General features: G+C 36.4%; 2 protein-coding genes across 2 annotated transcripts; both read left to right on the plus strand.

Moving 5' to 3' along the window:
• The first annotated feature begins 7556 nt into the window (after nucleotides 1-7556).
• alkbh8 (alkB homolog 8, tRNA methyltransferase) lies at nucleotides 7557-29752 on the plus strand. Its single transcript, XM_059330459.1, has 12 exons — nucleotides 7557-7741; nucleotides 8498-8631; nucleotides 9508-9608; nucleotides 10705-10836; nucleotides 11786-11881; nucleotides 12160-12264; nucleotides 14638-14708; nucleotides 22954-23060; nucleotides 23352-23512; nucleotides 24920-25194; nucleotides 27854-28003; nucleotides 28904-29752. Exons 1-12 carry the CDS (start codon nucleotides 7604-7606, stop codon nucleotides 29648-29650), a joined length of 2217 nt encoding a protein of 738 aa, XP_059186442.1. The 5' UTR covers nucleotides 7557-7603; the 3' UTR covers nucleotides 29651-29752.
• A 4749-nt stretch (nucleotides 29753-34501) lies between these two features.
• cwf19l2 (CWF19 like cell cycle control factor 2) lies at nucleotides 34502-67050 on the plus strand. The gene is made up of 19 exons (XM_059332050.1): nucleotides 34502-34624; nucleotides 36229-36339; nucleotides 36682-36807; nucleotides 37076-37192; nucleotides 37847-37966; nucleotides 38695-38788; nucleotides 42500-42618; nucleotides 45047-45725; nucleotides 46817-47030; nucleotides 50855-50972; nucleotides 54362-54466; nucleotides 57391-57519; nucleotides 58008-58145; nucleotides 63022-63234; nucleotides 63870-63986; nucleotides 64836-64991; nucleotides 65086-65166; nucleotides 65285-65386; nucleotides 66689-67050. The coding sequence occupies exons 1-19, from the start codon at nucleotides 34532-34534 to the stop codon at nucleotides 66827-66829; spliced, it is 2973 nt and encodes a 990-aa protein (XP_059188033.1). The 5' UTR covers nucleotides 34502-34531; the 3' UTR covers nucleotides 66830-67050.
• Nucleotides 67051-71640: the final 4590 nt, after the last annotated feature.

Here is a 71640-nt window from a genome sequence, read left to right on the forward strand (position 1 = left end):
GTACGTGCATATATGTGCATGCAGTAAGACTTCTGTTTATTATCCACTGAAGTTTGGTGACAGTTTTATGCATTCCAACTGTGAATGCTGTTGCCACAATGAAAGAGTGGACAAATCAAATAAAAAAATAAATACAAATCTTTATTTATCCCCGAGGGTAAATTCAGTTAGTCTGTTAGCTCTTGAAGAATGAGACAGCCTGATGGCTGTAGGAGAGAAGGATCTTTGGAATCTCTTTGTCCTGCAACAGAGAGAGAGGAGCCGTCCACTGCTGTTTTTTTGGTCCATAAAGGTTTTGTGTAGCTGATCCGGGTATTTCAGGATGGCCTGGAACATCTTGACAGTGCATCTCTCCACCACCTCCTCCAGTGTGTCCAACCTGGCTCCAACCACAGAACCAGCTCTTTAGACCAGTCTGTCCAACCGCCTTGCATCTCTGTGTCTGATGCTGCCTCCCCAGCAGAATGCAGCATAAAACAACACACTACCACCACAGACTGATAAAACATCTGCAGCATCTTACTACAGATGTCCAGAGATCTGAATTGTGTTAAAACAATTGTGCTTTTGCCTCCAGCCTTCTCGATGAGCTAACTGGCTGGCTTCAAGAAGTTACATACATTTTCTTTATTTTTTATTTTTTTACCCCAAACCATGTTAATTTTTCCTAACCTTAACCAAGTTTGTGCTTAAACTAACCAAGTTGTCCTTCAGAAAGTCCATCAAATAATTTCACAATGAGGTTTTACAAGGTAAGTTAAACTCATTTAATCGGTAGTGGCTTAACACTTTGCCTCCACACTCAATATGAAGCTTGAGGCAGTAGGCAATTAGCATAGCTTAGCATAAAGACTGGAAGAAAGGGGAAACAACTAGCCTCACTATGTCCAAAGGTAACACAGCCTACCAGTGCCTCTAAAACTCACCAATGAACTCTATAAATTGTTTAATTTGTGTAAAAAGTGTTAAAACAAATTGTTTTTTCCCTCCAGCTTCATATTTAGTTTGTCATTGTCATTATATTGAAGCTTGAGAACTAGCATTACCATTATAATGCGGTAGTTAAGAAGCCATATATTTGCATAGTAACGCTAAAAGATATCCAGATACAACATCTTTCAAACATTGAAATACATATTTGCAAAAAATAATTGACAAACATGCAGAGAAATGTGCTGTTGAGGAAACAATTTCCCTAATGCCCTTATTCAATAAAATGCCCTGTGGTTTGGCCTGCACATTGTTGTACAAAGAGCTGGCACTGAAAAGTTATTTAGCCCACAGCTTTGCTCATTTAAAGAGTCTAAATCTTTTCCACTACAGCAGCTTTGATTGGAGGAGAGACAGGAATTCCTCTCAGCTGACTGTCATCCTGACAGAGAAATGATACACACACCAAACACAAGGCTCAACCCTGTTAATATTTTGGCCAGTTGTAATATTATGTTTGAACACAAGATCTGCTGCCAATGGCCTCAACTAGTAAGTTCTGTGTGTCTTGAATCCGTTTTAGCTGCCAGTTACTCACTGATTGATATTCACATTATTCATTCCAGAAACAAACAGGTTTCTGACAAGCTGTCTGTATATCTTTTTATACAATGTAAACATTTAAAATGATGTTGCATATCAGATATATCAGTCTCGCACTTTTACCTGTCTGATCACCTTTGTTTTTTATGACTCATCTTTCTCCAGAAACAGACAGATATCTGCCTGCATAAAGTCCTCAGAGATCAGAATCGCTATTTAAAAAAGGATCTGGTTTCTTTATCCGTCCATCTCGGTCATGCAGTCTGTAACTAATTAGAATACAAAGATGCCAGCAACAGGAGTTTGGCCTCTGGCTACTGGCCCTGAATATCAAAGGGTGATGGCATGCCTCAGGGTACACAAGTGATTCCACTCTACTTCTCGCCATTACTGCTTTTTTAGAGCTTGGCTGATGTGTGAGGTGAAGCTGCCCTTGAGCGCTGGCAAGGGAAATGTCCTACTAATCTCCTGTTCATACCCTGGAAGTGATGTTTCCACTTTGTAGAACGCTGACACTCATTGTTGACATGTTCGTAAATGGGAACGTGGACATTTTTTGCTAAAATTAGACTTATAAGATGAGAAGTTTGTTTTTTTCTAAAGCTAAATTCAGAAACAAATCTCACTACAAGGTCCAGCTTTTGACCGTGTCAAGTGAACTTCATTAGCAGATGGATCATTCGTCAACTACTAAGTGGACTATGTGGTGAGATTGATTTCTCAACTGTTGTTTACAAGATCAGATTTAAACAGTGGTGGAAGAAGTAATTAGATTCCTTACTTAAGTAAAATTACTAATACAACACTGTGAAATTACTCCACTACAAGTAAAAGTCCTACATTCAAAACTTACTTCAGTAAAAGTACAAACATATCAGCATCAAAATGTACTTATATAATCAAAAGTAGAAGTATTGGTTATGCAAAATGGACACACTCAGATTGTTTGATATATTCCAAAAATATTATTGGATTATTATCATAGATATTGATGATGTTAGCAGCATTTTACTATTGTTAAGGTATGGCTTCTTGTAACTACTTAATATACTTTTATGTGGTTCTATTTATGAACAATGAACATTATAAATTAGTATACTTTTCATGTTAAGTCTTGACCTGTAATGTAACTAGAAACTAAAGCTGTCAGCTAAATGCAGTGGGGTAAAAGTACAATATTTGCCTCTAAAATGTTGTGAAGTAGAAGTATAAAGTTACATATATTGAAGTACACAAGTAAAGTACAAATACGTCAAAATTGTACTGAAGTACATTACTTGAGTAAATGTACTTAGTTACATCCAAGACGGGATTTTAATGCTAAACCTCAGCTGTTAAGCCAGCTTGCATGAGAAGGTCTCTAACTGCTCAGAATAAAATAAGGAAGATATTGAGCCTCATAGAACTACTTGTATGAAAAAAAATGTTCTTAAGTGGCTTTTTCAAGTGATTTAGGAGAGCTTGCCTATTCACCATTTTCGTCATATTTTGAATTTTCTCTTAGATACAAACACAATTCACGAGTGGCCCAGACCTGTTGTCAGTAATTTTCCAAAATTTTATATTTCATTGCTTTCTAAGCTATTTTGAGTTTGAAAATTCTGTATAAATTATTAATTACAAAGTGAAATAGAGTTTAAGATAAGAATACAGAAAGGTTCTTGCATGAGGCCCATTGTTTTCTCAACTACTAACAAGATATTCAGGAAATCAGATTGACTGGATCACAACAAAAGTGTTGTGCTGTAGACAAAGACAGAAACCAGAATTAAATGGAAAGAGAATGTATCCCAGCATTTTGCTACAAAGTGGCTAAAGTTTTTGCAAAGGGACAACCTCCAGGCTTGAAAAGTGATGCCAATGCGAAAGTGCCTTAAACCTGCATTCTTTCTAATGACCAGCAAGGGGCGACTCCACTGGCTGGAAAAAGAAGTCAGATTGTATAGAATTGAATATGGTCACTTCTTGCTCCAAAAAAAAAAGATGGCAACCAGTGGTGGAAGAAGTATTCAGATTCTTTACTTAAGTAAAAGTACTAATATCACACTGTGAAATTACTCCACTACAAGTAAAAGTCCTGCATTCAAAACTTACTGAAGTAAAAGTACAAAAGTATCAGCATCAAAATGTACTTAAAGTATCAAAAGTACTTTAAAGTACTGTAAAAGTACTTGTTATGCAGAATGGACCCACTCAGATTGTTTTATATATTCCAAATATATTATTGGATTATTATTATTGATGCATTTATGTAAGCAGCATTTCATTTTTTATCAAGATAGGGCTCATTTTAACTACTTAATATACTATTATGAGGTTTAATAAAAAAAAAAAATTAAAAAAAACAAGTTGAATCACTTTAAATTTATTTTTTATGTTAAATCTCGGCCTAAAAAGTAACTGAAGCTGGCAGCTAAATGTAGTGGAGGAAAAAGTACAATATTTGCCTTTAAATAGGTCGCAAAGTAAAGTAAAGTTACATAAAATGGAAATACTGAAATAAAATGGAAATACTCAATTAAAATACAAGTACCTCAAAATTGTACTTAAGTACAGTACTTGAGTAAATGTACTCAGTTATTTTCCACCTCTGATGGCAACAGTTAAAATGCCAAACTGGCGGCTTCAAAACTGTCTGCAAACCAATGGGTGACGTCATGGTCGCTACTCCCCCTTTTATTCCTTGCTGGTACTGGTTCTGATTAATTCCCCTGCAAATGTACGTGATTGATGTCTCTGCATATTATCCAACACTCGTATTATTTATTAGACTGTTTTGAAAATCAATATGGTGCTGGTGCTGGTGTTGTTATGCTGTTGGAGAGGGCAGCCGTGGTCTGAACAGCTGTTGTTTTGTCGACTAAACTGAGCGTGCTGTTAAGACGACGAAGGGTTCCCACTGGCCAGCAGCTCAGCCTGGCGCTGTAATTACTGAGATGGCTGGGGACAGGTGAGGGGTTCATTATACAACACACCAGTGTATAATCACACACTCTGATGCACAATTGTTTCATGCTCACAAACACATACAAAGACCACATCTAGCCCATGCATGCACTGACACCCAAAGGGGCTGTAGAGTCATTAATCTGGCTGTAGAGGAATTCATACACAGGATCTGAGCTAATTGGCTCCTTTGAGGGAAGGAGCAAACAGAGAGCAGCAACCAGGGCAGAAAACATAACCAGAATACATCAATTACGATTTAGTAATGTGCCTGAATGCAGTGGTGGAAGAAGTATTCAGATCTCTTACTTAAGTAAAAGTACTAATACCATACTGTGGAATTACTCCACTACAAGTAAAAGTCCTGCATTCAAAACTTACTGAAGTAAAAGTACAAAAGTATTAGCATCAATATGAAACCATGAGATCTAAGGAATCTAAAGACTCCAAGCATGTCAGGAAATCGGGTATATTGACAATAAGGGTTTCTTAGCAGTTTGTAGAACAGAAGTGCTTGTCATCCAATCGCTGAAAATACAGAATTCTCCAAAATGACCAAAGTTTTTTAACCCAAATCACAGCATGGATTCTACTATGTTGTTCCAAAGGTCTTGATATATTGATGTTATATTCTGGAGGGTTTTTAGACCATTTTTATCCATTCTCGACATGAATAAAATTACATAATTCAGCACCAAATATGTGTAGCAAATGATATCAACCCAAAAATTGCTGCAACAACTTATGGGACACAGTTGAATATGGACTGGATTTAAGAAAGCGTCCACTAATGTTTTGACCCTTTATACACCATAATAGGTTTCAATAAATAAATAATTCATTCATTAAGTCATTTTAGATATTTTTCTCCACAACAACTTGACGCAGGGCTGAGCTACATCTCAAATTAATCTTCAGGTTCACAGCTTTCAGATGATGTTCACCACTTCTATGTGACATTTATTGTTGACCTGCTATCTCCCCCTAAACATCCACTGCCCACGAACACCAATTCTAAAAAAAAAAAAAGGCCCCGAATAATAAGTGGTTAATTAAATAAAATGTCTATTCACTATAAATTGATCATGTTTTTATGTTAAATCTCAACCTGTAAAGTAATTAAAGCTGTCAGCTAAATATAGTGGAGTAAAAAGTACAATATTTACCTCTAAATATAGTGGAGTAGAAGTATGAAGTTACATTTAATGGAAATACTCAAGTAAAGTACAAGTACCTCAAAATTGTACTTAAGTACAGTACTTGAGTTAATGTACTTAGTTACATATCACTACTGCCTTAATGCTCGTATTTGGTCAGCATCTGCAGTGATCTGTACATGTATTGTGTTTTATGGAAAAGGATGTAAAGGAAATAAGCCAGCTAGAACACTGTGATAATATTCTTTCATTGCCGGATAATACAAGGTTATCCTCAGGTGCCAGAATTTGAGTGCCGTCTGATGATGGGTGACCGAAATGGATGAAAATGGAACGGCCAACAGTCTTGCCCAGGATAGTCATCCTATATATTTTATCCCTTGGCATCAAGTTAGCAGGGCCTATAGAATGATCCCTGGAGCATTTTTGTCTGTCTTTTGTTGGGAGATTAGGGAGGCATGCAGCATGGATTTGCCATCAGGGTTGAGGACCTATATAATGAAGCCGCAGGGCAAAACACTGAATGTCAGTGAGGCTTGGATACCAAGTGGGAGAGAGAGCAGAGAGAAGAGAAAAGAAAGACCACTTATAAAAAAAGAGCAAGAGTAATCCTACATCATTAGCTCGATAGTCTGGATATAAACCACAACAGAACAACATGTGCCTGCTGGGACCAGGAAATAAATAGAATTACCCATGACATACACAAATACATTTAGACAACTAATTTTTCCATTACAAGTTTTCTGAAATTGTCTCTTCAAATATGTAATTGGAGCACAATCCAGTTAATTATGTGCTCATTTGCATACATTCCTTATATGTTGACATATTAGGGTCAAAGGTTTTTACTGATCTGTTTTTATCACTCTATTAACCAGAAAATACTGTCAACAGCTGTTAAATAAACAAACAAGCAAATAACAAAACAATTTTGACATATTTTTAGGAATAAAATGTGATATAAATTTGGTTACAAATGATACATGTCCAAATGCCTCTGTATAAACCTTCAGATTATTGATAGAAATGTAACTATAAAGTTTGGTGTATGTAAGTGACAATTAAAAAAAAAAAAAAAGTTATTTATTTGCAATTAACAGTGGCGGAAGAAGAATTCAGATCCTCTACTTAAGTAAAAGTACTAATACAAGGCTGCAGAATTACTCCACTACAAGTAAAAGTCCTGCAATCAAAACTTACTGAAGTAAAAGTACAAAAGTATCAGCATCAAAATGTACTTAAAGTATCAAAAGTAAAAGTATTCGCTATGCAGAATGGATCCACTCAGTTTGTTCAAATATATTATTGTATTTTTATTTTTTATGCATTTATGTAAGTTTTTAATTTACTGCCTAATTTTAACTACTTAATATACTTTTATGTGGTTTGATTAAAAAACAAAAACATTTTTATGTTAAATACTGACATGAAAAGTAACTAAAGCTGTCAGCTAAATGTAGTGGAGTAAAAAGTACAATATTTGCCTCAAAATGTAATGAAGTAGAAGTATAAAGTTACATAAAATGGAAATACTCAAGTAAAGTATAAGCACTTTTTTGTACTAATTGTACTTAAGTACAGTACTTGAGTAAACCACTGGTAATTAATATACAAATAAGTTTCTTATAGTGTTGTGCTAATGAGCCATTATCTGATGCTAAGTTTTGGTGAATTGAGAGGAAATTTAGAAAAAACTGGAGTAAAATGTGGACCAAAATGTGTATTTTGAATGTTTTCTTCTCGTTATAGAAGCAAAATAGCCCAAATACTACAAATGGTAGTAGGTCGCCTAATGTTATTAGTTCCTCTTGTGTTTTTTATGCTTTAGGTCAAAATATACGCTCTGAAAGGTTTTTTTTTTTAAAGAGAAGCAACGCTGGTGCAGCTTTCCCAGAAGGACAATCGTCGGGAACTTTCAGTTTTTGATGCTTGTGTTTCACCCGGACTAAATAAAATAACGTACAATGGATGCCAGTGTGGAAAGCAACGTGAAATCTGTCAGGAGAAGTAAAGAGGACAAGAAAGTTCTTCGTAAACAGTTAAAAGCCAGTCACACTTTGCTGAAACATGAAGGCATCAGTACAGTATCGCAGCCTACCAAGGTAACAGAAAATGAACATTTATAAACAGGAAGTGGCGGCGAAGAGAGCTAGCTAACATGTAGCTTCTTGTAGCTACTCCTTTTAAAATGTATTGATGTTAAGCTATTAAACCCAAGAAATTCAACTCAGTGGGTTAAGGTTTAATGAAGAAAGCACACTAGTAGGTAGCTTACTCCTTTGCAGTCATGACTTTAAAGAAAAGAACAATAATAGTAGTTTAGGCTTTTAGGGAACTCTTAAGTTGCTGCCTTACATTTTCCAACCTTAAATAATAGTGTTGTGACAGAATGTGTCTCAGAACACAACAGCCAAGTTGCTTTAATTAATGAATTACCTTAATATATTGACAACAGGAAATTGGTGTCACCAGAAGATAGCAAATGAAGACATCTTTGCCTTTGCCTCAGCAGAATCAATCATGATTTGTGTTGCTCAGGAGTGCAGAATTTAATGTTTTTAACAGTATCTAGTTTTTCCAAATGGTTTATATTTGGCATTTTAAATGGGACATGTAGGATTAAGTGATTTTGACAGAAATATCACAATTTTAAGCATCATTTAGGTAACTTCTAACAGAAACTTCCATAACCTTTGATCAATTAAAGGACTTTTGAAAATGTTCAAATTTCAACGATGTGACAAGTTTCTTTCTACAATAAACAGCGATCTTTTAAAGAAAGCATACATTAATAATGCCTGTTTTTTTACAGTTTGAGTCTTTATAAATCAACCGACCTATCTCTGTCTGTTCTCCAGAGTTTGGTGGTGGCTAACGGAGGCCTGGGGAACAGCGTTAGTCGAGAGGAGCTGTCTGCAGTGATGAAGGAGATGGGAGAGCTGGAGGCGCTGATCATGCCCCCTCACAAGCCTTACGCTTTTGTTACATACAGGTACAGCTGTTGAATGGACACTGCTATATCACACCTGAATGTGGAATTAATTAAACCACTCTGGAAGATTTTATTTTATATATTCTTTATTTAACCAGGTAAAAGTCTCATTGAAACTAAAAAAAACAACCCTTTTTTCAAGAGAGACCTGGCCAAGAAAGCAGCATAAAAAGAGACAAGTTACAACATTTAAACACAGTTATCATAAACAATTAAATACAAATCCAGCATCACAACAACACTGAAGGATCCTCAGTAGAGACTTATAAGGAGCTGTCACACCGACCTAGGGTTTTGTTTGTCCTTTAGAATCGATTTGAATTCACCGATTGTGATCAGTTCGGACAGTTTCAAGTCCTTTTGCAAAATGTTCCATGATAAAGGGGCATAACTAAAAGCTTTCTTACCTAACTCAGTTCTCACATTTGGCACCAGCATCTGTTCAGTATTTTGAGAGAGTACACCATGTTGAGTTTGGTTTTGACACATGTATGCACACAAGTATGAGGGGAGCAGCCCAAGAATAGATTTATAGATAAAAACTTACCAGTGAGACTGCCTGCGAACATACAAAGATGGCATTTCAGCCGTGGCGTACAGAGTACAATGATGTGTGTGATTTCCACAGCCAGTAATGAAAAGCAGAGCACAATGATAAACACAGTCCAACTTCTTAAGGCTCTGATTAGTAGCATTCGTAAAAGGCAGATCACTGTAGTCCAGTAAAGGCAAGAAAGTTGCAGAAATCAAATGACTGATAGAAGAAGCAAGATTTGATTCTGAAAAAGAATCCTAATTTTAGTTTCAGCTTTGTCATAAGGCTTTCAATATTTTGGTTTAAAACTCACACGCTTGTTATTGTCCTTCTGTTTCCAGGTGTGAGGAGAGTGCTCGGAAAGCCCACATCCACCTCAACGGGGAAAAGCTTCAATGCGGAGAGAACAGCGTCACACTCTACCTCAGTTATGTCGACTCAGGTACTCGCCTTAAACAGTGACACACACAGACACAAGCACAAAATACTGTGAGATTGCTCCTGATGGTTTTAAGAATTGTTAACTACACACTGTAACTGTCGTATAACTGATGACACCAAATTGATTTGTTCGTGTGCGTCATGCTTTGGAAATCTTGTCTGAGAAAAATAACAGATTTTTGTAGCCAGTAATAATAATAATAATAACTTTATTTGTATAGCACCTTTTAAAAACATCAATTTACAAAGTGCTTGGACAGAGAGCAGTTAATAACACCAAGAATGATGCCATAAGGCTAAAAGCAACTTTACATTAAAAGGAAAAACAATAAGAGACAGAGGAGGAACAATCGCAAGACATTCTCAGATACGCAGAAAAAAAAGGTAAAAGGAGTAAAAAAAGTAAAAAGTGAAGTCGTAAAAAGGAGTGGTGAGATAGAAAGCATTACATAAAAGCAAGTCTATTAAAGTGGGTATTAAGAAGTGATTTAAAAGAAGTTACTGACTCTGTGCGCCTTATCTCCTCGAGCAGCTCGTTTTTTATTTCAGTTTTTTATTTATTTCAGAAAAATATTGTCCTATTTTATTCCATAGGCCATTTTTATTTAAGACATTTTTTTAATGTAAATGCGCACTTTATGGAGCTTTGATTTTTTTTAAAAAGGTACTCCTGCTGTTATACAGTATTTATGTTCACTTAAATAAACACTTTCAATAAAACTACTTGTGACATGTCATGTTTGACTTTGATTGAACATTTGCTCTCACTTTACAATAAAAATATCAGGATATATATCGTATATCAATATTCAGCCTAAATCTATCAGGATATGACTTTTGGTCCATATCGCCCAGCCCTAAATTACAGTAATCTAAACAGGAGAATATAAGACTGTGAATTACTTTTTCCAGATGAGAGGGTAACAACATGGGTTTGATTGTGGAGATGGAGATTAGATGGTAAAAACAAGACTGGACAACTTTTCTAATGTGTGGGTCAAAAGGAAGGCTTGAGTCAAATGTGACTCCCAGTTTTCTAGCGGTGGACTTAATGTAGTGTGATTCTTACTGTATGTTCTGTTTATGTGTGTGTGCAGTAACCTGTAAAGAGGAGGCCTCTGTTCCTCTGCCAGAGGGATTAGTCTTGGTGGAGGATTTTGTGTCTCTGGAGGAAGAAGCTCTGCTGCTCGCTGCTATAGACTGGTCGTCTACTAATGATGATGTCACCGGTGAGGGGCTGCATCATTTGCAATGTCTGTTTGTGTTTGGTTCTAGGAAGTTTTCTAAAGGTACATTTGTTTGGACTAATATAATGATAACAACAAAAATAGCTGATAAGAATTTAAATTTTTAAAGAGCTGATATCTAAACATTTTCCATGGTTTTCTTGATAATGATTTTGGTTATTGTCAAGAAAACCAAAAGTGACTACCGGTAGATATCAACTCTTAAATTAAATTAAGATATTTTTGTTGTTGTCATTATATTTGCCAAAACAAATGTACCTTTAGCTATTCCAGGCATTAAAATGAACAAGAAATTGAAGAAAACAATGGTTTAATAATTTTTTCCATGACTGTAGATATGGAAAACAAAATAAAGAATATAAAAAATAAGACATATACATCCATTATATAAACATTATATTTGTACATTTCTGCTATTTGGCATTTATAATTAAAATATATTTTTTGTGTTTATTTGTTCTGTTTTCTGAGAGTACTTTGTATTTTGCAGATATTGCACATCGGATAAAATATTTTTTTTGCATGCTAAATAGATCAAAAAGGTTGCTGCATGTAGTAGTATGAACATCAATGAATAAATATATTTTAATATATGCAGAGATATACACAGTATAGTAATAAGTGGTATATGACATATACAATGGTGCATTTTCAAATCAGGCATTTACAAAATTATAGTTTGCAAAATTGTGCACCAGAACACTAAGATGACAGTCTTACAAATGAATATAATAATAATAATAATAACATATATATTATGATGCATTATTATTATGCCAATGATTATGATGATGATTATTTTTGTTTGTATTATTATTATTAATAATAATAATAATAATAATAATAATGTATCATTCAAATGTACAAAACTATTCTATACAATTCATATAAAAAGTTCAAGATTTGTTAACCTCATTCTTCTGCCTTGTAGCTCAGAAAGCTCTGAAGCACAGAAGAGTCAAACATTACGGCTTTGAATTTCGCTATGACAACAACAATGTGGATAAGGACAAGCCATTAGCTGCAGGTAATTTTTTTTTTTTTTTATTTAATTTTTTTTCTTGTAGGGTTGTATTGTCATAATTTAACATATTTGGATATTCATTTCTCTTACAATAACATTTTTTCTCACTGATAACAATGCTGTGTCTTCAAATCCTACTCTTCTTATTGTTGTTATTATCTAATAATGTTTTTGTGCTCTGCTGGGAGATTTAATTGCAATAACATATTTGTAACATAGTAACATATTTCATTATGCCATGAGGTGTTCTCTTCAGTCTGCTGCTGTCTGTGTGTATCCAGGTATTCCTCAGGAGTGTCTACCTGTTCTGGAGCGGTGTGTGAAGAACAAACACATCGACATCATGCCAGACCAGCTGACTGTCAACCAGTACCAGTCTGGACAGGGTGAGTTATTCTACAGTCATGGAAACAATTATTAGACCACTTTTTTTCTTCAGTTTCTTGTTCATTTTAAAGCCTGGTACAATTCTGCCCTACCAAGCCTAACTGCAGTAACTACATTTTTGGTCGAAATTGAGTAAAAATGAACTCCTTGATGTCTGTTTTATCTTGTGACAACAATTTTGCTTTCAGAGAAATAATCACATAAAAATCGCAGTGGCTACAAAATCCAACTCACAGCCAAATCAGTTGGCTTGTATTTCTTATTTTGTATTTCTTCATTGTGTTGATTATTGAAGACAAGAATAATAGAAATTATAAGTTCATTTGATAGGGAAATTATTATCTAAAGGCTAAAATATAACATTACTTTATAATATTAAGTCTAAAATACACAAATCTTTGAATATAATTGTTAAACACTTTTAAATACACTTAAAAACAAAATCAATTTGAAAATGTCTATTCACTGAAAACTAAATACAAAAGCTAAAGAAGACAACAAAATTGTAGTTACTGCACTGGTTTTGTGCATTACTATTGGAACCTTTTACAGCAAAACCAGAGTGCAGTAACTACATTTTTGGGGTCAAAGGTCAAATAAATGGTCATGATTTTTTAGCATAAAAATTACATCATCAATACATGTAGAAATAAGTGTCATAGTTTGGCCAGTTTAAAAAACTTTAAAGCATTTTTTACCCTTTGAGTAGTTACTGTAGTTGGACTTTGTAGGGCAGAACTAAAGGTACAAATATAGTGATAACAACAAAAATAGCTGATAAGAGTTTAATTTAAGAGCTCATATCTAGCCATTTTCCATTGTTTTCTTGATAATAATAAAAATCGTTATCAAGAAAAAATGTAAATTATACTCTTATGAGCTATTTTTGTTGTTATCGTTATATTTGTCCAAACAAATGTACCTTTAGTTGTACCAGGCGAACAATAAACTGAAGAAAACAAGGGTGGTCTAATATTTTTCTACATGACTGTAGTGGTGGCATTTACACCACAAGGGGGCAGCAGGACCTTTCAAACATGCACCTAGGAGGCTGATAAAAGTGTTTGGTTCCTTTCAGTCATTACTTTAAAGATTTACTACTACGTTTTGCTACTGGCAAAACTGCTACTTCAGGGCAGAAATAAGGATTCTGTTAAATGACAGGTTAGAAATAATGCTTCTTAATGTTCAAGCTCAAGTACATAAAGTCCGATTCATTATTAAATGTCAGATTTATTTTAGTGTCACACATCAGTAAAGGTTCAATTGTCTTTGTCAGAAACACAACCAAGTTGAAATTAAACACTTTTACATTTAAAGAACCTTAATGTAGACTTGGACGATATCTATTTTTCATACTGCATACAGGTGCATCTCAATGCATTAGAATATGATGGAAAAGTCCATTTCCAGTAGTTCAAGTCAAGCAAGTATTGAGTCATATAGATGGACATACTTTTCAGAAGACAACATAAACATATCCTTTTTAAAATTGATCTTTTGTAAAAAAAAAAAAAAATGAGACAGTGAATTTGAGGTCTTCATTAAAGGTAAGCCATAATCATTATAATTAGAAGAAATTAAATAAATGGAGACATGAAATGTTTAATTCTGAGTGTAATTGATCTATAAAATGTGTTATTTCACCTTTTTGAATTAAATTACTGACATAAATCAACTTTTCTATGATACTCTAATTTATTGAGATGCACCTGTACGTGAAAGCTACTCAGTTTAACATCCTAGTGGTCAGGGTTAGGGTTAGAGTTGCTACATCACCTGAGTTCCTCCTTTACACCCCAAATGATGGGCAGTGTCACCAAAAACTGGGGTCCTAGGACATGGTCCTGAAACTGCAGCTTCGAGGAACATGCGGGAACTTCTTGTGGAACGTGTTGACCAATATAATCCGCATAAATCACCTAAAGCTAGCATCTCAGTATCAGTTTGAGAGAAAGAGGCTCGTCTGTATTTTTGAAGGTGTTGAGAATCATATATTTATTGTTTAAATACTAAATCATTATTTTCTTTTTACTTTTTGTTATTTTATTTCCCTTTTAACTCTAACTCTGTTTTTAAATTGAGTTTTTATAACAATTTTATTGTTTTTTAGTATTTTGTTTTCATTGTTTTTATTTATTACTTTATTTGTGAATGATTTTTATTGTATTTGAATAACTGTACAGCACTTTGATCAACTGAGGTTGTTTTTAAATGTGCTCTATAAATAAATTTTGACTTGACTTGACTAAATAAATACCCTAAATTTCTGTAAAATACTGTGATACCTTGATACCACCCAGACCTACCTTGATGCATTTCAACCGGTCTAACTATTTCAAATCTACATGTATATTTTCTAATATTTCCAGGCATTCCTCCTCACGTGGACACTCACTCTGCCTTCGAGGACACCCTCCTGTCGCTGAGCCTGGGGGCAAAGGTAAAAAGTCCATTCATGCTTTTATTTCTTCTAGACATCAGCAAACTTAAAATCCACAAACTCCAACTAATACAAAAACGCTGTTTCCAGGCTTTGGTAAAGCTTTATAATAAGGTCCTTAATAACCATTAATTTACAAGTAATAAGGCATTGTTCTCGCTTTAGATCCGGTAGTTGGAAAAAGCATAGTTAACTTATAGTTAACTTAAAATAGATGAGCAATAAAGTATATTTTAATATCAATAAGCAAACAAAATAAGATTAATAAAGGCATGGCAAAGACATAATGGGTGGGTCATGGGTGTTTGTAATGCTATTATGAACAATTATAAGATACTCATGAGGCTTTTATTAATGTTCTTAAGCATTTGCAAACTGTTAACAAGTTTCTTATTAGTGCTTATAAATCTCTTATAGCCTGCTATTAGCTGTATTATAATGCCATTATTAACACTTATATAAGTTTATAAACACACAATAATGTTAATAAGCATCTTGTAAGGATTTACAAGGGCCTTATTACTTGTTAATTAATGGTTATTACAAGGACCTTAATATAAAGCGTTACCCAGGCTTTTAACTCGCACTACAAGAAGTGAGCACATCACACCAGTCCTTGCTGCCCTCCACAGGTTACCTGTGAGTTTCAGAATCAAGTTTAAGATTTTTACTGCTTGTTTTTATTAGATTATTATATACACGGTTGGAATAATTTTGTCTTCAGACACAATCCTCTATTAATTGTGGCTTCATGTTCATTGTGATATGTTTGGAAGAGATTGATTAATAAAGTTTTGAGAAGATATACACTATATGTCAGGAATAAATGACATTGTCACAAGCATTTCATGGAAAGAGGTAAAAAAATATTTTAACTTTTTGGCAGATTGTGTATGTTCCAAATATATTATTGGATTATTATCATTAATGCATTTTAGTAAGCAGCATTTTAATTTTCTCAAGGTAGGGCTTATTTTAACTCCTTAATACTGTTATAAATGTCTAATCACTATACATTTGTCATGTTTTTATGTTAAATCTCGACCTGAAAAGTAACTAAAGCTGTCAGCTAAATGTAATGGAGCAAAAAGTCAAATATTTGCCTCTAAAATGTAGTGAAGTAGAAGTATAAAGTTACATAAAATGGAAATGCATAAGTAAAATACCTCAAAATTGTACTTAAGTCCAGTACTTGAGTAAATATATTTAGTTAATTTCCACCACTGGGCTCCTGCTTACATTAATACTTATTTACTCACTTTTATTGTATTGCCTTTTATTGACCTTTTCCTTGTTTTACATTGTTTTATAAATTGTTTAATTGTTTTATTTTTGTGTTCTTAATTGCATTTTGTTTTATCATCAAGCATCTTGTAACTAACTTTAAAAGTTATTATTAAGTCGTTAATGGGCTGATTTAATGGACCAAAAGTCATATCCTGATATATTTAGGCTGAATATTGATATACGATATATATTCTGATATTTTTATTGCAAAGTGACAGCAAATGTTCAAAGTCAAATATGACATGTCACAAGTAGTTTTATTGAAACCGTTTATTTAAGTGAACTAAAGGTGAAGTCAAATCAAAGCTCTATAAAGTGCACATTTAAATAATGTAGATCATAAAAAATATCTTAAATAAAAATAACCTATGAAATAAGATAGGCCAATCTTTTTCTGAAATAAATATATTTATATGAGAAAAGAATAATGAACATTACAAAAGAACTAAATATGACAAACCCTAGTAAGGGCAGCATTTATATATAAAGAAAGAAAAAAAAACTATTTGATATATGCAATATGGTCTAGTTCCATATCACATTTAAAAAAATATAGAGATATTTTTTATATTGATATATCGCTCAGCGGTAAGTCCGCCAATCATTTTGCGTGTGTTCACAAACTCCAGCTAACTAACCAGAGGAATTATCGCTACATGCTTGTGGGTTGGTAATTTACCTAACAAATGAAATTCATCAATCAGTTCGTGTGGCCGGTATCGACCATAGGTGCTCGAGGTGCAGTCATCAATAATTCAAATCAAGTTCCGCATTTAAAGATAAAAAGTGTTGGACTGGAGAAAATCAATAATCAATCAAATAAACTGTCACCCCACTGAGTGAGATTCATCGGTCTCAGGGGGAACAACTGTCAGAGAGTTGTGTGTGCAATAGTACAGTCATGGAAAAAATTATTGGAACATTGTTTTTTGGATGGAAGGATGGCTATTAAAAGAACAAGAAACTAAGTTCAACCCTTCTGAAACTGCGGAAACAGACATTGTTGACGTATGCTTTCTTTAAAAGTTTGCCGTTTATCGTAGAAAGTAACTTGTTGAATCGCTGTCAATTAAGTCCTTTAATTGATCAAAAGTTATGAAAGTTTCTGTTTGAAAAAGTTACCTAAATGATGCTTAAAATTGTGATATTTCTGTCAAAATCACTTAATTCTACATGTCTTATTTAAAATGTTACCCAATATACACACCAATATAATAATAATACACACACACACACACACACACACACACACACACACACATATTTTTAGGTTAAAGGGCATAGGTTGCTGTATAAACAAATACTTGAAAAGGAATGCTTGTTGTAGGTGTGCTCCTTGTATATTATATAGTATGATAACATTACTAGTATTGTTTGAAATCTCTGAAGAATCTCATCATAGTGTACACACACCGGCAGTAGCCCCCGTGGCCCTTTCAGAATTTCCCCAAAGGAAATTTTCTAGTTGTTGTTATCATTATATTTGTCCAAATAAATGTACCTTTAGTTGTACCAGGCATTAAAATGAACAAGAAAACAGGAGAAAACAAGGGTGGTCTAATATTTTTTTCCATGACTGTATGTTGGGAGTTGCCGTTCTTTTGATACTCCTGAGAACATTTGGTCACCTTTCTTGCTACATCTCATTCTTTTCTCTCTCTCTTTCTCGCTGACACTATTATACTCTCACACTCACTGTGGCCTTCAGCTGTTACAGTATGTAGTTAATGACGCTCTTAGAGGTCTCTCCCTGGTTGAACGAGAGTTTGTGAACAATTAATGTACAAATTTTCCTTTTGAACAGTGGGTGTTGCTAGGCCTGTCAGGATAATTACTATATTGACTTATCGTTCGATATATAAAAATGGACACAATACTTTTTTTCTGGACTCAATATATTTGCTTTTTGTGCTTTTTGTGTTTAAAGTAAAGCTGCAAATGTTTGACAGGCAGCACAAATTGCCAAAAAAACTATATTTACCAAGCAGCCATTCCAGCTGTTATTTTTTATAATGAAATAATATCCAATCAATTCCAATCTACTTTATTTATATCACACAATTTTAGCAAACACAAGGTTTCCAAAACACAATACAAAGAAATAAACAATAGAACCGTAAAGTACAATAATTTGAGGTTGAATTTTTTGCGGTTGAATTTTTTGAGGTTGAATTTTTTGCGGTTTAATTTTTTGCGGTTTAATTTTTAACGTTGAAAAACATTCAGATACATCATTTCAATGCATAAATATTCAGTGCTAGAAATTCAATGTCTTTTTTATTTCAAACTCCGATGACACAGATTAACTTCCATAGTGACAGGCCTAGTGTTGCTCTGTCCGAGAACGTTCCATGTCTGGCGGACTACATGGTATCACCTGGAGCTGGTATGCTGGTGTAGTCTCTGCAGAGTGACGGCTGTAGATGAACGCCCATCTGTCCCTGCTTGTCTGAAAAAGCCGGGGCTCTATTAGCAGTCAGCTGTCATCTGTCACAGCATCTGTCACACACACAGGCTGACAGACAGCATGTGTGTGTGGTGCAGTACAGCATGTTTTTGGTCCAACTCTTTAGTGGACACTTACAAAATGTGTTTACAAAAAGTGTACAGGAGGAATATTATATCAGGCGTTTAGGGAAAAAGGCTTCTATACTGAACAGAAGAAAGAAATAAAAAGGCAGATTTCTTCCATCAACATGTATACATCAAACTAATGCAATATTTGCTAGTGCTGGGTGATTATGCAAATGTTATTTTTAATAAGGATTTTATCATCCCATGATTGTTGTGCCGCATTCTGCTTTTTGTTTTGGTTTAGTCCTTTACAGCTCTGTGCTTTCGCCTCATTTAAATATAGTTTACCAATATGTTGAATATACTTTATGTTTAGTGGTATTCAGTAGGTTTTGGAAGCCATTTTTCAACACATTACTAACCCAAATTGTGACTCACAGTCACATTTACTCTGGTTTTGCTAGTATTTTTTTAATCTGTGGGTGTAAATGCCATCCGATTCTTCAGTGGCTCATAAAATGTCACTGATGTGATTTAATTGTGTGCTTCCAAAAAAGTAAGAAGTCACGATAACTTAGTGTCATCGCTGATTAAACATGTGACATCACCCGTTGGTTTGTGGCCCGTTTGAGGCATCGAGTTCGGCGTTACACTCGTCACCATCTTGTTTCCGATACGGGGAGCAGACCATATTTGGACTGTGGAGGGGTGAAAGGGATCTGACAACACTGACTATATGCCTCTCTACACCTCAACCTGACTGACTCATGTTAGCATTAACTGGAGCAGTAACTGGGATGTTAGTTTTGGCTAGCAAAAAACAAAAACAAAATCGTTACTTACCTCAGAAAAATGAGCAGTGACTCCTTGGAGTGTCTGTTAGTCCAACCAAACGCTGAACAAGACATGTTTACTGAACAAAACATTCAAATAAACTGTCATTAAGTCAAAATACAGTGAAAGGGTCAAAGTTATGAGACCAAACTGCGAAACGTCCTTTTTTTATATCTATATAACGTTGTATATAACTTTATTGACACGTTGCTGTGGATACGCTTTGTTCTGCTTCTCTCCTGATGATGGCTCACCTTGTTAGTGACCTGTCAATCAAAGGTAGCCACGCCCCAAATCATACGATTCTTTATCTTCTATTTTCTTCTAAATGGGCCATTATTTACACTATTAACATCAAATTGTCTTGAAGAAGATTTTTTATTCATGATTGAGACCATAGTTTTGTCCTAAAAAATGTTTCTGTGGTAGTAAATCAAGTGAGAAGTTTTCTCATTTTGTATTGAAATGGATGGACCCAAATGCTTCTGCAGCTGCCGTCAGCGCCCCCCTGCTGGAATTTTTGGTAGAATGCAGCTTAAGACACTTTGTTTGCCTCCCTGCTCAGACCCGGAAGTTGCCGTCGTAATCCGAGGACTGCATACTTGAAATCCACTCTATTTAACGTCGTAGTAGTCAGGGTTACTGCGTCACCTGAGTTCTTCCTTTCTGTTGAGGTTCATTGAGCCTATTTGTGTGAAAAAAAACACCGCTGGCTACCTGTGGGTGTGTGGGTGTTTGGTGTGTCTGCTGTGCGTTGTGTTAAAGTGTGTGCGTGCCAATGATGAATAGTCTTGTAGTAAAGTGTAGCTGGCAGCATCACCATCGACTTAGTCACATTCCACTGGCTTCATTGATTGGTCCATACTTCTCAGACGGGAACAAGACAGTCCTTCCTGTCCTGTGTGCATGTGTGTCAGTGTGTGTGAGAAAGAGAAAGATTCCAGTTGTGGTTTCAGGCAAAGATCAGATAATTTGCTGGTGTTGCATGTACATCGCTCTCTTATAATCATACACAAACACTGATCTGTCTTTCTCTTTCTCACACACACACACATGCACATGCGCACACACACACACACACACACACACACACACACACACACACACACACACACACACACACACACACACACACACACACACACACGCACGCATGCACATGCAGACACACACACACGCCACTACTTCACAAAATCCAATTTTCCTGCTGTCAGAAGTTGGAGGGAAGCAGTTTGAAATTGTGTAGATGTAATTTCCCAGCAGAGCTCATGCTGTTATGCTCTGTAAGGAAACATCAGGATCAAACAGCAACGCTGGGGTGGAGATGCTGCTGCTGGTTGTTAGTGAGTGTGTGTGTGTGTGTCTGTGTGTGTCTGTGTGTGTGTCTGTGTCTGTGTCTTATTGAATGTCTCCTTTACCTTGTCTGATCTTACAAAATTTTTGCACTCAAAAAGGGTTTAAAAAATGTAATAAATTCCCAATAATGCAATTAGGTATTGCATTTAATTACATTATTGGGTTTTATTACTTTTATTTAATCAGGTTAAGTGCAAATTTATAACATTTACAGGCAGGAAAATGAATGCATTATTGGGTGCTTGGGGTCTGAAGGGTCATGACATGGTGATATAAAAATGAAAATTTCTGGCAGGGTCGTGCAACATAAAAATAACAACAAATACATTCATTAAAGCCGCTTTATTTTTTTATTGGATTAAAAAAAATCCCATTATAACTTCTAAAAGGAATTTTACAATAAATTCTGAATTGGTAAATGAAACAGTGTCTGCCTTGCAGTGTGTGTGTTTGTACGCGTGCGCATGCTTGTGTGTTCTATCCATTAATGTGACAGTTCGGTGGTAGTGTGATAGTAGTTGTTAGTTTTTAATATAAATACAGTTGCTACAGACAGGGGTAGTTAAACCAGCATTTGTTCAATAAATATTTTTTCAAAGTAATACTGCATGAACAATACTTTTGAATAATTCACTTGATACATAAGTACTGGACGATTGAAAAGTAAATTGGATGCCGTAAAGCTTCAGCTGTGTAACAACAAGACCTAATGGAATACACAAGAACATGATAAAGGATAAGGGAAGTCATTAACTTTCTCCCTGAGAACATTTTACAAGACGTGACCAACAATTCTAACTTCTTGTGTTACATTATGGAGCAGCACAGTGGTGATCTCACGGTAGAAGCTTCCTCCCACAGTTCAAACACATGCAGTGAGGTTTAACCCTAGAACTATATTTGGTAACTTCAGGTAATATTTTGAGAAAAAAATTTTTTTTTTTGCAAATTTACTAGGTCAAAGTGGCAAATCTACAAGAAAAAGAGTCGCAGATTTAAGAGATTTAAAGTGGCAAATCTGTGCGAAAAAAGTCGCAGATTTACGAGAAAAAAAGTGGGGAAAAAAGCAACTTTTTTCTCCCAGATTCACCACTTTAACCCTTAGTAGGACACTCATTGAAATACTTGCAAATTCCAAATTTCAACCCTAGAGAATATTGGAGGGTATTACATACAGCCAGAATGTGTAAAAAAAAACATACAAAAATAATATTTTGAGAAACAAGTTTACGAGATTAAAGTGGCAAATCTACGAGAAAAAAATGCGTAGATTTATGAGATTTAAAGTGGTGAATCTGTGAGAAAAAAGTTTTCACACTTTTTTCTTGTAAATCTGCAACTTTTTCGTACAGATTTGACGCTTTAAATCTCTTAAATCTGCGACTTTTTTTCTTGTAGATTTGCCACTTTAATCTAGTAAATTTGCAACTTTTTTCTTGTAATATTACCTGAAGTTACCAAATATAGTTCTTTGCCTGATAAAGGGTTAATTGGTGACTCTAAAAGTACAAAAGTATCAGCATTAAAATGTACTTAAAGTATCAAAAGTAAAAGTACTCATTTTGCAGAATTGCCCCACTCAGACTGTTTTATATATTTTCCGAATACAGATGATGATATCTAACCATTTTCCATGGTTTTATTGATAATAACCAAAATCATTATCAATAAAACCATGGAAAATGTCTAGATATCAGCTCTTAAATTAAACTCTTATGAGCTATTTTTGTTGTTATCATTGTATTTGTCCAAACAAATGTACCTTTAGTTGTACCAGGCATTAAAAAAAAACATGAAATTGAAGAAAACAAGGGTGGTCTAATAATTTTTTCCATGACTGACTATTGGATTATCATTGATGCATTTATGTAAGCAGCGTTTTTTCTCAAAGCAGAGCTCATTTTAACTACTTAATATACTGTAATGAGGTTTAATTAAAAAAACAACAAAAGTCAAATCACTTTAAATGTATCATGTTTTTATGTTAAATCTTAAAACTGTCAGCTAAATGTAGTTCAAAAAAGTTCCATATTTGCCTCAAAATGTAGTGGAGTAGAAGTATAAAAATATATAAAATGGAAAAATGTATTCTGATATCAGCAGTTATATTATAGCAGTACACACATACAGTACGGACTCAGACTTTATGCCTCCATTCTGCTGTGTTTCTTAAAGAAATGGATAGTTGTACCTGTGTGAGAGAGTGACTGATGTCCTCATGTTTCCTGAATGTTCTGTTGTTCTTGTAACGCAGACGGTGATGGAGTTCCGTCACCCCGATGGTTGTCTTGTTGCCGTGGTGTTGCCAGAGCGGAGCCTGCTGGTGATGAAGGGAGAGAGCAGATACCTCTGGACTCATGGGTGAGCTGCACTCTGTCACACCCTCACTGAGTGTCATTTTATCTCAACATGATGTTTAGTTGGATTCACAGAGGAGTGACAGCTCTTTTCTTCCTCTATTGCACTGAAGTGGAGCACAGAAAAGCTGAATTTATTGATGTTTCTCTGGGCTACATTCAGTCTGTCTGTGGTCTTTAAAACCAGTGACAGGCTCAGGGTTTAGTAACATCTTCTGATGTTCATATTAAATACACCAACTTCACAGCTTCCATCAGTTTTCTTGAGCTAGTTAACTCTTTTATCTTCTCTCAGGATAACTCCGCGGAAGTTTGACATGGTGCCGGCCTGCGACCCACAATCCCCTGCTCATGCAACACCTGACCTCGGCACTCAAAGCAATCTCACTTTGAGCAAGAGAGGCACCCGCACTTCCTTCACTTTCCGCAAAATCAGACATGAACCCTGCCGCTGTGGTGAGGATATTGCAATCGCACAGTAAAACACACCAAAGACATACACTCCTGAACAACATCTTAAGATGGGGGGGAAAACTTACAAGTAATGGCATTTCGCATTGGTAAAACATGACCAGGTTGTAAGTAAAACTTCAAAATGCAAAAAGAAGAAACAGGAGCAAGAGACAATCGAGTCTGCAATTTATTAAAAACTGAATTTAAACTCAAACAGGCTGTTCATCAGTTGGTCAAACGTTTAAGACCATAGCCTTAAAATGTCAAAATCTGTGCAAAAATTTGGCTTTCACGTCATTTTCTATCAGACATTCATACTGTCATGATGTCCTGATGTCAAAGGCAAAAAGGCTTTCCATCTTTCAATGTGGCAGGACTGTTGAGCCGCACAAGCAAATCGTCTCCCAACGCGCCATAACTGCCAAGGTGGGATGCAGTAAGACAGTCGTTTTAAATTCCTATAGGATCTTAAGGGTTATGGGACAAAAAATTCAAGTGGCAGGCCCTCGTCTGTGCGGTGATGACTGGGTCTTTCAACAGGACAACACTACAGTTCACAACACCCGCCTGACCAAAGACTTCTTCCAGGAGAATAACGTCGCTCTTTTGGACCATCCTGCGTTTCCCCCTGATCTAATCCCATTGAGAACGTTTGGGGATGGATGGCAAGGGAGGTTTACAAAAACAGACGTCAGTTTCAGTCCTTGGATGCTCTTTGTGAAACCATCTTCATCACATCGAGAAGAGTTCCCACCAGCCTCCTGGAAACACTCAAATGCTGCATGCCTAAACAAATTTTTGAAGTAATCAACAACAGCAGTGGAGCTACTCACTACTGAGTCCTTTTTTGACACTTGTATATCTGTTTTGGGTTTTTTGGGGGGGCTATGGTTTTAAACTTTTGATCAGCTGATAAACAGCCTGTTTGAGTTTAAATGTAGTTTTCAATAAATTACTTACTCTACTTTTTTTTTTTTTAAATCTCTTACTCCTGTTTATTCTTTTTGCATTTCGAAGTTCTACTTACAACCTGGTTATGTTTTACCAACCCAAATTGCGAATACTTGTAATTTTCTTTAGATTTTGTTCAGGAGTGTATAATACAAGGCAAGGCAAGTTTATTTATATAGCACAATTCGGACACAGGGACATTCAAAGTGCTTTACAGGGGCAAGATTAAAATACATAAAACACATTAGAAGACATTTAAAAGCGAATTTAAAAAAAAGAGAAAAAAAAGTGAATTAATAAAACATTTAAGAGCGAATGAATAAAAATTACAGTTTAAGATGGAAACAGAAAAGTCTTCAGACTTGATTTAAAAGAGCTGAGAGTTGCAGCAGACCTCAAGTTACAGTCTGATGGACAGATCTGTCTCACCGTTCTTCTTCCCCCTCTCTTCCTCTCCAGCCTTCCCGTCTGCCTGTGACAGTCAGGGAGCTCCCCCAGCACCCTCTCCCCCGTCTCCTCCCTCACTGCCCAGTTGCCATGCCGACGCAACCCTCCTGGAGGAGGAGTATGTGCACCGGGTGTACGACGCCATCGCCTCCCACTTCAGCAGCACCCGCCACTCCCCCTGGCCTCGCGTCTGCCACTTCCTGAAGTCGCTCCCCCCTGGCAGCGTGCTGGTGGACGTGGGCTGTGGGAACGGGAAATACCTGGGAGTCAACCCGGAGCTGATGGCAGTGAGTGTCATCACCATAATGTCTGTAATTCTGTGATACTTCAGTTATCCCTGTGGGCTAATTTCATTTTCTGTTGCGGTTTTATTGCTAATGCTTCTTAGATTTTCCCCACTGTAAAACGCCACACGACTTTATGAGTCATTTATGTACAGAAACATGTTATAACTGCAGCCGCCGGTTCACAAACAGTCAGCAAATCGGTTGCAGCGGAGATGGAATGGGGAGCATTTCATGGTTTTCTTGATACTGATTTTGGTTATTATCAAGAAAACCATGGAAATGTCTAGATATCAGGTCTTAAATTAATCTCTTATCAGCTAATTTTGTTGTTAGCATTTTATTTGTCCAAACAAATGTACCTTTAGCTGTACCAGGCCTTAAAATGAACAAGAAATTGAAGAAAACAATGGTCTAATAATTTTTCCCATGACTGTACATCAATGCTCCTCTCCATTTTCATGATTTTTGGCACTTTGTCATCAAAACAACCACCACACAACCTGCATTGATGAGGTATTTTCCTGTTATGTCTTTGTTGGGGATGCATCATGATGAATCTGCGTTTACGCTACCAAATATGGTCAAATGCATTCTAGGCGGGGCATATGTGTGAACGTAGTATATGTTTACTTAGGATCCAAATGTATGATAAATAAGAACTTTCATCTGGTTAAAAATCATATTGGAAAATGACCAAGATCTAAAAAATAGTAAAACTATGGCTTGAAACGGGACAAAAAGTAAATTTATGACGGCTTCTGGCAGACAACCACATTGTTGACACATGCACAAAGGGGTTATGACATCATTGACTAGTTGTTATTAGACATTGTAATGCAAAAGAAGGTACATATTGACCTTTAGTCCATACATAAACAAAAAAGTAAACACGTTTGCTGATTTTGAGGGGAGTTATCTGCTGGAACTATTTAAACATGATGCAGTAAGTTGGCTTTAGAGAGGTAGACTCGCTGTTTTCTCCTTTTTTCTGTCTTTACACTAAGCAAAGCTTACAGTCTTGTACATAACCTGTAGACATGAAATTCATATTCAGTTTTATCTTCTTAGAAAGAGGGCATGAACTTTAAGCTAATGTCCCAAAATGGTCAAGTACTTCTTTAAATAAAGTCTCTTTTGCAAGATATAGATAAAAAAATATATAATTTCAAAGCTTTGTTTCATTGCACTTTCCTTGTTTGTTTACCTTTTTGCGTTTCTGACAAGTCATGTGGTTAATGCTAATCAGAAGTTTAAACTTTCACACAAAGGGAAATATCTTTAATCAGTTTGTTTTAAAGTCATAAGCGTTGTGTCCCTTTTACAAACCAGCCAAATCAACCAAAATAATTCACCCAGGGATGATGTCCTCGTTGCTGAGGCCTGTGCTGCTCTCACTCTGATTTCTGCTGGTTGTCATTGTTTGTATTAGCTCAGTTTCCATGGCAATATCCTACATTTTCTGTTTACATATGCACACTGGGATATTCATGTTTGGGATTTGGAGGTGCGTGTAAGCAGCTTATCCTGACTCAGACGGTAACCATGATAAATCATTACTGAGAACACCGTGAACATGCAGGTCACACACCAAGTTTCTGAGAACAATCTGGCTGTTTTTTTCTCTCCTAAATTTGTTTCATTTCTGCAACACTTTCGTTTTGTCCTCTATGTTTTTACCCTGTCTCTCTTCCCTTTACACTCTCTCTCCCGTCACAGATTAACACTGTTGACTTACCCGGTTTAATTGAAATGAAAAAGCGCGTGCGTGCATGTAACACATTTTGTGTGCATACTTGCGTGTGTGCATGCGTGTGTGTTTGCATGTCTGTAATAGGTTGAGTGTGTGTGTGTGTGTGTGTGTGTGTGTGTGTGTGTGTGTGTGAATGTGTCTGTAACTCTGTGTGTGTGTGTGTGTGTGTGTGTCTGTCTGTAACTGTGTGTGTCTAACTGTGTGTGTGTGTCTTTCTGTAACTGTGTGTGTGTGTGTGTGTGTTTGAATGCCTGTCTGTGTGTGTGTGTGTGTGTGTCTGTAACTGTGTGTGTGTGTAACTGTGTGTGTGTGTGTGTGTGTCTTTCTGTAACTGTGTGTGTGTGTGTGTGTGTGTGTGTGTGTTTGCATGTCTGTAACTGTGTGTGTGTGTGTGTGTGTGTGTGTGTGTGTGTGTGTGTGTGTTTGCATGTCTGTAACTGTGTGTGTGTGTGTGTGTGTGTGTGTGTGTGTGTGTAACAGATTGTGTGTGCGTGTGTGATTGCATGTCTGTAACTGTGTGTGTGTGTGTGTGTGTGTGTGTGTGTGTGTGTGTGTGTGTGTGTGTTATTCCTCTCTTTATCACCTCTGTTTCTTTGGGAGAAAGTCATAAGAACCTGATTGAATTGCTTCCTGAGACTAAGTGATCATTACTGTCTCCACTTGCTGCATTTCCCTGTTTTTCTCTTTCTGTCTCTGGACTTTATCTTGTCTTGTTGGCCTAATGTAGGATTGGACCTCTCTGTGTGATTCTGTGTTTTAGTATTAATGGGCTGAAAACAGAAAATAAAAGAAAGCATCCCTCCAGTCGTCTGAAAATCAGACTTTCATCTGTCCTTGTACATGTTTAGCCCTCTCTGTTCTACTGCTCCTGTGTGTGAATGATTGTGTGTGTGTTCTGTCTCTTTTCAGGTTGGTTGTGACCGTAGCAGTGCTCTGGTTCAGATCTGTGCAGAGAGGGGTTTCCAGGCGTTTGTCTCTGATGCTCTCAGTGTCCCTCTGCGGACAGCCTCCTGCGATGCCTGCATCTCTATAGCTGTCATACACCACTTCTCCACACAGGTACACAAGTCTATCACGGTTATAATAGTTTTCGATTTTTCATTCGTTTTAGTTTTAATTTCGTTGTGAATTTTTTTGTTTTCAAATGTAGTTACTTTTAATTAGTTTTTAGAGTGAGTTTGCTAGTTTTATTTTAGTTTTAGCAGTTTTAGCGTTAGTTTTAGTTTTTTGTATTGAGTGCGAGATTCAAAGAGGTCATAATACATATTGCCTTTATTTCTTTTGGCTTATCGTCTTAGCCCCAATAAGGTCTAATAATCTTATCAATATATTTGCCCAAACAAACAGGCATTAAAATGAACAAGAAATTGAAGAAACCAAGGGTGGTCTAATAATTTTTTCCATGACTGTATAGTGATTTTGATATTGTAATTTTTTGAGCTGGAATGAAAAAAGACATTTTTATGTGGATTGTGCAGTGATTTTTCACCACGCAAATGAACTAGAGAGCTACTTTCTTAAACATTAAACTTATTAAATAAAATGTAACATTTTTATACATTATACAAACAATGTATTATTACATTACAATTACTTTTATTTATCTGTCGGGCACAAAATATTATTGCAACGTTTTAGGATTTTTCAATAATATACACGGCACCTTTCCAGCAAATTTAATGAAAATCAAGCCAGCAGTCTTTCTGTAATCCTGCTGACAAACGGAACGAAACCGAAAACATGTCTTCCTTGGCAGAGGCAATAATTATTTTATTATTATTTTGCCTGAAATCATGTGATTGTTCCAAATTCTTTATCAGACAGATAAGAACCATGAAATAGTCAAGCAAAACACAGACAAATTTAAGCAAGTTTAATTTAATTTTGTGTGTTTTAGTTAAGTGGGTTAGTTATGAGTATGTAGAAAAAATGGTCAAATAAATAGTTTGTGTGTTGTAGGAGCGGCGGCTGGCAGCAGTGAAGGAGCTGGTGAGACTTTTGAAACCTGGAGGCCGAGCACTTATCTACGTTTGGGCTTTTGAACAAGAATACAACAAGCAGAGGTCCAAGTACCTCAAAGAGCAGAACAAAGAGCATCCTGAGACCCACAGCGGCAATGAAAACACACCAGACGACAGACAAGAGCCAGACAGGAACCTGAACATCCACACCAGCAGAGATTTAGAGCACAACGACAGGCCTGAAGACAACACACAAGACGTGACTGATGGCAAACTGAGTGTGCACACCAACCGCACAGCCTTCAACACCCAGGACCTTCTGGTTCCCTGGCATCTGAAAGATGGGAAAAAACGGGTGGAGGAAGATTCAGGAGAGAGTAGAAAGACGGATAAAAGGAAAGAGAAGTCCAAAAAGACTTCAGGTAACACCTGTGCAGACTCTAGTTTGAGTTCCATATCCCCATTAGACTGTAACGCTGACTCCAACAGCTCCTCTGGATCAGGTCTCCACACCAGTGAAGCCACTCACAGCCCAGATTCTAAACTCAGTCCAAATGGCGACACGAGTCAGACCCCAAGCTCTACTCTAAAGTCGGAGAGCAGCCCAGCGCCCGTTTTTCACCGCTACTACCACGTTTTCCAGCAGAGGGAGCTGGAGCAGCTGTGTGCTCAGGAGGCTGGGGTCAAAGTGCAGAGCAGCTACCATGATCAGGGAAACTGGTGTGTTATATTACAGAAGGACTGACAAACACTTGTGAATGCTATCTAAATAAAGTCTAAATTAAAGGATCCTTTACTTGTATTTATGCAGAAATGCAGTGAAATAAATCTCATGGTTTTATAAAAATGCCTGCCTGTGTTGTGCTCTTACTTCTTGCATCATTCCTATAAAGGTTACATGACCTGAATAGTCCTACAGTTCACTTCTACTGATAATGAATGCAACAAACCTGGAGGTAATTCGACTTGATCCGACATTACTTTGAGCATCCTGAGTTCTTCCTGAACGTCTACATATGTGTTTTGTGAAGAAAAATTAGGAAATTGTCTTTTAAGAGCGATCAGAAGAAACTGGTTCCTCTGCTTTCCTCCAGAAATGTTCCCTCCCCTTTACCATGGCGGTCTATGAGGCTCTTGGTGCATGTTGGTGGATCATCTGTGCATCTTACGCCCAAACTATAACTCTGACAGCTTTAGCAGACCAATGTGAGTGAGAAGACGAATATTCTTACGTTTCTATGTATAAATTATTTCTGTAGGGTGGCATTTGCGGCCTCGAGCGCAGTTTACTAAGTTTTTCTCTCCATCATCCACTCTAGACTCTTCATAGGGTAACATTGGGGGGATTTTTTGGCGTGTTTTTGCCGAATAATTTGAAAAAACTTTGCCGAAACCCTTAGAAAAGTCATAGCACACTTGTCATGGCCAGGACAGTCGATTTTGATATCTTTTTAGTGTATGTGCGACTAAAACTCTGGGAGGAGTGGTCAACCAAAAAATACACGGAAGAAAAAGGTGAATAGTATATAGTGTGCTCTTACAAGCACACTCAATTCAGTATTTGTAGGCATAAATCAAGTTCTTAGCAGCCCAATGGCACAAGCAGAGTGCATACACTGTGCAGTGGATTGCCAACAATAATCTTTATCTCACTATGTTCTGTTTTTTCAAAGTCAGATTGTTTATTGCTCTTTCCTTCTTTCTTTCTCAGTCACACACGTTCACACTACATCCTGTTAACAAGATAAGTTTTACCAGGCAGCGGTAAAGACACAGTGAATTGTGGGATAATGGGGTATTGATGGTGGCGGAGAGTAGCGTGGTTGTTTGTTGTGGCCCCTCTGTGGCAGGTTGGTAATTGGTCCACGGCTCCCAGTAAATTACCCCTGTGGCACCTTAATCCTCCGAGACCCACACAGATGCTGGTGCTGAGGCGAGTGATGGTTTGGTGGCTTTTATTGACAGTGGTTTATTGATTAAGGTGAAGCAGTCATCATTGTGTGTGTGTGTGTGTGTGTGTGCGTGCGTGCATGTGTGTGTAGAGTATTATAATGCATGTTTGTTGTTGTTGAGTCTGCCGCTTGACATTTGAAGCGATAATTAAAATTTAAAGGTGTTCCTTCCCCAGGTATAGCATATTGATTTAACAGGCTACAAGACATTTAAAATCTTCAGCTCACAGGAGTCAAGAGACATTTATACTGAAATAAAATGTAACACTTCCTTCCCTGATGCATTATGTATGATTGTGCAGCGAAAAGAGACTTATTTTTCCATGGTTTTCTTGAAAATAACTAAAATCATTATCAAGAAAACTATGAAAAATGGCAGCTCTTAAATTAAACTTTTATGAGCTATTTTTGTTGTTATCATTATATTTGTCCAAACAAATGTATCTTTAGTTTTACCAGGCATTAAAATGAACAAGAAATTGAAAAAAAAAATGGTCTAATCATTTTTTCCATGACTGCAAATGCGGGTTTAATAGACTACTTAAAGAATGCAGGTGCCCCAGTGTTTTAATGAGTGGCGCTTGTTCTAGCAAAAACAAGTCTTAATGCTAAAGCATATGGCATTTCAGACAATAACATGCTGTGGCAACAGTTTGGGGAAAAATCCTTTGCTGTTTACTGGAGTGCACAAAATAAGCTCCATAAAGAAATGTGCTTTTTAGTTTGGTGTGGAAGAACTTGGCTGGCCTCCATCCAACACCTTTGGCATTAACTTTAATAACAAGGGTCGAGGCTGTCATGGCAACTTATATATGCCCGTGGCTTTGAAATAAGAGTTTCTGCAATCTTGTAATTTTACAGTTTCTACTGCTTTTATGAAAAATCTTGTCTGTTTTAAGGGTCTAATTGAGGATAAAGATAAAGAATGTCTTGTGCATACAGATGGCAATGTCCTCTTGGGCAAAATTTATGATTTTGGGCTGTTTAAATAAATATTCCTTAAAAATGTCATAGCCTATACCAACAGTCATATACATAGATGCCATATCACCATCTCTTTAACATTTTTACTGGTACAGGTAAAACACAGGTTACAGACTGGTTGAGCACATTCTGAGCTACAACTGGATTTACCATCCTGTTTTCAGCAGGTTTACACATACAAAGATGCCAGCGTCTGTATTAAGGTACAGATAATAACTTTCTACACAATGCAGAATGGCCCATTTCAGTTTAATTTATATATTTGGATTATAATTAGTGATGCATTAATCTGCACATCACCTTGATGTTGCAGCTGGGGCAAGTTGGGGGATACATTATCATTTATTTGTTGATCATATTTTTTTAAATTATTAATCAGAATGTTCAAAGTTACGGAGCCCCTAAAGGGACATGGTGAAAATAAAAAAAAACTTTGGTTTCTGGTGAGCATGAGATACTTTTCTCGTGCTCACGAATAACCAAAGTTTTTTTTTATTTTCACCATGTCCCTTTAGGGGCTCCATACAAAGTAACTAAAATGATCCCATCAATGTAGTGGAGTAAAAAAAACAATACAAAAATTCTGCTCTGAAATGTAGTGGAAAGGAAGCATAAAGTAGCAGAAGAAGGATATTCTCAAGTAAAGTACCTCAAAATAGTAACCATTGCAACCAAAAAATTGCAAACCTGGCAGTAACACTGGACAATAAACTTTCAACCTACAAACACCATCATTTTCAAAAGGAGCCAACAAAGACTGTCTGTAATCCATAAATTTAAAGGACTGTGTGTTTCCCCTCATCTTCTCCTCCTGCTGTACCGAAGCATCATCCAGCCCATCCTCATATACTGCTCCTCCTGCTTCTTCAACATACTAACTGTCACCAACCGGGCAGTGGTGGACTCAGAGGGGGGGCAGGAGGAGCGACCGCCCCCCCTCGTGCCTCCATGGTTGAAAAAGCGTGCTAAAGTGCCCTCTAGAGTGGTGAAAACGAGAGGAAGTGCCTTGACTGCCCTTTACACATGCAGGAAATGATTGGGTGCCCTCTAGGGTGCCCCTTCATACAAAACCCCCCATACCCCCATGCCCCCGGACCCCTCTACATGGTTTGGTTCAATGGTTTTAATTGTCAATACCATATCATTAATTACTTTAAGCTGGACCTCTTTTAACTTAATGCTAATTGTAATAAAGGATGAGGACTATTTCATCATACATGATGCATCATAGCTTTTGTGTGCTGGTGGGGCCCCATGTTGTACAGAATGTGCCCTTTATATTTTTTCGCCCCTGCCCTTCAAACAGTCTGAGTCCGCAACTGGGCCAAACTCACATGCATCACCAACACTGCTGCCAAAATAATCAGACTCCCAACACCCAGTCTCACAGAACTGAACAACAGGGCCATCTCACGCATTACAACCACAATAGAACAGGACATTACACATCCGCTCAACCAGGACCTCACCACACTGCCTTCCGCTCGGAGGTAAAGAACTATAAGGTGTAAAAAGGCTCGCCTTGGGAAAAGTCTGATCCCGGCAGCCATCGCTGCTCTAAACACAAGAGCACGATGAGCACAGAATCCCAAATGAACATCACATGAGCAACTCATTTTTCCTATGGGTTGTTATGTTCTTTTGCCATGTCATGTTTCTCTGTCATGTGTTGTTGTGTGATGTTACGGCTGATCGTCTGTGGTATTTGTTAAAATGTACAGTGCTGTGAAAATGAATTTTCTCCTGGGGACAATAAAATCTAATCAAATCTAATAGTGAACGGTACTTGAGTAAATGTACTTTGCTACTTTCCACCACTGAATGTTGTGTCACATAAACATATACTATTTAAATATAATTGCTTTCACATCACAACAGGCATACTGTATATGCACATATTTCTATTATAGTTGTATACAGTGATGGAAAAAGTATTCAGATCCCTTACTTCAGTAAAAGTACTAATATCAAACTGTGAAATTACTCCACTACAGTAAAAGCCCTGCATTCGCAACGTACTGAAGTAAAAGTACAAAAGTATCAGCATCAAAATGTACCTAAAGTATCAAAGGTAAAAGTACTCGTTATGTAGAATGGACCCACTCAGATATACAGTCTAAATATGTTATTAGATTATTTGTTGTGATGTATTTATGTAAGCAGAGTTTCAATTTTGTAAAGGTATGGCTCATTTTAACTATATACAGTCATGGAAAAAATGATTAGACCACCCTTGTTTTCTTCAATTTATTGTTCATTTTAATGCCTGGTACAACTAAAGGTATATTTGATTGGACAAATGAAATGATAACAACAAAAATAACTCATAAGAGTTTAATTTAAGAGCTGATGTATAGACATTTTCCATGGTTTTCCTGATAATAGCCAAAATCCTCATCAAGAAAACCAAGGAAAATGGCTAGATATCAGCTCTTAAATTAAACTTTTATGAGCTATTTTTGTTGTTATCATTATATTTGTTCAAACAAATGTACCTGTAGTTGTACAAGGCATTAAAATGAACAAGATACTGAAGAAAACAAATAGTCATATTTTTTTTTCATGACTGTATATGCACATATCTTTATTATACATGGTGCTGCCTCTCTGCACTACAATACCCACAAATCAACGGTTGACGTAAACGGCAGCGCTTTACGACACTCGACAACAACATTGACGCCAGTGTCATGGCGACGTTCGGACTCAGTTTTGAGAGTTCGAGCAGCATCGAAGAAAGAAAAGAAAGTAAACGACAGGCCCGACAGGAGGCGATAGAAAAGGTATGAACTGTAAGCTTTGTAGCGAACAACCCTGTCGCTAATCTGGGGTTAGCCTCATTGGGGCCAGTTACAGCTTTAAATTATAGCTGTTGTGTCCGAATGAAAGCTAACAAGCTAAAGCTAAGCTAAAATGAGCTCAGCGGCTCAAGCGCGTCTTTTTTGTACTTATCCGTGATATAAATTGGTATCTTTGTGTCTCTCAGAAGCCTGACAGTATGTGTGTGTCTTCACAGTATCTTGATGATGCCTGTGTCCGGTATTACGGTCTAGAAAGGCGGGAAATGACAGGACAAACACTGCTGGTACAGATAGGAGACCTGCAGGCTGTGTTTATAAAGGTTTTATGTGGTGGTCGCAGCTACACACGCCCCCCCTCAGCGTAGAGAATAGGACAGTCTCGTTGTTGTTATCACATATGTACACAGGTATTTCATTGTGCGTTATCTTTTCCCTGTGCAGCTGTGTTTGCACGATACACAGAGCAGATGATGCAGACAAATGATGCTCCCTCTGGTTGGACACTACATGTTGTAATCACATTATCTGCCCGGCTCATCTGTGCTTGAACTGGCCAAAGCAAAGAGTGTACCTGGGTCTGATTTATTCTAAGGATAGAATAGGGCTGATAGTGATCATAAGTCATGAAGGAGGCTCATAACCCATATCGTCATCCTGTTAAAATAATCGCCTAAGTCAATTTTTCAAGTTTTGCAGGAAAACACAAAAAACTTCACCAAAAGTGTTACATATGACATTTATTGATAATTTCATAAAATATCAGGATATATTTCATATATTGATATTCAGCCTAAATATATTGGCATATGACTTTTGGTCCATATCGCCCAGCCCTAGTATGGACAGAATTGTAAATGTGATACAAAACTTTCTTTAAATTATGAATCTGATTGTTAATGAACAATGCTCTCGTTCACTGGTGACATGCATGAACTACACTGCAGACTGGAGTGTTTACTAACATTAACGAACATAGAAATAGCTGAGTTAAATGGATGGGTCCAGCACAAGTTGAACGTGCATCAGCACGATTCAGCAGGTATATTACATTGACAAACATTGATGTTACATATGTCTGGTGTATGAAATGTCTGTATCGTCACTGTGCAACTATAATAATCCTCTCCTCCTCTTCTTACTCCCCTTGCTGTTCTTTAAATAATTTACTTTATCTGCATTTTGGAAAGAAATCCAACAATTCTGATAATTGGGAAAAGGCAGAATATCACAGCCAATAATCAGCTGATTCTTAATTTTATTCTGCTAAGATTGAAGAATATTTGGCTCAGAATGACTTAACATCTCACTAATGTCACTGTCATTGCAGGCAAAAAATGTGTGCAGCTTTAAAATCTTTTGTTGCTCAAATACTTTTTAAGTCATAACCCTTATCAGAAGTATCTTGGCAATGTGAAGACTCTCCATTCTCCTCATGAATCAAATGTCTCTGTGGACTTCATTCATCAGGGCTATCAGTAATTTCATGCCAAAAAAATAGAGATATGTAAATGTTTGTGGTTTAGTCTTAGTTTGGATTGTTGACTCTCCTTTTGAATAATGTGTCTTATTTCCATTGTATCATTCAGGCCAAGCAGCAGTATGAGAAGGAAGAGAAGAGGAAGGAGTTGAAGAGGCAGAGAGGGGAGGACACTTGGATACTGCCAGAGATCAACCAAAGGCTGCAGGAGATAGAGGACGTAAGATACAAAGCTTTTTGTTGTCTTAATCACTGCATTGCAATAAATTGTTGGAGTAACTCCTTGCAGAGTCAAAACGTTACTCCACCTCTGGCATTATGATTTGTATTGAAACAGTTATCCAGATGAGAAATGGGAAGATGTTGATGATATTGATGGTGATGTCAACAACTATAATGGTGTTATCACTCATACTATTCTAAAACACACCCGTATATGGAGACACATGAATAAAAATGGAGACAAATAGTTAACCATGTGTGATTTAGGATTGACTCTTTGAATATATTACGTCTTGAAAAAAAAAATAACACAACCAATGAACACTAATGAAATCTATAGGAGGGCTCTGTAAAGACCAAGAAGAAGAAAGAGAAGAAATCTAAAAAGAAAAAGGAGAAAAAAAAGAAGGCCAAGAAGGAGAAGAAGGCAGCAGAGGCAGGAGATGGCTCTAATGACAGCTCAGAGGTAAGTTATTAAGTTATATTACACCTGCAACACTGGTTAATAAGTTAAATATTGTCCCAAATTCTGCTAGAAGAAATAGTGATTTAAATGAGGTGATTTTAATGGAAGTTATTCTTGGCTCTGAAAATGTAATAGTATCATTCCTGGTGAGGTGTAAAGTTAAATTTAGAACTCTGTACAAGGCTCCTTTTGTTTAGATGTAATAATCTTGTACTTTTTTCCTTCTTCATCATCATTTCCCGTCTCCCCTTCTCTCTCTATCTGTCAGGACTCAGAGGATGGCTGGGTTGAGGCTCAGCCTCAAACACAAGCTGCTAAAGCCTGGCAGGTTCCAGATGAGTCCAAGCCTTCAGAGAGCAACATCAGCCCAGCACAGAATGCCAAGGTAGCATCCTTACCTGCTCCAACAGATACTGAATGTTTTATTTTTGGTGCCCCAACCAAGTATTGAGTCATATAGATGGACATATTTTTCAGAGGCCAACATTTCCATATTAAACATACTTTTTCAAATTTGTCTTTTGTAATATTAAATTTTTTTTGAGACACTGAATTTTAGGTCTTCCTTAAATGTAAGCCATAATCATTATAATTAGAACGAATTACATAAATGAATACATGAAATCTTTCATTCTGTGTGTAATGGATCTATATAATGTGTTATTTCCACTTTTTGAATTGAATTACCAACATAAATAAACTTTTCTATGATATTCTAATTTATTGAGATGCACATGTATAATGTGTAACTTTCCTACATTAAAATGTCTAAAAATCATCTTTTGTTATTGTTTGTTTAATACAACAAATGTACATTTTAGACATTAGCAAAGTCTCTTTTTCAATGGAGATTTAAAAAAAAAGAAGAAGCAAAACACAGCATAACTGAGGAATACTGTGTCAGAGGTATGAAGATGATACATACAGATTTGCTGCTTCTGTATCAAACGTATTCACTCACGTCACCATCCACTCAATCTACAGTTAACATCTTTCTTTTCCCTTGTTTAATCCCACACTGTCTGTCTCTGTCACACAGAGGGACGAATGGATGACCTTTGATTTCCTGGCAATGCAAACCACGTCGACAGGGGAGAGGAGGGCTGAGAGAGAGCGACTGAAAGAGGAAGAGAAGGCAAAGGTTCAGGCCATTGAACAGGTGTGTGTTTCCCCGCCCCCACTTTTTTCCCAATGTGTAACTTCAAATCCCCTTCTACTGCAGTTCTTGTTCCACTGTCTGCCCTGGGCCAGCCGTATGGTTTCTCTGATGCACGAGGTGTCCTCAGTCTGCATGTTCACATGTTTCTGTTCTTTCAATTCTAATACAAAATGACCTGAATGTCTGAGTGAGAGGGAGGTAAAGAGACACTGTGGCAGTCAAGCTCCTCATTTCACCAACTGTGTGGTTGCCAAGGTAACAGAGGGTGTCCCCTCTCGGACAAGTGTGTGTATGTACAGTCATGGAAAAATTATTAGACCACCCTTGTTTTCTTCAATTTCTTGTTCATTTTAATGCCTGTTATAACTAAAGGTACAAGTTTAATTTAAGAGCTGATATCTAGCCATTTTCCATGGTTTTCTTGATAATGATTTTGGTTACTATCAAGAAAACCATCGAAATGTCTAGATATCAGCTCTTAAATTAAACTCTTATGAGCTGTTTTTGTTGTTGTCATTATATTTGTCCAAACAAATGTACCTTTAGTTGTACCAGACATTAAAATAAACAAGAAATTGAAGAAAACAATGGTCTAATATTTTTTTCCATGACTGTATATGAGTGTGCATTTGTTATAGTCTGTAGGATGTTTTTGTCTGGATTTTTAGCATTTGTGCCCATGTTGTACAGAAATAATTGAACTATATGTGTGTTTGTGGTTCCCTCAGGCTAGTTTGAGCAAATTGGAGCTAAACCCGTTCTGGAAAGATGGAGGAAGTGGGCTGCCCCCAGAGGAGTTGGCTGCTACTGCTGCAAAAAAAGGTAATAACAAAGATCTGTAGACTCTGTTGAGGCGAGGCATTGGATAGCTTAACATTTTCAAGTAAAAATATACTATAAACATCTTTTGGTCCCAGCTTCTCCAAATGAAGTTTCAACCGAGATTTTATTTATTGATTTTTTTCTTCAACATTAAAGCACAGAAGTTCATTGAAAAAGTAGAAGCAGAGCTGTCAGAGTCGCAGATGAAAGCTGCCTCAGTAGACCAGTTTTCTCACTATTTCCCTCTAGCAAAAGAAAAAAAGAAAATGGAAAAATGGGGTGTAACTCAGATGGGTATTCCTGCTCCCTACAACTGATTTCCTCTCTTCTAACCAACCAGCTTAAACAAGGTGCTCAAGTAACTAATGCACTTGACCAATGCATGGATTATTATTATATCCACTCACTGGAATTACTGATTGAAATGCTGGCTGTAAAGAAGGATGCTTAAAAATGATCATCTCTAATAAATATTATATATTTGTGCCCAGCTGTCATAGAAATAGAGATGGTTAAATTCCCATTTTCTATTAGGCACTTTAAGAACTGTTGAAGTAGAAGTTACAAGCACAGCACTAGTGTTTTAAATTTTTTTTATATAGAGCATAGTGTAACTCCCTCCTAGCACCAGGCAAACACAAGTCGGTTTCTTTCAATTGATTTATTCTAAACGTCATACTTCTATCTCAAAATCCACTGTGAAAACTGTACATGAATTATAAGGAAATAAAGGTTAAATCAAATTCACTTAAGATTACATTCCACAAAGTAAAATACAGATAAATGAAACAAAATACCTTGTTGGCTGCATGCTACATAAAGGGAATTATATTTTATCCTTAGGCTTCTTCTTCACATTAATGACCAGTCTCTCTTGACGACCAATTCCATCTGAACCATTGTTCATGCTTCCCGTGAATTCTGCTATGCTCCACACACACGCGAGAGCAGCCAAACGAGACTTGGGTGAGTTAGTTCACCTTCAAAATAAAAGCATTGTAATGTATACTAAATAAAATAACATTTAAAGAAACAAATAAAAACTTAAACAACACTTAAATTAATTCCTAATCTATTGCAATAAATTGGCAACAGTTACACTCCCACCAATTCGGTTATTTTCTGTGTCAGCATCAAAAAAGATTTGCCTGATTACTTCTGACAGCTAGATTCCTGCTCAAAATGAGACGTAGGTCTCGTCACAGGGGAGCTTCTGTAAGGTGGGGCTGCACAAATTCACCCATTTCCCTTGGGAAGCAGACTTAGTTAGAATTAGTGATTCTAGTAATGATTAGTTGGTTTTTTTTAGTGTGCTGAAAGTGCAAGAGAAAGGAGAATTGAGTTTTAAAATCAGATATGACTTGAATGCAATTATGTGTGCAGAAAAGTCAACTCGGAGCTCTGACAGGAGAACGAGAGGACGGATAGAGCGAGGAAGAGCTTGTGAGGCAGGGATCTGCTGAAATAGAGCGTGCCAGACAGACAGACAGACAGACAGACAGACAGACAGACAGACAGACAGACAGACAGACAGACAGACAGACAGACAGACAGACAGACAGACAGACAGACAGACAGACAGACAGTCAGAAAGCTGTGTTAAGCTGACAAGCAAATGCAGGTATATGTGTCTCTTATCTTTACAGGGGGCGTACAGTTCCCCCTTGAGTTGGCATGGCCTCCCTGTTGTAAGCTTTATTTTAACAGCATGGCAAAATAAGCTGGTGCAAACAACACACAAGCACATTTGTCATCTTTTCCGATTCAAACTGTGTGCCAGATGAGAATATTGTTTACCTCGTCTCCTGTTACAGTTTTTGAGTCGCAAGATGTGCAAACTTGTGTTTGTATTAGGGCTGGGCGATATGGACCAAAAGTCATATCCTGATATATTTAGGCTAAATATTGATATACGATATATATCACGATATTTTTATCACAAAGTGAGAGCAAATGTTCAGTCAAAGCCAAATATGAAATGTCACAAGTAGTTTTATTAAAACTGTTTATTTAAGTGAACATAAATCCTGTATAACAAAAGGAGTACCTTTTTTAAAAATCAAAGCTCCATAAAGTGCACATTTAAATGAGAAAAATATCTATAATATAAAAATAGGTCTGTGGTCTAGAGGTTAGGACATCAGCTTGTTACCACAGGGGTCACTGGTTCGAATCCAAGGACTCACGGGTCAAGAATTATTTGTCAAAAAATTGCAACAAATTACCACATTATGGGATGTCCAAAAATCACTCCCTCAAAAAAAAACTATAAAAATACTATGTAGTATGCCTATTTTTGTCAAAAATGATCACATTTTAATAGGCCTAAAAATGCTTAAAATGGGTCTATTACAGTCTGTCGAAACATATTTGAGTATAATATTACCAGAAATTACAGGAAAAAAAACACCATATTATGTCCAAAAATGACCTAGCATGTCGATTTTTGTCAAAAATGGTCAAATTTTAAAATGCCTTAAATGCTTAATGCCGTATGGGTCTATTAAGCTATATCTATAGAAGCATTTATATATAAAGAAAGAGAAAAAAAAGACCTATATCGATATATGCGATTTGGTCTAATTCTGTATCACATTAAAAAAAATATTTATATATTTTTTATATTGATATATCGCCCAGCCCTAGTGTGTATGTGTGGTTTTTGGGCCTATTTAATGTTGGATACACTTTTGTTTTGCTTAGAAAAAAATCACTTGCTTGTAAATGTGATGTTTATTCCCCCTGATATATTTGAAAAAGTGATGTCCAGCTTGAAATGGTGCAAAAAGAGCAAATCAATTCAAAGGCCAGCTCTGTGTTCGATGACAGCCGAAGCCCTTTTATCATCACTGGTCACTTCTCAGCCGTCTCTCTGACATGTATAAAATGTTTCATTTTCATGGAGGATCTTGAACATTATAAAGCTTGTCCTTGGACAACTTTTTTTTCCGTTTTCTTTATTATTTTGGTCCACCTACAATTTAGAGTGGGAACTGCATATGATTAAGCATTGCCAAATGTTCTCAAACACACTGAATCAGATACTCAGCGTTGACCTTGACCAAAGGCTTCAGGCGGTTCATTTGTCACGTTTTATCTCTCTGGGAAGTTGTATGAACTAGTGTAGAACATTTATTTCCCATGGATTCATAGACAAAATGTCCTATTCTCCCTCTCTGTATCCTGACCTTCGTTTCTCCTTTCTTACTTTTCTCATGTTTCTTTCTGTATCTTCCTTTGTCATTTCTTATTCATCATCATGTGGTTCAACTTTTTGGGGATTCAATTTCTTTTTCTGCTTTGTACAACAAGCAACACTACTTCAGGCATAAACCAATTCTTCCACTTTCTTGATTAATATTTTTTTGCACCATAGCAGTTTGGTTATTTAATGTAAATTTACAGATGACACCAGGAACAAGTAGAACTGAATTTTATATTTCATCTCTTTATTTCCCTCTATTAAGTATGTTTTACTTGTCATGTGGGTTTTTCATTCATATCAAAATGGATCTGGCTACAGTTTCAGTAAACTCACTTGTGAAGTGGCATCTAATTAACATTACATAGGTTTATAGGACTTTAATACTTAAGTTTAAAGGCAAATGACCATGTGGGAAAGATGACTTACAGACACATGGCTCTGAATTTGTTCAATGGCACACACAAGTTGTGTTTGTCTTTGTAACTGTTCCACTCGCTTAATTCCAGGAGGCCCAGTTGTGAATGATGCCGGTCTTGGCTGGCTGAGGAAGAGCTACAAAAGGATGCAGGAGCAGGCAGAGCGGGAGCAGCGCGACCTCAACGATGTGGTGGCCGAGAGATACGGAGTAAGAACAAGCACACCGACAGAGCTCACATACAGAATATACATACAGAAAAAAATGTATTAGTCCACCCTTTTTCTTCAATTTCTTGTTCATTTTAATGCCTGGTACAACTAAAGGTATATTTGTTTGGACAAATATAATGATAACAACAAAATAGCTGATAAGAGTTTAATTTAAGAGCTGATATCTAGACATTTTCCATGGTTTTATTGATAATAACCAAAATCATCAACAGGAAAACCATGGAAAATGACTAGCTCTTAAATTAAACTCTTATCAGCTATTTTTGTTGTTATCATTATATTTTTCTAGACAAATGTACATTTAGTTGTACCAGGCATTAAAATGAACAAGAATTTGAAGAAAAAAAGGGTGGTCTAATAATTTTTTCCATGACTGTATTTGCATGTGTAGTTTAGCAGAGACATACAGATCCAGTACGGAGAGAAACTAGACTCAAAATGGTCACAAATGTGGTGAATGACAAATTTAAATAAATAAAATTTACTTTCAGATGTGTTCGGCAAGCAAATTGAACACATGTAAAAACATTTGTAAAAAGTCATACATCACATCCTGAATAAATATTAATATGTTTTTAAATTTAAGCATGACAGATCTAGTAACTTTTGAAAAGCTTCCTGCGTATACAAATGTTGAGTAAAAATATTTGTGACATTATTCTATATTTTTTTGCTGATTGTTAAATGTGTGTGCATTGATCGCTTGATACACACGGAACTGGTTATTTTTAGGTGTGAAGCTTTGAGACTTTTTTTCACAGTACAGTCACAGATCCACAAATTAATTAATTCTGCATTAACGTGCTAATGGTCGACTTGGACATCTGGGCTATTGCTGAATTTGTGTTTATAATTTCAAATTGGGAAGGACATTTCTCTAAATACACGGAAAATAGCTAATTTCTCTGCCTAAAAAAAGCCTCAGAATAGAAATATTTGCACAAAAGGAGATTTGTACATAAAAGTATTGATGCGTCGATACTCTGACTTGCATGTCACAGTAAATGCACTCAGACGTCAAAGATACACACACACACACATTTGATCACTACTGTGGGAGGAATGTATGTCGCGATACTTTGTTTTATTATTAATCTGTCCCTTTGCTGTCTGACATCACAGACACACACACACACACACACACACGCACAGTGTTCTTTGTGAAGTCACTTTTAGCAGTGTCAGCATTTGTGCCTCCAGTTGACAGCATAGAAACTGTCACTGTCAGAACACTGTGTGTGTGTGTGTGTGTGTGTGTGTGTGTGTGTGTGTGTGTGTGTCAGAGTGCGTGCGTGCCTGCTTTCTTTTTTTTCTTTGTCAGAGCTCAGCCATCCACAGCAGCAACTTGTTTATGTTCTTCTAACAAAGCAGAGACATCTTATATACTGTCATTGTACCTTCTAATTTGCAGTATACGAGTTGTGTTTGACATAATGTTATTTCTGGCAAAATAACGTCAGACGTGAAACTTTGGCTATCTTTGTTTGATGAACTGGCTTTCCTGCTAATGTGGAAGCCAACACAACCAAAAGTGAGTTGTTGTTTCTTTTGGCTGAACTGAGCAGACTCCTCCTAAACTACATTGCAAGCATCTTTAGAGTAGACCACTGAGGGGCAAGCAACAAATCCCTTTTAATATGTCATGGTAACATGGTGGAAATTATGGAACAAATCTACTATTAGCCTACACTGCCCTACAAAGACTATCTGCAGTAACTATGCAAGAGGTAAAACCGAGAAAAGCTGCTTTTTACATTTTAAAATTGATTTTGTTATAAGTGTATTTAAAAGTGTTTAACAACTCTATTCAAATATATTTGTCTGTTTTAGACTTAATATTATAAAGCAATGTTATATTTTAGTCTTAATATAATATTATCTCACTTTTTTTACTTAATCACTATCTATTTGATAGGGAAATTATTATCTAAACTTATAATTACTAATATTGTTGTCATCACTATTCAACACAATGAAGAAATACTAGGCTACACTGCTTTTGTTTTATGTTAAAATGCATATGTATATGCAAATCAGACTGTGGTGAGTGCAATTACTGCAGTCTGCTTTGGTTTTAAGTTGGATTTTGCAGTTACTGCAATTTTTACATCGTTATTTCTCTGAAATAAAGCAAAATTGAAATCTAAAACTTTGTCACAAGATAAAACAAGTTCATTTTTAGTTATTACTCAATTTCGACCTAAAATTTAGTTACTGCAGTTAGGCTTTGTAGGGCAGTACAGACTGCTCTTATCACTTAGATAGATGTGTTTTTTGGCCTTGGAACATTTTTCACTTGACCTTAATAAAGTACCACAGGTGGACAGTTTAATTTTCTTTAAGATCTGAACATGAAAACCTGAGAAAGTGTTTGACTATTTTAACATGTCTTGTATTTCTTGCAGTCAATGGAGGCTTTTCAACAACGACTTGCAGAAGCTGAGATAGCTGTGTATGGACACAGCACAGTAGGAGTAAGAGGAGGAGGAGGAAGAGGAGACAGAGGCGGGTGGAGGAGAGGAGAGGACGAGCCCAGAGAGAGATGGAGGAGAAGAGATGGAGATGGAGATGGGGCAGAGAGAGATCGGTGGAGAAGAAACGAAAGGGACAGAGATTCCTCACCCACTGACAGAGAGAGATACCGCGTCCGGGGAAGAGGCAGAGACGAAGAGAGGGGTCGAGACAGCGACAGGTTTAGAGGGAGAGATAGAGATGGAGATATAGAGAGAGCGAGGGATAGAGGAAGAGACAGAGATAATGAGAGAGATGGAGATTGGGACAGAGACAAGGACAGAGTCAGAGATAGGGACAGAGAGAGGGATGGAGGAAGAGAAAGAGATGGGGACAGAGAGAGAGATGGAGGAAGAGAAAGAGATGGGGACAGAGAGAGGGATGGAGGAAGAGAAAGAGATGGGGACAGAGACAGAGAGAGAGAGAGAGATAGGGATAGCGAAAGACGTAGAGAAAGAGATAGGCCTAGTGCTGAATCATCATCTGGGCAAAACTGGAATCAACGTTCTTCCTCTCTTGGGTCACTTAAAAGCCGTTTCCTCAAACCCTCAGAGGATGATGACAGTGGTGAAGGTAGGTTGATGTCAAAACCTCTTTCAATAAGTCACACTTTGCACACATGTACAGGTACATCTCAAAAATGTAGAATGTCGTGAAAAAGTTCAATATTTTTTGTCAGTTATTTCAGAAAGTGAAACTCATATATTATATAGATTCATTACATATAGAGTGACATTTTTCAAGCCCGTATTTCTTGTAATTTTGAAGATTATGGCTTACAAATAAAACACAAAACTCAGTGTCTCAGAAAATTAGAATATTACATAAGATCAATAAAAAAGGATATTTTAAACACAAATGTGAGGCTTCTGAAAAGTATCTTCACTTCTATACACTCAATACTTGATTGGGCTCCTTTTGCATGAATTACTGCATTAATACGGGGTGGCATGGAGGAGATCAGCCTACAGCACCATGTTGCTTTTATAGCAGCCTTCAGGTCATCTGTGCCCATAGACTCCTATGAGGTTCAGGTCAGCCCAGTTTGCTGGCCAGTCCAGCCCAGTAACACCATGGTCATTGAACCAGCTTTTGGTACCTTTGCCAGTGTGGGCAGGTATCAAGTCCTGCTGGAAAATTAAATCAGCATCTCTAAAGAGCTTGTGGAAGCATGAAGAGCTCTAAAATGTCCTGGTAGATGGCTGCTATGTTGACTGTGGACTTCAGAAAACACAGTGGACCAACACCAGCAGAGGACATGGCCCCAAATCACCACTGACTGTGGACTCATATAGAATTTTTTCACAATATTTTAATTTTCTGAGACACTGAGTTTTGGGTTTTCATTTTCTCTAAGCCGGAATCATCAAAATTACAAGAAAAACAGACTTGAAATATTTCACTCTATGTTTAATGAATGAGTATGAGTTTCACTTCCTGAAATGATTGACAATTTTTTTTTAACTTTTTCACGATATTCTAATTTTTTTTAGATGTACCTGTAGGTTAAACGTTCTTTACATTTTTGAAAAGAGCTTCAATATTGTTTCTCACATATCTGCTCATTTATTCACAATTCAGGAAACAGAAGTTACACTAACATGCCAAAAGTCTTCACCAAAAGCCTTGATATGCTTACAATTTTTCCATTTTTTCCTGTGCAGAGCATCGTCCTCCTCCAGCGCGGCCATCAACAGGATTCCTGAAACCCAGCTCTGATGATGAAGACTCTGGTCCACGTAGTGCCAGCATTCAAGCCTGGAAGAAGAGCAGCAACGTGGCCCGTAAAGAAGAGGAGAAAGAGGAGGACCCTGGGAAAACCGTAACTGCCCCACAAGAGAGTCTGTGTGACAATAAAGCCGCTGCAACGATATCAAGGTTTGAGGTTTTTTTGTTTTGTGGCCTTAAACGTCATTTCCTAAATTATGTTGTACTTCACTGAATTGAAACAGTATTCCAGTTGTATGCATGTTTAGTAGAGGTGTGAATCAGCAGAGGCCCCACGATATGATTTTATCATGACACTTGAGTCAAGGTACAATATTATAGTGATTTTAAGCATTTTGCGATATAGTGAGTATTGATACAATATATTGCGATTAAACTGTTTAACTGCATTTTGTGTCCACAAAATTAAATCCAATCAAGAATTGTATTGTCAAATAAGAGAAAATTTCTCAGTCTATTCATCTCACTTCAGTCTTTCTCCACAATGAGAGTCAAACCCACAGACTGACCAACAAAGTATTCAGTCAAACTGAACTCAACTGATATCAAACATGTATGGACGACAACAACTGCAGAATTTCAGCAAACTTTCCTTAACTTTAAGCTTCACTGCTTTCAATTTTTTTTTAATGAAACATAAAAAAGCCAAACTTTGCAGCGTTATTTCTAAAACTACACACATGGTGCCTGTAGATTCCTTAGATCTTTTAGTTTCTTATGATACTAGTATCTCCAGTATCTACATTATATTCCTAAAAGTGAGTCCGCTACGGCCTCCGGAAAACAAAAAAACGGAACACTGAATATCAATGCTTGGTGGCCATGAATCGATATATTATTGCCACGTAAAATATTGCGATACTGTATCAATTTTCCCCCCACCTCTAATGTTTAGGGACAGTGTAAATGACTCAGTCCCATTATTAATGTTTCCTATTCCCATTAGCGCTGTGCTATATGCATATTACATACACATAAACACACCTTAAACCCTTTGGCACTTACTTCTAAACAAATAAATCCAGTATTTTGCTGTTTTTGTTTCATAGTCTCCTGCAGAAAAAAACTGCAAACTGCAAAAAAATTTGTATTTCTATTATCCTTGGGAATTCAGCACTACATAAAAATAATTGACTTGAGTATTGAACATCTATACAAAGCCTAATATATGTTCTGGCTTTAGCACATTTGATCCAGGGGGAGGTCTCGAAATATAATTCTAAACCAAAGCTCACCACAAATGCAGAGCTTGTGACTTCATAAATAAAACAGAACATATTTATGGAATGGAAATTAATTCCTCATTCCTTGTGTAAGAAAAGTACAAATAAGGCAAATATGGGATTACAAGTTTGATTTTAATGGGGTCACACTAACACACACACACACACACACACACACACACACACACACACAAACACACACACAAACCAAAAGCTGCTAATGGAATTTGAAGACACAGTGCATATAAGCATCAATCAGTGTTAGGTCATGTTGATGTATTCACATACCAACCTCCCCAGAGACTCTCTCTCAGTAATCCCTTCCATAAAACCTGGCTGTGTCTTCACATATGTACTTGATTAGTTTCTGTGGACCTGCAAGAGCTGCTGAAGTCCTTATCTGCTTTTGAACATTAGTCTCGATATTCCCAGAAAAACTCCCTAGGCCTCTGAACTGTTAGCCGTGTGTTATCTGAACCGTCTATGTGTGTAAAACACTATGTTTAGCAACAGACATTTAGACACATAAGCTCTTAACATAGTCCTCTGTCTGTAGACTATACAGTTTTTATTCCTTTAAGCCAAATTGTAAGTGACTTAGGGTTTGGTGATTTATTGAGTTTTCAATTTTCAATGATGACTCCCAACGATGATGCAAACAAGATGATTGGGATAAAACGATTATTGCCCGATTCAGTGTTATCTATTGCTCTTTTTTCATTTTCCTTTACAGCGCCTTTTGCCCATTTTACACTAAGTTACTGCCTGAAAAATGTTCAATATAGATTGCCAAAATGTTGAATATACAGTGCTGTGCAAAAGTCTTGTGGCAGGTGTGAAAAAAATGCCCAGAAGAATCAATGCTGGTTTGAAAGCACATATTGATTTTATTTAGATTTTTCCTTTATTCACCAACTTTGCATTTTGTTATTTGATAAAAATAAACTATTGACATTTCTATTTTTGAAGCATTCTTATTCGACAGCATTTTTTGTCACACCTGCCTGAAACTTTTGCATCAGTACTGTATATTCAACATTTTGGTAATCTATATGTCTAGGAGGTTTCAGTAGGTTGTGGCAGTGCACTGCATTATATGTTTAATTTGGTCTAATTCATTTTTACTCATTATTTTTATGTATTGAACATATTTTTAGGAGTTTTCAGTAGGTTGTGAAGTGCACTAACATTACAAAACAGTTGATTTTATTTATTTTCATCTTTTTAAGTTTGAATTGTTGTGTTGTTTTTTTATTATTAATTTTAATGTAGATATATATATGTATTTCATTTATCTATCCCTTTATAGTTAATTATATTTACAGTTCAAGTAAATCCACTGTTAAAATAATATATTTTTTATTTTTTTAAAGTGTGCTAAATACGTGTTGTTTTCAAAGTCAGTAAGTAATCGTGTTGAATAATCGAGATCTCAGTATTTACCATAATAATAGTGATTATGACTTTTACCATAATTAAGCAGCCTTTAAAGGATCCCTGCATTGTAACTGTCTCAGTATTGTCTCTGTCTCTGTTTATTCGTGTTTGTTCAGATATCAACCACCAGTCAGTGGATGAATGAGTTCCAGTCATAAAGTATCAGTTATCAGCTCCCTCACACAGTATTTACTGTACCATAGCTCATTACACCATGCCCCCCCCAGCCCTTTTCCTCATTTTCCTACTTATAATTACATGTCTGTCTCTCTTATCTTCCTTGCATCTCTCTATCTCATCCGTTTCCTGCTATATCTGCAACATACATGAATATTCTGTGTCATTTAAAGGAACACTGAACTGCGACAGCCATTAGTGGCACAGAAACTCTTGTAAACTGCATCAAATGTTTGCATCAAATGTTTCCTACTTTGATGGCAGTCCAACATACGCCACCGTTGTAGGCCAGATGTCGGAGCATCACTGCTTTGTAAAGCCGTCTTAGTTTGTTCTATGTTTTGCCTCATTAGGCTAAGTTGTTTGGGTAAACCAGCACCCAGAACCCCTGCAGCATGAAATGAATCTGCAGAGTGGCAGCAGAATGAAATGAGGCTATGAGAAGTGTAATAGCCTAGAACGATGCTTCCCAGGCTGCAAGGCTGTAATGATCTCTGAGGGGGGGGGCGCACAAAACTCAAATGAATCATAACAGATAAACAGTGTGAGAGCTCACATGAAAACACTAAATGGTTAAATTAAAACTTCACAAATACATTTCCCATTAGAGTTTAGGACTATTATTAGAGTGGAATATTGACAAAGACATAAAACCCTGTTTTATGTTGGAAATATGGAGGAAAAGAGACAAAGTGCGGAACAAAAAAACGTAAATCTGAAAAATATTTGTTGCGTATTGTGGTTGAAATGAGGAAATGTTTCATCATTTTCACTCTTTAAATTTCCCGTTCCCATTCATTTCTGAGGAAATGTTTGGTAGTCTTCACTCTTTAAAACTCAAATTAATCAAAACAGATAAACAGTGTGAGAGCTGACATGAAAACAACGAAATGGTTATATCAAAACTTCACAAATATATTTCCCGTTACAGTTTAGGACTATTATTAGAGTGGAATAATGAAAAGACATAAAACCCTGTTCTATGGCAGAAATATGGAGGAAAAGAGACAAACTGGGGAATTTAAAAAAAATGTTTTGCCAAAAATTGGTTGCATATTGTGGTTGAAATGAGGAAATGTTTGATCACTCCTTAAATTCCCTGTTCTGCCTCTTGGTTTTGGACTCTGTTTAACCTAGAAGTGAGAGTAACAGTGAGGAAGAAGAGGAGGAAGAGGAGGAGCTTCCACTGCTGTCAGAGGAGGAGATGAACAGACTGGGAGCCAAACTGGTGAAGGCAGAGATTATGGGCAACGAGGTGAGTAGGTTATGTTACTTTTTGTTTACTGGCATTGATCAGTTTTCGGTTTGGATTTTTGAGCTCCTGAAGACTCTACTGGCTCATTTTTACTCATTAGGAATTTATGTCCATGGTACATGAAGCTGTCAGAGTCTCCCGTTGGTTCAACTGGGCTAAATAAACACTTTTAGGAATGACTTACTCTAAAAAAGACACACTATAACCTAAGATTAAGAAACCTTGCTCGCTCAGAAAATTTAAAGCTACAATCAAGCCGTAATCAGGGTTCCTTTGAGGTGTTGAAGTGCAAGGTTTTTATGTAGGATCCAGAGTCTACTAACAAACAGGTGATACATTTTGAAACATTTTCCCTTTTCTTTACTCTGTCCCCCCCTTTGCGGAATGCTGTCAGGAAACACAATTTTGGTTGTTTGTTGAAGCAATATCACACCAGAGGGAATGATGTGGTGCTGGATATCATCACGGGGTTGTGATGGGGTCAAAAATAATCAAAATGTGAGCTTTGAACTGCATTAAGACTTGGCAAAGTCTCAAAAATATAAACACCAGACTGAATCACAGCTCTCATGATATACAGAATAACATCACTCCCTCTCCTATAACATTGATATCGCTTAATACACATCTAATTTAATGTGATGAACTTGTGAGATAATCAGAATTCTGTATATGCTGTATTAACTGTATATATATATGTAATTTACCATAGCTGTAAGGGGCTGGAAAAGCTTCAAAATGCACCTAAAACTGTTGCCCTTTTTAAATGTTATGTACTGTAAGCACCAGTATAAAAATATATATACAGTCATGGAAAAATATCTAAGACCACCCCTTTTCTTCAATTTCTTGTTCATTTTAATGCCTGGTACAACTAAAGGTACATTTGTTTGGATGTATAACAACAGAAATAGCTAATAATAGTTTAATTCAAGAGCTGATATCTAGCCAGTTTCTATGGTTTTCTTGATGATGATTTTGGTTATTTTCAATAAAACCATGGAAAGTCTAGATATCAGCTCTTAAATTAAACTCTTATGAGCTATTTTTGTTGCTATCATGATATTTATCCAAACAAATGTACCTTTAGTTGTACCAGGCATTAAAATGAACAACTTATTGAAGAAAACACGGGTGGTCTAATAATTTTTTTCATGACTGTGTGTATACACACATACATATACACATACATATACATATGTAACACATCCACACGTTTTTAATGCATAAAATCCTGAAAACAATACCTGTTATATTCTGTGTTTTCATATTTTATTTACTGATCTCTTTATTAGAAGACTTGACCATTAAAAGATACCAGAGTGCATTTATGCAACTCCAACATAAAAACACAATAATTATTATTTTTTTTATCAATGTGGGAAAACGGTAGAATAAAAAAATAAACAAGTGCTGATTGTGCTTTTAGTCATTGTGATACATATGAGTTTTTCTCAGCATATTTACTTTGTCTCTGCGTAAATTTAAGTGCACATCAGGGGATCCATGGATTTATTGCGCTCATTGATCTGTGCACTTAACTCCCTCTGAGTTTCTTCATGTGTCAGTGCTAAGTGTACTGTTGGGATCCCTTATGGAGAGAGTTACAGAGCTGTCTGTGACAACACACACTCACACCTATAATGCTGTGTGTGTTATCAGCCTGACATCCAGCATCTCCCTACACGACAAAGCAATCAAACCCACCTTCCCAAACCACTCAGTGTGTGTGTATTGTGCCTTTAACAGTCGAGCTCTTGCCTTTTTATGTCTTGTACATAAAGGTATCAATATCTGTCACGGCAGTATGGCTTAAGAGGCTCTGTGTGCTTCAGACAAATGTATTTTCTCTCTGTCCTCTTTAGTTTCAAAAGGTTTAGTTTCAAAGCCTAACTGTCACTGTCAAAGCACTGTTAGAGAAAATGCATTTCAAAATCATATTCAGAAAATAGGCAGTTAGATATTACACTGTTTGAGCTTTCCAAAAGGATTTGGAGTAGCCAGCTGGAGAGGGATTGTGGTTGTAAAAGCCGACAAAAGCCCAATTTGTTGTCCTCTGGCACATTCTGATACCACTTCTCCATCATACACTGGTCCTAATTATTGTATAATTTAACATTAATTTGCACAATTGTTTAACGGCCAAATATTGTAGAAAAAAGCAAACATTTGAAGACATTTTAAACATTTTAAAGTATAAAATTACAGAGGCATAACTAGAGCTGGGCGATATGGATCAAAAGTCATATCCCCATATATTTAGGCTGAATATCGATATACGATATATATTCTGATATTTTTAGCGCAAAGTTCAGTCAAAGCCAAATATGACATGTCACAAGTAGTTTTATTGAAACTGTTTTTTGTTTTTTTTTAAATTGAACATAAATACTGTATAACAATAGGAGAACCTTTTTTAAAAATCAAAGCTCCATAAAGTGCACATTTAAATAAAAAAATATCTTAAATAAAAGCTGCAGCTTGCCTGGAGCAAGGATCACAGTGCACATTTGGACTATATCTTTATAATTATATATCATTTATATCGATTTATCACCCAGCCCTAGGCATAACCTTACTTTTTCCTCATTTGACTGTTAATTTAACAATATTACTTGTTCCAGTGTGGGTTTGCAAAGTGTCTTAGAGATGGTTCAGTTGGAAAAAGTGCAATGTAATTAAAGATAATGAATTAAATGTTAATTTTAAACCCTCTGTGAGTGCTGTGGGCTTAAATGAAAAAAGTAACAGTTTCAATGGACTTTTTAATTCTGATTTAATTCTTACAGAGTAGCCTGTCTACTGAGAATTCCACTGTCCGTGCAATCAGGGCAGTTCTTAAAGTGTTCTGCTAATATTTGTCAAACACTGAAGACGACTCTGTGCTCACGACTCGGAAAGACACAACCTCTCATTGTGTGTGCACAATCATATAGAGCATGTGGGGCAGGGACTGGTACAGACAGATGGCCCCTTTCTCCCTTATCATGCTTGCATTGTTTTGAAGCGCAGGCTAATGGTCATAAAATGTACACACAGAGTATCTCAACTTTTTAATCAAAACTATTTATTCAGAATAGAAAATAAATATAATAAAGTAGCTGCCTGGACTTACATAAGAAGTCGGCTGTTTGGTGCTTATGGAAGGCTCTGAAATGCCTTAAAAAATGTACAAACTGCAATTTCTGTTTACATATCTACCAACATCTACGCTAATATATTATTTATAAGATAATCCAGTAACAGCTTCTAACATCAGCCTTTCAATGTATCTGTCAGGCTTTACTTTTATATACTTTATGTACATTTTTAAAAACAGAAAAGAGAAAAATCTTGTACACAGTTTTATTGATTGATTTTGTGTATATGTGCATGCATGTGTGTTTCAGGCCATGGTTCAGAAATTGAAATCACAGCTGGAAGCAGCACATAAAGCCAAAGAGAGCTACGCCGCCCGAAAGGAGCTACAAGCTACAACAGCTAAATCAAAGCAGGTCTGTAAATGTGATACGCAATCCTCACACATTCACTGTCAAACCAATGTAGCTACACACTGCACACAGGCGTAGTCACAATATTTGAAACGCCTCATAGTATAATGAAAGTCAATCAAAAATGCAACAGTACCACATAGGACACCCTCTAAATTTGCCACAAAGTTCAATAGTTTCAGCAACAACTAACCAAAGTCACCCCCCCCCTAAAAGGAATTAATGATTAGTTTAAAAAAGAAAAAGTGAAAAGAGAGGACCTCTTTTTTTTTTTTTTCTTTCTCTCTTCTCTTCTCTCCTTTTTCATGTCTCTTCTAGGGATGGGAATAATAAATCAATGATTGATATATTAATATGTCGATCGCATGGAATTTTTAATCGATCTGTGTGTTTTTTTATTCATATTTTATCTGACTGTGTATCAGAATCACTGAACTGAAACACGCAGAGCGTTCAGTTCTGCGGCCATATGTCAATCAGCCAATGAGCTGAGAATTAAGTTGGATAAAGCTACAGTTTGCAAACTGAAAGTTGCAAAAACAATTCTAAAAAACAGAGATACAAGAGGATTAATTTGAGCAAAACTAGCTTACTGTATCAGACCTTGCTAACATGAATTACTGAGTTTAATTTTATCCAAAACTTATTTAAACACAAAACACATTTAAATATGCAAGATTACTGTGAAAACTAACCTCATGCCTCTTTGGGGGCCAAAACATAAAACATTGAACTCCTTGATAGTATCGTCTCTTTTTGTCCTTTCAAAATCGTCAAAAGCGTCCGTTATCAAAACAGGCTTTTGCATAGTACTGTATATAAATCTTTTATTTTGCCCATGTATGCATGTTTTTACTACTGGAGTATGTATAAAAACAGTGATAAATTGATTAATTGATTGTTATTGTTATAGATAATAGAGTTGGCAGGTTTCTTCTAAATGCCCATCCTTAGTCTCTTCTATCTAAATACTTTCCCCCTGTGCTCATAAGTATGCAGCAATATTTCTCCCAGATTTTCTAAATATGTAACACACACAGGTAAACACTGCAGAGTTTTACATTTTTGAAATCACATACATTCCCAGATGCAGACATGTTCTAATTGAATACATATATGCACTCTCAAAAACATACTAGCACAGGAATAGAAAGAAGAGAAATAGAAGAGACACACATGTAACCCTTAACCTGACTCACACACAAACACACTGAATCTTTCTCTGTCAGATTTATCTGCTTGTTTTTCCTCTCATAGTCTACACACACACACACACACACACACACACACACACACACAGCAGGTTGCAGCAGCATCCATCTCTCTCACTGTGCAGGGAAGAAAAGTGCCTCATACACACTCGTCTTCAGATGAAACTAAACCCTCTTCTGTTCCGTCTCACTGCTTTTAAAAGGAATTTGTTTGTTTGAAGTCTCCCTGCTGCTCGGCTCTTACGTCTTGCTGCCTGTATGGAAACGGCTCCTGTTTGGCAATTTTAGCAGACCCTAATGGGAAACAAATGTCTTTCAGCGTGCTGACGACACTCTTCTCCCAGGTCATTTAGAGTGTGCCCCCGGTGTTTATGTGTGCCAGAGAACAAGAAAGAGACAAATTGAAAGGGAGACAGTAGAGATTATATGTGCCATCCTGTCTGCGTCTGTAGTACAGGCAATTAACAGAGAGCAACGACAGTGCCCCCGACACCTCAGCACTGCTTTATCTCCTCTCTTTGGCATTGTTAATTCCTCCTCTGGCTTCACACACACATTAATGGAAACCTATTTCCGACTCCAGATAACTTTTTAAAAACACAGAGAGCTGGCTGTGTTTCTTTATATGACCTGAGTATTATCATTTGCAAGTTAAGCCAGGTTTATCCCTACTAACTCCATATTATAACAAAACAGGGTGAAATTCTCAGCAACGTTTCTGAGAAAATGTCATAATTCTTGGGTTTTAGTGCACTCATCAGCTGAGAGGCACTTCAGCACTCAAAAAGATGGAGTGCTGTTGATTTGCACTCTTTGGAGATCCTTCCAATCTGTCTTGTTATAGAAGACTTTTGGCTTGTCTTCACTGCTCAGTGTTTTGACTCTTGCTGCCTGTCTGGCTCGTATTTTTGCAGCGCGTGGAGCCTTGAAAGGCCTAACTGTTGGCTGGAGAGAGGGAAAATTCTCTTCTATCATTTTGTTTCTGACAGTCCAGTTTCATTTTCTTGTGACTGCCTCCCATCCTCTCTGCTTCACCCACCTTGTTCTTGTTTCTTATCTGTCCGTCTCTACCTGTCGGGTCAAACTTCAGTCTTTGTGCAACTCATACTTCAGCTCCTCATAACAAGCAAACTTTTGGATCTTTTAAAAAATCTGGACCTGTGTGAGCCGTGTAATTTACAATGAAGCACCAGTTTTATTAGAATAATTGACCTGTTCTTCTGGGTTTTTTTTTACCCAAATTGTTAACATTTGTCAAGAAAAATGTGATCAGCAAATTGTTCATTTTAATGCCTGGTAGAACTCAAGGCACATTTGTTTGGACATATATAATGATAGCAACAAAAATAGCTCATAAGAGATTAATTTAAGAGCTGATATCTAGATATTTTCCATGGTTTTCTTGATAATGATTTTGGTCATTATCAAGAAAACCATGGAAAATGTCTAAATTAAACTTTTATCAGCCATTTTTGTGATATTTGTCCAAACAAATGTACCTTTTGTTGTACCAGGCATTAAAATTAACAAGAAATTCAAGAAAACAAAGGTGTAATAATTTTTCCGTGACTGTATTATTATATTCTTCATTCAAATATCTGTTAAATGCACAAAGATGTATCCATAAAAATATTTAAGTTCTATGGCAACACTTGGTTTTGTGCAAAAAAAACATGAAAATGACCTGCCTGTGTTTTGTTTGTTTTTTTATTTCAGGTCACAGGTCGCTCCAGTGAAGACCAAGAAGTCCTGCTGTTTAGAACAGACCAATCAGGTCGCGCCTGGCCAGTCAACGCTCCCTCTGGGTCCCAGGAGCCGCACGGAGGACGACGCAAGAAGAAAGCGGTAAAGCGAGAAGGATGACGGGTGGAAAGAATGTAGAAAAAACAAATGACAGGGCAGCAGGGAGGAGCGTTTACTACAAAGGAATATAAACATGAAAATATACTGCTGTCACAATAAATCCTGAAATTCATGAGAATGCCGCCACTCAGGACAAAGACAGAGAGGATCCTGCAGATAGCAGACAGACGTATTGATCAGAGTGTGTAATGAGAGCAGGACTCCACTTGATTCTGACTTGAAGCTGTGTAATGTAAACAAAGCTCTCCAGTCCACTCTCTGTTTATGGTTATTATGAATTCATAAAGTGGCTCAGGCTCCTTTACTGTCTGTCTCACCTTCTGTTTCCAAGTTGTCATCTTCTTCTTTATCTCTCACTTTCTTTTGTCCCCCTTTAAAAGCAAGTCATTTTAAATAGATTTAAAATGAGTGTCTTTCCGTCACATCTACCTCTTTAACACACATTCCTGTCTCTTCCCCTCTCTCTTCAGATTGAGACTCATGTTGATGGGGAGCGTGTGCGCTACTTCCAGGATGATGACAACGTGGGTCTGAAGGAGATGGTGAGGAGAGAGAAGATGGGCTCTGCACAGGATCAGAACGCTCTCTACTCCCGCATGGCTGCCAAGGTGAGAGAATGTCTTTATTCACTTACAGTCATGGAAAAAATTATTAGACCTTGTTTTTCTCTAATTTCTTGTTCAGTTTAATGCCTGACATCTCCCATGGTTTACTTGATAATAACCAAAATCATGGTCAAGAAAACCATGGAAAATGTCTCGATATCAGCTCTTAAATTAAACTCTTATGAGCTATTTTTGTTGTTCTCATTATATATTTGACCAAACAAATGTACATTTAGTTGTACGAGGCATCAAAATGAACAAGATAGCAAGGAGAAAACAAGGGTGGTGTTATAATTTTTTCCATGACTGTATATAAAAATGGCTTCATAGTACCATGTCAAAACCATGTCAAAACCCCACAGGTTACCTTTTAAGTTAGCATAGACTTAAAAAAATTATAACAACCTGGCCTTATTGTGCTTACATCACTTATTCCCCAGCCTGGCAACACAAGTTTTTTTTTACAATCTGGCAACCTAAGAGCTGGTGTTATCACTAAAGTGCAACTTTTAGCTGCAATTATGGAATCAAAGACTGTCTGCACATAGCACGTCACTGTAATCAAACATAATCAAAACAACCAGATTGCATTAGTTTCTTTTGATAATGCAAAATGTTTTTTTTTCAAGCATATTTTTATAGTTTGAGCCTCAAACCACACCTGTGTTTGCTCTGTAAGACACAGGAGGACCACTTTTCTGGCCCTAGTGGGTTTTTATATATGAACTTGGTTTAAAAAAAAGTAATTTTATGAAGTCTATTTTATGACCTATTAATTATACATTTTACAAGTATAACTTTGCTAAAATGAAGTGGGAGATGCAGAAGATGGAAGTAGATCTTGGACTTGCTTGTTTTAAGTGGCTTTGTAGGAAAAAAAACCCTTTCAAACTGAATTTGTCAGAACAAATAAAGAACACTTATCCACTGCACTGGGTATCCATTTATCTAAAATACTTTGTGGAGTGATTGTAATCCATAGATTGTATGTAAAAATAGACGACATGACAAAAAATAAAAATAAAAAATAGGTTTTCAGCTCACTTTAAACGCTTAAGGTCACTTGATATTATTTTAGACTTTCATAAAGATCTCTATTAATGACTAAGTATAGTTAGAGAGACAGATTCAGTTCCATTTTACATCCAGAAATCATAATAAGCTCTGATGAATTAATTTCTTATCAAATTCTGCATCTTGCCTCATTCTTTAGCATTTTCATTAGCAAAGAGTTATGGAGAACATGCAGCTAGCTGACAGATATCAGCAGCAGCAGATTAGATCAGCTGTAGCTAAAAACTTGATAAAAATTATGTAATTTTACTCGCCAAATACATCCGGTAGGTTCCCTTGTTTGATCGACTCATCCCCAAGGCAAGGCAAGTTTATAATAGAGAAGGGCTGGTCGATATATCGATATAAAAAATATCGTGATATATTTTTTAATGTGATATGGAATAAGACCATATTGCATATATCGATATAGTTCAATTGTTTTTCTTTCTTTATATAAAAATGCTGCCCTTACTAGTTATATTTATTTCTCATATAAATATATTTATTTCAAAAAAAGATTGGCCTATTTTATTTCATAGGCTATTTTCATTTAAGATATTTTTTTATTTAAATGTGCACTTTATGGAGCTTCGGTTAAAAAAAAGAAGGTACTCTTGTTATACTCCTGTTAGTATTTATGTTCACTGATATAAATGGTTACAATAAAACTACTTGTGACATGTCATATTTGACTTGACTGAACATTTGCTCTCACTTTACGATAAAAATATCTGGATAAATATCGTATATCGATATTCAGCCTAAATATATCAGGATATGACTTTTGGTCCATAACACCCAGCCCTATTATAGAGCACCTTTCAATACAAGGCAATTCAAAGTGCTTTACTGGGGCATAGAAATAAGCATAAGGTGTTAAGAAAAGATTCACACTGCATTTGAAATACAATAAAAACCAAACTGCAAGAACAAGCAAGTACATAGTTACAGATATAAATAAGTTACATATCTAATGTATTTTAATGCTGCAGTCAACAATAATGCTTCAAGACCTGATTTAACTAAGCAGACAGTTTCAGCAGCAGAGATATTCAAGAAGCTTGTTCCACTGGTGCAGAGCATAAAAACTGAAAGCTGCTGTGATATAAACAAAGTCAGATGAAGGCAGACATAGAAATAAGGCACGGCGAAGGTGTAAATCTACTCAGGTGCTTAATGTATGTGTGTTGATGTGAAGGATCACCTCAATTAACGATGTCACGCTCTAGAGAAGCAGGAAAGGCTCAACGTTTAGGATTGATTCTGTCAGATTGTTATGCATCTGGTTCTTCTGTCATTATCCATTCTCCTCCATCCACTACTACTCTTACATCTACTCGTCTCTCTCAGAGCGACTCTCTCTCCTCTACTGTGTGCTTGAAATAGACGTGTAGCAGATGGGTACTGGCATGTATGTGTGTGTGTGTGTGTGTCTGTGTCTGTGTGTCTGTGTGTGTCAGTCTGTCTATCAGCAGTTTTACAGACTGCACTTTTCCATGAGCCGAGACACATTTTTCTCATTCCCTCTTCTCTTTTCTTCTTGTTTACTTCTTCTCTCTCGGTAGGTACGAATATGACAACAAGTAGTGTGAAAAATCTACCGACAGGTGTGTGTGAGTGTGTGCGTGTATGAAAAGAAAGCATTAATAAACAAAGGAAGGGGTTTGGAGGAGTTGCTATGGCAATTACAAAAAAGACAAGTGCCTTCGCTGTGTCCATGTTTTTCTTATCTCCGACTTCCTCTGCCCTCACTCACTCACACACACACACGCTCACACTCATGCACACACACACACACACACACACACACACACACACACACACACACACACACACACACACAATTCATATATTCATTACACATGCATGCATATAAAAATACACCCATTCTGCACCTACAAAGAGTGACACTAAAAATACATCTACAGTTACCATGGCAGGGATTCTATAAATACCAGTTTTATCTATTGGTCAGAGACAAAGTCTGTTAGCAGACTAGCATTGTCTGCAGATTCAATCTAGTGTATTTTTAATAAAACATGAGTAGTGTGCCAGACATATGTCAATCCCTTCCGCTCTCCTGCAGCTACATGCTGCATTCAATATCGGTAATTAAAATTGCATCAAGAATGTGCCAATCCATCAGTAGCTATGTAAAGAAAAATCCTCAGCAGTGAACCTGAAGATGATTTATTATGACCATATTACATCTAATTAATCTACATGTCAGTGTGTGAGAATTAAAACTGCTCTTGGACAAATGCAGCATTGGCTGCTGCACACTTTGGTGCAGTCCTCTGCACGCACTCACTACTACACACACACACACACACACACACACACACACACACACACACACACACACACACACACACACACACACACACACACACACACACACACATTCCCTCCCACACTGTCACTAAACTAATCCAATTTTCACTCTCACTCACACACTCACTCCTACACAGCGAGTCATGCACACACACTTCAGCCATGCTTGCCTCTCGCTCTCACATGCACACAGATTCCAACCTGTTGCCTGGTCGCCATGGTGACAAGACTCAGACGTAGAAGCACCAGAGTCGATACTCGGCATCCTGCCCCACACTGTTAACACACACCAGAGACCAACTTGCATTCAGGACAGTACAGGAACATTACACACACACACACACACACACACACACACAGAATATGGCGTGGAAACGGCACAGACGGTATTATTGCGTCAGCACCTACATACACCAATTAGTAAAGCTTCCAGCCAGTTTCTAAGGACAGGAGATGTCTCTATAGTTGGATGTCCAGAACTTAATTTCCTGTTTTAAGAAGTGCCAGTACATTTAGCACTCTTATCAATAAAATGTATCCATAACTTACTAAAATAAACCACGTATATACAATCACGGAAAAAAATAATATTAGACCACTCTTGTTTTCTTCAATTTCTTGTTCATTGTAATGTCTGGTACAACTAAAGGTATATTTGTTTGGACAAATATAATGATAGCTCATAATAGTTTATATAATAACCAAAATCATTATCAAGAAAAGCTTTTTTTCCATGACTGTATATACGTGAAAGTATTTCTAACTTTCATACAAGGGAAAGAGCCATCACCTAACACCCATTTACACTGATGTGGTGGGAGGAAATGATCTAAAATGATGACTTAGTATATGAAAATAATGGGGAAAAAAGCTTCCAAACTAATTTTTCCAGAAAAAAAAAACAGACATGAGACTCAAGTCATTTGAGCAAAGCCTCATGTAATTTTTTTTTCAAACTGTATAATTATTAAGTTTTTCTCATACTTACAGTTTATATACAGAATTAATCAACAAACAAATAAACAAGTACCACTTCAGCCAAAATACACACTAACGCACAAAATAATAAAAGTAAAAAAGATCATCTTGTCACATAAAAAGACATAAAACCATATTTATACAATTCAAGGGTTAATTGTTAAAGATTTTGGTTATTATCAATAAAACCATGGGAAATGTCCAAATATCAGCTCTTAAATTAAACTCTTATGAGCTATTTTTGTTTTTATCATTATATTTGTTCAAACAAATGTACCTTTAGTTGTACCAGGCATTAAAATGAACAAGAAACTGAAGAAAAACAATGGTTTAACATTTTTTTCCTTGACTGTACTCTAGTGTATTCCCTGTGTTTTTGTTGTTGGAGAAATTACCCCAGATTTGACCAAGAACCCTCTTCTCCCCATGTCTCTCTTCTTCCATGCCTCTCCATCTCCTGTTGTCCCCGTCGTCTCCATTACCACCACTTGTCCTCCACTCCACTCCGCAGATGATGGGAAAGACGGACGGTGACAACTACACGCTGGATGACATGTTTGTGTCGAGTGCAGCGCAGAGGGAGGGTGAGGGGAGGGAGGAGGAGAGGATGAGGAGCAAAGCCATCGAGGAGAGCAGGAGGCTGGCTGCCTCCATGGAGAAATGCCAGCACTGCTTCAACAGCCAAGACCTCCAGAAGCACCTCATAGTGGCAATAGGCCGCAAGGTAAGGGCTCCAGAGGCCAGGGTGTGTTGGGAATCATTAGTCACCTAAAGGAAACATAATAGTCATATTAAGGTTCATACATTGTTTTTTAATATATTTCATGCTTTAATGTTGAGGAAAAACACTATCTTTCTTATGCTACCTATACATCAGAAGACATTGAAAAGATTTGGAAAAGACTCCTGGAAAACTATCAGCTCCCACCTGCTCACATCTAAAGACAAGTGTTTAGAGCTTTTAGTCCCAGCCTAGTCTCACACTGAGATTTTAGACAGACTGTGAATCTTGCAGGTAACTATTTACAAGACTACAACTAGATGATAGATAGAAGAATGATAAAATACAATAAGATAAAATAAAATAAAAATTGAATAAAATAAATAAAAGGCACTGCCCGCACAAAATAAAATATGCACGTACACACATAAAATCATAAAATCAACACTCTACATGTTTATATAAAGATTAAGATATTTAAATATAATTATTTATAATAATAATATTTTCTTAATCTGCAACCAGAGATTTAGAAAATTGGATTAATGTCCTAATAATTGCAGCAGTAAATTGTAAAACCCCTCCGAACTGATGCATTTTTTTCAATTGTGTGTATGTGTTTGCCACCTTGTGTCCAGGTGTACCTGAGCCTGCCTGCCGGAGTGTCGATGTCAGAGGGTCACTGTCACATCTGTCCTCTGCAGCATCACTGCTCTGCCACCGGACTGGATGAGGACATCTGGTCAGAAATGCAGGTAAACCAAGTCTGAAGTCTTCCATGCCTGTTGCTGCACAGCAGTGGTATAATATAATCAGAACCACATGCTGCTTTTATTTTAAAGGTTTACTTCCAACTAGGGCTGGGCGATATGGACCAAAAATTATATCCCGATATATTTAGGCTGAATGTCGATATATGATATATATCCTGATATTTTTATCGTAAAGTGAGAGCAAATGTTCAGTCAAAATCAAATATGACATGTCACAAGTAGCTTTATTGACACCATTTATTTAAGTGAACATAAATACTGTATAACAACAGGAATACCTTTTTTTTCAAATTAAAGCTCCATAAATAATAATAATAATAATAATACATTTTATTTATGGGCGCCTTTCACGTCACTCAAGGTCACCTTACAAACACAGCAAAAAACATTGGATGAAAACAAGAACACAATCGGCTACGTAAAAACAAACAACATAAAAACAAAAAACAGAGCAGAAGTGAGGATGGCAAGGTCAAACTGAAAAGGCTAGAGAGAGAGGTAATGACAAGGATAAAATGCACATTTAATGAAAAAAATATCTTAAATAAAAAAATAAAATAAAATAAAAATAAAAATAGCCTATGAAATAAAATAGGCCAATCTTTTTCTGAAATAAATATAGTTGTATGAGAAAAGAATAATGAACATTACAAAATAACTAAATTTGAAAAACCCTAAAAAAAAATGGAACTATATATATATATATATATATATATATATATATATATATATATATATATATATAGCCCTACGTGTATATATATATATATATATATACACGTAGGGCTGGGCAACTTTTAAAATTAAATCGTGCTGCTTTACTGTCCTCAGCTCTTCCGGCGTACCTTGGTGCGAATGTTTGAGTCCCAGGAGCTGGACTGTGTGTTCATGGAAACACACATGAATCTACGCAGAAGACAACACATGGTGCTGGAATGTATCCCACTACCCAAAGAACTGGGTGATATGGCACCCATATACTTTAAGGTCTGTGTGTGTTGCCTCAAGTTCATTTTGTCTAGTTTTAAACTGCAAAAAGAAGAACTGTGGCTTGAAGTGTGTGGTTTATGTGTTCCATCAGAAAGCCATCATGGAGTGTGACGAGGAGTGGGCCATGAACAAGAAGGTCGTCGACCTCTCTTCCAAAGACGTCCGCCGTGCAGTACGTCGTCTTCTTGAATCTCTTTCTATCAGTCTGTGATATTTCTGCTTTTGTCTGGCTCTTGTAGCCTCCGATCTTATATTTAAATGTCGTTAATTGTTTGTTGAATGCTTCTTAGGTTCCTCGAGGTCTGCCCTACTTTGCCGTAGACTTTGGACTCCAGGGAGGATTCGCTCATGTTATTGAAAATGAACAGAAGTTTCCTCATTACTTCGGCAAGGTCAGTGTGTATTAAGGCCCTTATAGCAACATACCTTCCTTCTTTTTTTAGTACAAACAGATGCATTTATGACGTATATTAAAAATTAAATCGTACATTTTGCCTACAGTTAGGACTGGGTGATTAAATTACTTGAATTATTTTTAAATCATCTTTTATTAATCAATGTATTAAATAATTATTTTGGTTTCCAGCAATTATAAGATCAAGTTAATCCAGATAAAACAATTAGGTTGTGACAGTGCACTGCAATATATTTGAGCTAATTTATTTATTTATGTATTTTTATGTATTATTTTTATACGCTGAATATATGTTCAGCAGTTTTCAGTCGGTTGTGGAACGTTACAGCATATTTGTTGTTATTTATTCTGATCTAATTTATTTATGTATATATATAGAGAGAGATACAGATGTAGTCATGGAAAAAAAATATTAGACCACCCTTGTTTTCTTCAATTTCTTGTTCATTTAAACTAAAGGTACATTTGTTGGGGCAAATATAATGATAACAACAAAAATAGCTGATAAGGGTTTCATTTAAGAGCTGATATCTAGACATTTTCTATGACAATTTCAAATGTACCTATAGTTGTGCCAGGCATTAAAATGAATAAGAAATTGAAGAAAACACAAGGGTGGTTTAATATCTTTTTCATGACTGTAATTGAGCTAATTTAATCATTTTATGTATTTGTATCTAATATTTTTATACACTAAATATATGTTCAGCAGTTTTCAGTCGGTTCTGGAAGCACACTTACATTACAGCATATTTGTTATTTATTCTGATCTAATTTATTTATTTATATGTATAGAGAGAGATATAGATGTAGATATGTGTGTTTAGCATTTTTTTAAATTATATCGTATATATTTTATTGACATTTACTTGCCTATGTTTATATTATATTTTTATATTTTATATATATTTTATTTACTGTGGCACTGCTATTTGGAGTCTGCTTTTAATCTCATTTTACATGCGTATAGTGACAATAAAGGTGTTCTATTCTTCTATTCTATTCTATTATCTCTTTTTAATTTATTTTAAATACGCTTTACAAATTGATTTTTACTTTATTTACAAAATAATTGTGACTATTATTTTTGCCATAATTGAGCAGCCCTACTTACAGCAGCTATACTTTAGTGTCTTACCAATGTTACTTCAAAAGAACAAATTTAAGGATTTCTGTTCTGTATTTCATAGTCATGTTTTTCTGCCATAACAAATTACCGTAATTCAATGTTAATTTACAGCAATGTCTTGATTTGACCACATCCCTCTTTCCCTCACAGGAAGTGGTAGGAGGCATGATGGACTTGGAGCCCCGACGTTGGAGGAAGTTGATCAGAGAGAACTTTGATGACCAGAGAAAAAAAGTCCTCCAGTTTGCACAGTGGTGGAAACCGTACGACTGCACCAAGACTGAAGGCTAGCTGGACACACCCAGAACAAGGTGTGCACTTTGCTGAGGAGTGAAGATCACACACACACACACACGCACACACACACACACACACACAAAAACACAAACACACTGCAGGGCAGATACTGTTTCACTTACGAATTCAGAATTTTATGTGAAATTCCTTTTAGAAGTTATGATGTGATTTTTTTTTTTACTCAAATAAAAATAAATAAAGCGACTTTAAATGAATGTGTTTGTTGTTATTTTTATTTTGCACAGTCCTGCCAGAAATTTTCATTTTCATATCACCATGTCATGACCCTTCTGACCCTCAAGCACCCAATAATGTATTAGTTTTCATGCCTGTAAATGTTATAAATTGGCACTTAACCTGATTAAAAATGTAATAAAACCCAATAATGTAATAACTTTACCAAGAATGTAATTAAACATAAGTAAATGTAATGCCAAATTATGTTATTGGGAATTCATAACATTTTTGAAACCCTTTGAGTGCAAAAACTTCATAAGATATGACGAGGCGAAGGAGACAATCGATAAAAATCACGTTTGATCCTGATGGGGAAAAACATTTCATAGATTGAATCAACGGTTTCCTTCATAGCTAGCTTGTGTAGTTAGCCATCTTTTGCAGCTTTTGTCATTTTTCGATGGTGTCTAATCTAAGATCCATTCAGGTCTAATGGAAGATCCTATACAAAACCAGTCAGCATGGCTATGACCAGGTTTATCAGAATCAGAAATACTTTATTGATCTCCAGGGGGAATTGCTTGGTTACAGTTGCAGCTGTATACGAATAGAAATAGAAATAAGTTAGTCTGTAAATAAAATAAAGCTAAAAAAAAAAAAAGCGACCAATACTAAATATAAAATGAAATATGGAATACAAATGCAAGTGTTAAGTAAATAAAGATATGTACAAATAGAAATAAGGAACTATAGAAATAAGACATACATTTGAAGTAAATAGGACATAGGATATAGACATACATTTGAATTTATGTCTATCAATTTAATATATCAATTTATTTCCTGTTGATAAGGATTTTATTGTAATGCATCTTTGCCTGATAACAACGTGCCACTTGCCCTCTGTTTTGAATTTCAGATTCAACATAAACATGAAATCACTGTCAAATGTGCTTTCAGTAGGCTGACATGACACTAAAAATATTATAGATTTTGTATACTGGTATATTCAAGGAAAATATGTCCTTTTTGCATTTTTATATTATCAATCAATATATGTTGTGACTTCTCTTACTTTCTGTCACATACAGTCATGGGAAAAATTATTAGACCACCCTTGTTTTCTTCAATTTCTTGTTCATTTTAATGCGTGGTACAACTAAATGTACATTTGTTTGGACAAATATAACGATAACAAAAATAGCTCATGAGAGTTTAATTTAAGAGCTGATATCTAGACATTTCCATGGTTTTCATCATAATAACCAAAATCATCAAGAAAGTCATGGAAAATTTCTATATATATATATATATATATATCAGCTCTTAAATGCAGTAATGTGCTGTCCACTGCACCTTGCATGGTGTGTTCACTTGTGTGTAAAAAAGGATGGGTTAAATGCAGAGGTTGAATTTCCCCATTGTGGGATTAATAAAGTAATCTTCTTAATCTTCTTCTTCTTCTTCATTTTGTTGTTACCATTATATTTGTCCAAACAAATGTACCTTTAGTTTTAGGCATTATTATTAAATTGAAGGAAAAAAAGTGGTCTAATAATTTTTTGACTCTATTCATGACTGTAGAGCTAGATTTGTGGATAGTGTAACATTGAGGCCTTTTCTTGTGGCCAAACTTGACTTGGAGTTGTGTCTGTGTGTCATACCCTCTTTTTTTCTCATGGGCTGCCCCTCCCTGCCCTCTAGCCCTGGCATTTAATTTCTTACTCTGTGACCTTGTGATCCTTTGCCCCCACACATAAATCTAAGAGGTTTCAGTGTCATCACAGCCACATGTGCAGGTGTGTACATGAGCAATCAGCCACCTTGCCCTGGAAGGTGACCTCATCTTCAGCTATTGGATCTTTGATTAGCTCAGATCACTCCAGACACCCACCTTATTTCCAGGTGTCAGCTCTGTGACACCATGTGACGCATGGGTGCAGCTGGTTAGTGCAGAATTGTATGAATCACAAAAGATGAAGATTTTGTTACCCGACTTGTATGTGTGGTCACAGCAGAAGAAAAACCTCAGAATTAGGATTTTCTCTCTATTATGACAGTTGGTGGGGAGAGAGTTCTCCTTAATGAATGTGTCTTCTCATAAGCCTAAAGGAGACACTGTCTGGGAGAGTCGAAATATATCCCACAGGTAGATTCTTAAGTCAGTAATTTACCTATTTGTTAATATATGTAGGATAATTGATATGCATTTCATAATTCGTGGTACATTTTAAACCCTCTGTGAGCATCTCTCCCTCTCAATAGAATTGCATCACTTTCTGCCGCTTGTGATTTGAATATATACGTGAAAGTATTTCTAACTTTCATACAAGGGAAAGGGGCATCACCTAACGGGCGCCCATTTACACTGATGTGCTGGGGAGGAATTCTGTAAGTCATTATAATGAGAACTCTCTCAAAATTATGACTTAGTATATGAAAATAATGGAATTAGATTGTATACGGCAACATTACAGTTGACTGAAGTCCAAGTCATAATGACTCAAGTCTACATCTCTGTGAAATAATGACTTTGTATCTCAAAATAATGAGATAATAATTTTCTTCACATTCATGACTTAGCATCTCAAAATAGTACAGTAATACTAGATGATTATTTTGAGAAGGTTTTTCATTATAATCACTTATAGGTTATTCTGTGTTTTCATCACAGGACTAAACTTTCATCTTGTGTTCTTTTACTTATGGAATTTGCACTATTTTCAATCCAGGAGTAAAATGTTGGCTCTCGTTGACACTTTTAACACTGGAGCCTTTTCATTTATAATATGATTTTTCTTTTGAGTTCATGTCATTGAGAGTGTTTACTAAAAGTACATTATTGAGAGGGAACAGGTACAGGTAACCAGGTAGACTGTCCTCTATCTGCCCGATCCAGTCTTCTGTCAGAAAGGACACAAATTAATTTTCCTGAGTAGAAAGAGATGTGTTTTGATATTTTATTATTATTATTATTATAATAAAACCACCTTGGTCAGACCATTCATTGTAAAGATCAGAAGGCCATGACGACCATATTGTCTCAGCTGGACTGGAAGATTTATTGTTTATATGTTCCATTATAAGTCAGCAGCATAGATATAGGTCAGCAGTTATTCAGTTTGTCATCAACCACTTGAATATGATGTAACTGCCAAAAATAAATCCCATGATCAAAGTGTGTATTCACGGGTCAGATCATAACGTGATAATTTTCAGGAAATCCAACTAAATTTTTAATGCAGTCTTTAATGCAACACCACAACATGCAATTTGCTACTCGTTAACCCGATTTGTACCTTTTTAACCCTCCCTTGGGACGGTACAGCAGGTTATTTATACTAGGTAAGTGACAGAGAGGCCAAGTTCATGGTTAATAGCAGCAGAGTGGCGTGGTGTGATGTATGGTTATAGCCAATTAGATCGGCTGGGGGCAGATTTATGACCGAGACAGCCATTTCTCTCACCCTGTCTCTACTACACACACACACACACACACACACACACACACACACACACACACATGTCCTTTCTTCTGGGGTCTGCACAACCCCCACTATGCTGATCCACCCTCTAGCTTATTTTTCACTCATTTGCTTTCTCCATGTCTGTTTCTTTAATTTCTTTGCTTTATAATTTTCTCTTTAACATTTCACATGGTCATTCAGCCTCACAGGATTTGTACACAGTGGTGGAATGTAACTGAGTACTGTACTTAAGTACAATTTGGAGGTATTTGTACATTGCTTGAGTATTTCCAATTTAGGTAACTTTATACTTGTATTTCACGGCATATTGAGGCAAATATTGTACTGTTTACTCCACTACATTTAGTTGACACCTTTAGTTATTTTTCAGGTTGAGATTTAACATAAAAATATGATCAATTTAAATACATTTTTAATCAAACCACATAACAGGATATTAAGTAGTTAAAATGAGCCTTGTCTTTACACAATTTAAATGCTGCTTGCATAAATACATCAATGCAAATAATCTAATATTATATTGTGGGGCCATTCTTCAAATACTTTACTTTAAGTACATTTTGATGCTGATACTTTTGTTCTTTTACTTCAGTAAGTTTTGAATGCAGGACTTTTACTTGTAGTGGAGTAATTTTACAGTGTGGTATTAATACTTTTACTGAAGTAAGGGATCTGAATACTTCTTGCAAAACTGTTCAAATATTTGACAGAAAGTCAAAACGATGCTCTCTGTGAGTGGTACACAGCATTAAAATGCTCAGGTTGTGTGTCTCTGTGTGTGATGTGGCAGGCGATGGATGAATGTACAAATGTGTTTTATGTCTGAGTGTTTCTGTATGACTGTCTGCTTATCTCTGGGGAAAACCTGGTTTTGACTCACTGGTGTGTGTCACCAGGCTGAACCTCTTATCTTCCTGCATTCCACAACTTCTTTTTCAGTTTTTGCAGGCGTAAACTCTGCTCAATACGTGTGTTGGCTCCCAGAAGTTTTTGTCTATATATGTTTTTCCCGCTCTTTTTTGCATGGATGTGTATGTGTGTGTGTTCTCCAAGATAATCCAGGCTTTTAGACTATGTAAATATGCAGGTTTGAACCTGAGATGACGCTGTAAATCTGTCTGCAAAACATGCAAGTTATTT

This window comes from Centropristis striata, chromosome 4 (genome assembly GCF_030273125.1).
Source record: "Centropristis striata isolate RG_2023a ecotype Rhode Island chromosome 4, C.striata_1.0, whole genome shotgun sequence".
In the NCBI taxonomy this organism is placed as follows: Eukaryota; Metazoa; Chordata; class Actinopteri; order Perciformes; family Serranidae; genus Centropristis; species Centropristis striata.

Excerpts from the sequence above, each read along its gene's own strand:
- alkbh8 (XM_059330459.1), top strand. The coding sequence starts at position 7,604 with ATGGATGCCAGTGTGGAAAGCAACGTGAAATCTGTCAGGAGAAGTAAA. Across the intron at positions 8,632-9,507 it reads TACGCTTTTGTTACATACAG|GTGTGAGGAGAGTGCTCGGA; the intron begins GTACAGCTGTTG and ends TTCTGTTTCCAG. Across the intron at positions 14,709-22,953 it reads CGCTGAGCCTGGGGGCAAAG|ACGGTGATGGAGTTCCGTCA; the intron begins GTAAAAAGTCCA and ends CTTGTAACGCAG.
- cwf19l2 (XM_059332050.1), top strand. The coding sequence starts at position 34,532 with ATGGCGACGTTCGGACTCAGTTTTGAGAGTTCGAGCAGCATCGAAGAA. Across the intron at positions 54,467-57,390 it reads CAACAGCTAAATCAAAGCAG|GTCACAGGTCGCTCCAGTGA; the intron begins GTCTGTAAATGT and ends TTTTTATTTCAG. Across the intron at positions 57,520-58,007 it reads GACGACGCAAGAAGAAAGCG|ATTGAGACTCATGTTGATGG; the intron begins GTAAAGCGAGAA and ends CTCTCTCTTCAG.